This window comes from Lagenorhynchus albirostris, chromosome 17, assembly GCF_949774975.1.
Source record: "Lagenorhynchus albirostris chromosome 17, mLagAlb1.1, whole genome shotgun sequence".
NCBI classification, from domain to species: Eukaryota; Metazoa; Chordata; class Mammalia; order Artiodactyla; family Delphinidae; genus Lagenorhynchus; species Lagenorhynchus albirostris.
In genome coordinates, this window is record NC_083111.1 from 17088911 (window position 1) to 17149858 (window position 60948).

The 60948-nt window shown below is 40.4% G+C and overlaps 1 protein-coding gene across 1 annotated transcript; it reads right to left on the reverse strand.

Moving 5' to 3' along the window:
• Positions 1–35463: 35463 nt before the first annotated feature.
• Positions 35464–51437, reverse strand: C17H8orf89 (chromosome 17 C8orf89 homolog). Its single transcript, XM_060128576.1, has 4 exons — positions 51311–51437; positions 49603–49756; positions 45852–45916; positions 35464–35603 (listed from the first exon to the last, which is right to left on the reverse strand). Exons 1-4 carry the CDS (start codon positions 51435–51437, stop codon positions 35464–35466), a joined length of 486 nt encoding a protein of 161 aa, XP_059984559.1.
• Between the last annotated feature and the right edge of the window lie 9511 nt (positions 51438–60948).

The following is a 60948-nucleotide window of genomic DNA, read 5'->3' on the forward strand; positions in this document are numbered from 1 at the left end:
CTTACATTATCTCTGAAATGTCCCTAAAACTCCTTTCCCCTATCCTACTGTTAAGGAGGAAGAAAACTTTCCTCTACCCTTCTAGGTTCTTCTGGTTGGTATAAGACTTAAATAGACATGAGACAGAGTAACAGGAGAAAATCAGATTTAATTATGCACATACAGAAACCCCACACACATGAGAGGGTCAGAGACAGAAAGGTAAAGTGAGGTCTATATGCCATCCTGAGTGAGAAATGTTATAGGAGCCTGGGGCTTCCAAGGAAAGAAGGTCCCTCACAGGACAATAAGAGGAAGAACAGATGCTTGGTATCTAGATATTTGCCCTGCCATACAGATGGGACAACTTGGATAAAATTTGTCTCCAGTAATAACTCTTGGCTGGGAAAAATCCCCAATTTAAATTCTTGTAGGTAGTTAGGGGAGGGCCAGTAGTTTCTCTTGAACCCACAGGGTCTCGATTGCCTTTAGTTCAAAATAATCCTCCTCCAAGAGTGATACATTTGGGGGAGGCTCGTTCTGACCCCCATATCACTCATGGTCCCTCACCCTAATTGTCTCAGTTCATCTCAACTCCTGCAAAAATCTCCTAACTGGTCTCTGCCTCCAATCTGGCTGGCTGCTGCCCCCCTGACCTGCTGTCTATCCTTCAGACCAGAGTCCTCTTCCTAAAACACACATCTGATGGTGTCATTCCCTTCCTGGAAAGCTCACTGTGGCTTTCCATCGGCTAGAGAATAAAGCTCCACCTCTGATGGCTCATGGAGAACTTTGCGACCGGCCTCTGGGTGTTTTCCAGGCTCATTGCTTACAGTGTCCAAGCTCTGAGCATTGGGAACATGCCGTGTTCTTTCTTCCTGGGGACGCTGTATTTACCTAGAGGACCCCTGCTTACCGTTTATGCCTCTGCCCAAGAATCCTGTCCTCTGCAAAGGCTGTCCTACTGCTCCCACCCCTCAAAGACTTGGGCAGCGCCCCTTCTCCCCCAACTGTCCGAAGCTCTGCTACAGTCACAGCAGGATTGCTGCTCGTGTTGTGTTCACACATCTGCCTCTCGTATCGAGCTGTGAGTGATGTGAAGGTGGCACACTTGCCTGAGTTATCGCTCTAAACTCAGGGCCAGGCACGCTGCATACATTCTGTCAACATCACAGAATAAATGGAGGAATGAATGTAGGAGTAAATTCTCTAGTCATAGCCTAAGTGTCCTTATGAGGATAAATGACTTAGCGTATTAATTTTCCTATCTGAAACTGAAAGTCAGAATGAGAATCAACAAGTCAGGGCTTTTGCTTTTTTTAAGCAATGTTCCGAAGAGAAGAACAAAACATTATGCTATTGCAGCATGATTTCTAGAAGGACGATGGCATTTGTTGTAGGATCAGAACATAACAAATACGCTGAGAATACAGATACGCTGACACATAGCATTGATGTCCCAGGGCAGTAATGTTAAAGGGGACATAATAGGGAGCAAGGTGTTTAGAACCTAAGCTTGTTCCTTTGTCATGAGAAAGCATAAAAGCTTATTTGGCAGGGCTCCCCAGACTTCTCTTTTGTGAGGAGTATCGTCCCTAAGAGCATGAACTTTGGAGCCCAAACTCTCAAGCTTTGAGTCTCAGCTCCAGCACTTATTAGCTCTGTGACTTTAGGTGAGTAACTTAAACTCTCCGTGCCTCGATTTTCCTGTCTGTAAAATTAGTATGTTAATAGCACCTACCTCGGGACTTCCCTGGTGGCGCGGTGGTTAAGAATCCGCCTGCCGATGCAGGGGACACGGGTTCGAGCCCTGGTCTGGGAAGATCCCACATGCTGCGGAGCAACTAAGCCCGTGCACCACAACTACTGAGCCTGCGCTCTAGAGCCCGCGAGCCACAACTACTGAGCCCGCGTGCCACAACTACTGAAGCCCGTGTGCCTAGAGCCTGTGCTCCGCAACAAAGAGAAGCCCTGGCAATGAGAAGCCCGCGCACCGCACAGAGAGTAGCCCCCTGCTTGCTGCAACTAGAGCAGCAACAAAGACCCAACGCAGCCATAAATAAATAAATAAATAAATTTGTAAAAAAGAAAAAAAATAGCACCTACCTCATAAGTTACTATAAGGATTAATGGAATTAATTCAGATAAAGTACTTACTACTTGGGATAACACAAGAGCTAGTTAAGACATATATTTTCCCCAAAATGTTAGGATGCATTTTCAAAGTATCAGAGATGGTTAGAGCCTCTTTCTATGGCATTTCTGCTACATAATCAAGGATTTTAGGTATTTTTATCATTCTTCATCATTCATTATTGTCCACAGTTTTACAAAATCCACACAATTTTCACAACGGCTATATGAAGATTTAGAGAAATAGAGCCAAGATATAGGACTTCGAGGAGTTTATCCCCAGCTCCCTTTCTCAATAACTAGCCTCTAGCTTTTGTTCAAGAGGGATCAAGCCCAGAACTGTGAGGGCAGGACACCCAGAGGCTCACCACGATGTGTGTGCCGGTGTCACTGTGCCATCTAGTGGACTCAGGGTTTAGCCGCTGTTTGGAAGCCCTCCCAGAAGAGCTGGATTCCAGGGAAGGGTTTAGCCATAACTGCTCTGGTCCGTCTGGCCAGCTTCCAGGTGATCTCATAACACCACTCCCTTGATGTACACCATCAGTGCTAATCGTGTGGGACGTCCGGAATCCCTCGTCTAAGGTGACAGCTCTACCAATGCATTCAGCTTGTCCATCCCCCGTCACAACCATCTTTGCAGAAGTGGGCAGAGAAGAAAGGAATGAAAACGGACAGTACAGTATTTATAACTGCGAGAAAGAAGCCAGCCAACATTCACCTATGTTTTAATAAGGATCTACCAAACAAGCCAGAAAGCAAGACATGCCAATGCTTAGTAACTTTTTGACCTTCATTTCTGGCTTCAGTGCATCTTGGCACAAGGCAGCCTGGGGCTGACAAGGGCTGAGCCAACTAAGGCCTGAATCCCAATTTATTGAAGTGTTTTTAGAGGCGGCCAACTGCTCTCTGCAGGTGATTAAAAGCTTATCCCCAGAAGGCTAGTAAACACTCCCCCACCAATAACTCAGCTCTGGCGTGCAGGGCAAGGGGTATTGAACACCATAATGGGAGAGAATATCCACATAAAAACCCAATTAAAGGCAAGGTTTGCCTTTGAGGGGCACTTGGAGGCCCATAATCCACCTCGTCTTTATGTTCTATTCAGAGTTCTTGGCCACCATGACCAGGTGGACCGATATTCAACTTGAAAGGCAAGGGGTTTGATATCAGCAACTAACTGAAATCACTTGCTTGGGCCTCAGGTCAACACATTCTGGCCACAGACATGGCAACGGGTGGGTGTGGCTGTGCCCTGTCCAGAATGCAGGTACTCTGGTCGTTCCATGCATTTCATGGTCCTTCAAAATTTTAATACTATCATGAGAAAGAAGGAAGTCTCTGGGACACTGTTTATCCCAGAAAAATTCCAAATCAAGGAGAGGATTTAAGTAGGAAAAATCTAAAAATATTTCAAAAGAAAAGTTTCAAAGAAAAGGGAGTATGTAGTGAGACATATAGCACAAGGGCAAAGTGTGGACTTGTAGGCAGAGTCCCGTTTTCCCCCTTTTTGGCTAGTCCCCAGGTTTAAACCTTGTTCTTTTTCTAAAAATGTTTATTTATTTATTTATTTTTGGCCGCACTGGGTCTTTGTTGCTGTGCACGGGTTTTCTCTAGTTGCGAAGCTAGGGCTACTCTTTGTTGCGGTTCACGGGCTTCTCGTCGCGGTGGCTTCTTGTTGCAGAGCGCGGGCTCTAGGCGTGCGGGCTTCAGTAGTTGTGGCACGCAGGCTCAGTAGTCGTGGCTCGCGGGCTCTAGAGTGCAGGCTCAGTAGTTGTGGTGCACGGGCTTAGCTGCTCCGCAGCATGTGGGATCTTCCCAGACCAGGGCTCGAACCCGTGTCCCCTGCATTGGCAGGCGGACTCTTAACCACTGTGCCACCAGGGAAATCCTAAAGCTTGTTCTTCTTAAAGGCCAGTTAGAGAAAATAAACTGAGTCAAGGCACCATTTCTTAAAAATGCCAAAGAGAAGCAGCTACTGAACGATGTCGTTCATGCTGCAGAAGTTGAGAGGAGGGAGCAAAGTCTTGTCCCATGCCTGGTGACTAGCTGTCCTGAACAGGGAAGGTCCGTTTAGGCTCTGCTGGGTGGCCCTATGTGGACACTTGTCCTTGAGCGTCTAGAACCCAGAGAGTAGGACCTCAGTCCACACACCCCAACCCCCAAGCCTTCACTCTACCCAACAAACAATGCACGTCCTAGAGAGGTCAAGGTCCCTCAGCTAGTGAGTGGCAGAGTTGGGATTCAAGGTTCCAAAGCACATGTTCTTAACTTCATTTCATTGCTTTTGCAACAGGAACCTGTTTTGGAGGAAATTCATTCATTCATTCATTCAAAAAATTTTTGAGCTCCCATAAAATGGGAGGATATCATGGTGAATAAAATATAGCTCCTGCCCCCCAGTAGGTCTGTCATTCAGCAGAGAAAATAAACAAGTACATCAACAGTTACAAAGAAGTGTGGTGAGTTGCTCCAGGTGGGGTCGTATGCTACGCATATATGACAGAAGGCATCCAAGTCAGCTCTGGACAATAAGGGAAGACCGTGTTAAGAAACTGGAATCCCAAAGGGTGAATAGAAGCTAAACAGGAGAGAGAGGGAAAGATATTCTAGAAAGGCCTCCAGACATGGGAGAATATGATAAATTCAAGGGACTGCAAAATTTGGACATGGTTAGAGCAAAGGGTGTCTATATGCACAGTGTGTGTATGTGTGTCTGTGCGCACGTGTGTGTACTGTGGGGGGTGAGAGGTGTGTGCAGTGGAAGAGTAGATGAGACCAGTGAAACAGGTTGCAACCAGATCATAAGGGTCTTGAACATCATGCCAAGGAGTTAAAATTTCAGCTTGAAGGTAATGGAAAACCAATGCAAGATTTTTTTTTCTTGATGTGGTTTAATACACATTTACAAAGAGAACTTTAGCAGTAGTGTGGAGCTTGAATTGAAAGGGGAAAGCAGTAAAGTTCAAGACGGTTTCAAAAAAGAAATAGCTTGTTTCCCTAAACAATATATTCTCCGTAAATATTGACTATTACTTGACATCTTTTATGGGACAAGGGTAAAAGTAAGGAGTCCTGAGCCACAAACCCTCTTGAGACCCACACCCGCTCCGTGGTTCCTGTGGGTGCCTTCCTGCTGCCTGGGACCCCTCCACCCTGGCCACAGTTTGTTGGACTAGGGTGGGCACCAGACCTGAGGCAACCCATTCAGGACCTAGGGTATGGCTTGGGGCAAAACTGCCCATCAGGCATGACAATGACCTTGTACATTACTCGACTCCTATTATCTGAGGAGTTGGAACAGGAGACGAAAAAGAGGCTTGAACAGTAGTGGAAGGAGCAGAACTTGAAAAAACTATTTGAGAAAACAAAGACAGGACGATCTGGACATGGTAAGGGGTACTCATGCCACTGATGGGGCACCAGAAGAACACAGACCTTTCCGTTCCCAAACCACGTCCATCCTGGGTGAGCCCCAGCTCTTCATGGTGCCCAGGAGGCTGGGCCCTGTGGCAGAGGTTCCTCTGGCCTTATTTCTATGGTGTCCTGACAACAATGCCCTTGAAGTCGAGTGAGGGCGCTTCTGTTCCTGGTCACCCAGGAAGGACGAGGAACACACACAGGCGTCCAGGGAGCCAGACCCCGGTGGAGATGATTTGTCAGCAGCGTACTGACTGTTAGTTAACCTCCTATCTTGCGGTTTCCTAGTCCTGTCTTGGGAAGAGAAGTGTACGTGTCCACAGTCCTCATCGTGCGGTGACAGGGCTATGGAAGGTGTCACAGAAGCACCCTGAGCAGGGTCAAGAAAGCTTGGAACCCATTAGCCGCCTAGGAATCAACCTGTAGGTGCTGGGAAACACTGGGCTCCAACCTCGGGCCTCCCCTGGGGTTGGGATGAATGAGCACAATGGCAGTGACCTGTTTCCTGGCCACAGGGGCCCCACCCCCTCCCACTTCTCCTACAGACGCTGCTCTCACCATTTCTAGCTTCATTGCCCACGCCTCACTGAATGTGTATGGGGTGCCGGGCTGTTCCAACTATCTAGAAGTTCCAAGGCTGTAGATAATGAAGGGGAAGAAAGCAAGAGAATGTTCTAAAGGAGCTTGAGGTCTCTCTGTGGAAATGACGTAGACTCAGGAAATGGTGTGAAAATGTGAAAGTACAAATGAACATCGATTGAGCACCTATACTCTGCCAGGCACTGTCCCAGGCATTCGGGACATTATCTCTAGCCCTGATCACACGCTCTACGAGACTGGTAATATTGTACCATTTTATAATAAAGTACAAGATGCAGAGATGTTAGTTAACTTTTCTAGGACCAAAAACCTGTGGAGAACCATAGTACGTTCCCAGGAGAAGAGTAATCTAATTGCAATGGCACTTGGAAAAGATTAATTAAGAGATGATATTCAGGGTTATCCCAAGGTAGAAGAAACCAGACATTTTATACGAATCTGTGCAGAAGATGAGACAGGACTGCTGTGGGAATAAGAGGAAGAGAAGGTTTGGAAAGAGAGACGTATGATCATCAAGGGGACAGAGAAAAGATGCTGTAAGAGCTGACCCAGTTTAAGTTCAGAAGAATGTTCACTGATGACTAATGGTAGGTACCATACTTCCTATTCAAAGCCCCACATCCTCTTTCAGATTGGGAAAAAATTTAGAAGGAAATATGCAAAGTTAACAAATGCGCCGAATCCGAACTAACTGTGGCGTTGATGATGTTTGGAGTGGCAAAGCCACAGTATGAAGCAACTTTAACTGTCTGCCCCAGCCCAGCCCTAACCCTATCCCCAATCCAGAGCTTCTGCTGGAGACAGAAGTTTAGTTGGGCACGGTTGTCCATGACCCCGTCTCCAGCCTATGCCTGTCAGACAAGGAACGGATGTCTGGTCCACCGGCCAGCAGCGAGTCAACACTCCCTCGAGACTCTGAAGTACAACAGAGAGACAGTACTCAGAGCAGAGAATACACCTGGCTCTGAACAGTGCCCACATCCCTGTTCCCATGAGGCTGGATGAACTTTGGATCTTATATCCAAGAAATTATCTGTTATACTCTTCTAAGCAATGGTCCTTTACACGAGGTATCTTGAGTGGAGCTCTGTTCTTCACAACCAGAATCTCCTCTTGACTAAGAGAGGGAGGCAGGTAGATACAGTCTAGGCTGGGAGTTGCAAAACGGCGGCCTGCAGGGCGAATCACAGATGTGTTTGCTGTGGCCCACACGGTGTTGAGGCTGTTGTTTTCAATTGAATTTGGCAGCCTTCAGGCAGAGCATCCTCCTTTCAGTTTGCTGCAGCCTTTCTACTACCCCTTGTATTACCAGACTATCTATCTGCCTCTCCTCATTCATTTCACATTACCTGCTTCACCTCTGTAATTAAATGAGCTTGTAATCTGTGATCTAGACCTGATATGGGTTGTGAGTGTGTATGTGTGGCTTGTGTGTGTGTAAATGAAGGCACCAATCATAGCAGTGGTAAAATAGGAAGAATACTGGATAGCAGCAGAGTCCCCGTTTGTCTTTTCAGTCGTTTAAAAGCAAACATATTTAGTGGGCAAACACTGTTGGAGACAGAGGGAAAGTACGGTGTTGTAATCAAATAAAAGGTACAGCCAAGTGTCCCTGACACAGTGCTTGGGGGCCATGAATGGATACAATGGCTGCATTCGTTGGGATGCTTTTGGATGCAAGTGGCAGACACCCAACTAAAACTAGATTTTAAAAAGAGGGAGAGGATCTACCTCATAGCATCAAAGGAGGAATTTCTGTAGAAACCAGTCTTCAGGGACAGAGGACCTTCAGGGACAGAGGACCTAGTACCACTAGACTTCTCTTTTTCTGTTTCTCATCACTTCCTGTTTCCTTCTGTCTCTTTAGTCTTGTCTTTATTTTGAAGAAAGATCTCTATCTCTGTCTCTGGGGAAAGGAAAATGATGCTGGCATCTCTAGATTTACATACTCCAAGTATAGCAACCCCTTTGAAAGGAGAGCTTCTCTCTTCCACCACTTTGAGAACATGACTGATTCTTGCAGGAGGATTTTGAATAGCCCCAGTTGGGTCAGGATCCAGAAGCCTTGAATTCTCCAACTGGCTCAGCCCAGGCTATGTACCCACACGTTTATGGCCGGGGCGGGGTGGGGTAGGGGGCAGTGGGGAGGGTGTCTGCTACCAAAAGGAGGGAGATGGAAGAAAGTTTGCTAGAAAACCAAAAACCATAGCTAGACAACCCACTACAATTTATTAAAATTCATTGTAGTTAAATGACTTTACTAAATACTATTTTGCCAGGTGAAAGCAAGCATTTCTGCACTCAAATGGTAGAATCTGGTCAAGCAGTTCTGTAGGTCCCACTAAACAATTCCCTGGATCTATCAAGCAAGGAGATGTTCCCACCCCTCTGGCCCGGGTTGCTAGGGCTTGAGTATTTCCAGAAAACAAAAACTTTCTTCCCGTCCTTTCTCTATAGAATCTGCTCCCAAACCATCAACAGAAGGGAGTTATTCACACCTGTGCACGGGTTAATTTATCAGAAAACTTTTGCTGGGGTATGAAGTTTGGCAGGAGACAGGAAGGAAGGGAATGAAAGGCACTTTGGGGGTTTCTGGAGAAGGGAGGAAGGAGTCACTTGTGGGTGGCAGGTGAGAAGGTGCCAAAGGCAAATTCACTGTTTTGAAATTTTCCCTGAAGAGAAGGTCAAATGTCACTGGTTCAGGGCTTCCCTGCACCTCTGTGTTGGGAAAAGCTGGAGTGGGACCCGCTAACTTCAACCATACTCATGGCGCACAGAGTAGAATCCAGGGCACTGGGAGCCAGAACTCAGAAGGTTGCGGGGAAGGTGAGCCCAGAAAGCAGAAATCCAACCGCTCTGAGAGAGCAGAAGAGGGAAGAATAAATTCCAAATGAGTGCGATCGGCCAGCTGAGCGAGTTAAAGGATGCGCCAGGAGAGTAGCTCAGACAGAGGTGAGCTGGGAAGAGCTGGTCCATGTGGACTGAAAGCACAACTTAATTTTTGAAGAGAGAATGTGACCACAGACATGGCTGGAGAGGCCACCCTCCACTCAGAGTCCTGAAAGGGGAGGAGGAGAGTGAGAGTGGGTCAGCCTGTCTCCAGCCGATGGATGCAGGAGTGGGGGCCATCCTGCTTTGACTGCTGGGGATCAGGTGTGCAAACAGTCACACTCAGGACGATCAACGAAGATCATGTACCGCCATGTTTTCTTCTTGGCTCTGAACCTCCAGCTGCCCAAAGTTTTTCATCATATGTTAGATGCACCATCATTTTACATACCACAAAATAAAAACAATTATGCCAATTACACTATAATACAATGCTTTCCTATCCCTTCGGCATTTAATCACTTAGAGGATTTGTGACTTACTGAGATACAGATTTTATTAATACGTCAAGCCTTGTGCACCCATAAAAGGAAAAATGGAAGGCAAGTAAAATGGCTAAAATGGCTTCCTAAAGCTTTTTCATGTCTGGTGTCTAATTCTCTGAATCACTTTTAGATTCAGAGCCTTTGATATTTCTGTTTTTTCCTACACAGTCATCCTCTACTTTCAACAATGTTGGTGACGCAGCACTTCTTAAAAGAGAATAAAACTGATACACGTATTCTTTCCACTAGAATTTTGAATATGGGTTGCATATCAGATAATATTAAGATATCAATGTTAGATTTCCTGAGCGTGATAATAATCTGTGGTTATCGAAAAGAATGTCCTTGTTCCTAAAAGATACGTGCTGAAGTATTTAGGAGTGAAGTGTCATGATATTTGCACATCATTTTCAAAATGATCCGGCAAACAAATAAGTAAACAAACAAAACCACCCCAAAAAACAGAGAGAGGAGACGCAAATGTCTCTAAATGATATCATTAAGAAAATCTAGGTGAAGGATATCTAGGTATTTGTCAAATAACTTTTTAAGCTTTTCTGTAAGTTTAAAAATCTTCAAAAAAATGTTATGAGAAAGAAAAGTGTTCTACTAAGAAATCCACTCAGGGGACTTCCCTGGTGATGCAGTGGTTAAGAATCCGCCTGCCAATGCAGGGGACATGGGTTCGAACCCTGGTCGGGGAAGATCTCACATGCCACAGAGCAGCTGAGCCCGTGCGCCACAACTACTGAGCCTGCGCTCTAGAGCCCGCGAGCCACAACTCCTGAAGCCTGTGTGCCACAACTACTGAAGCCCGCATGCCTAGAGCCCGTGCTCCACAACAAGAGCCACCGCGATGAGAAGTCCACGCAGCACAACAAAGATTAATCCCCACTCGCCGCAACTGGAGAAAGCCCACGCGCAGCAATGAAAACCCAACACAGACCAAAAATAAATAAAATTAAAAATAATAATAAAATAATTTTTAAAAATTTTAAAAATTATTTTAAAAAAGAAAGAAAGAAAGAAAGAAATCCACTCAGATTTTCTTCCAAGTTTTCTCAAGCTGTCAATACCAGTTTGGAGGGTTTTGGTTCCAGTGCTTGCTTGATTTTACCAGATGGATGTCAGTAGAAGTTTTCAGACAAGAATCATGACTCAAAATAAAATAAAATAAAATATTAAAAATTTCAAAAAAGGAAGGAGGAAAAAACAAAACAACAACAAAAGAATCATACCTCTTATTCTCCCCCTAAGTGGTCCTCACTTGTTTGCTGACTGAAGCATGAATGGCTGTAGTTTTCCAGGCATGTCACAGGAAATAACACCCTAATTCTTCTATATGCAGGCAACAGCAACTGTGTCGGAGCTGCTGTCTGGCTGGCAGTGGTTGTAGAATGAATCCCTGTGTCAGGGATGTTAAAACATGAGGGGAAAGATGCATCTTAAAACTGAACAGCTGACACACACATCCATGACAGTTGGCAGTCATGGATCTCCTCGTGGACTAACAAGTTGGAGAACTGGTTGACATGTCAGTCTTTGCAAGTTTGGTGAGGAGAAGTTACGCCCCTTGGCCTGAATAGTTTCTGGAATTGCATATCTGCATCTCTTGGCCCACGTGACCCCAAGGCATCACCAGTCCTTTAGACCCTGCCTGAGGAACCAGCCTGCCTCTTCTCCCAGTGACACCTCTGCCTGCTGGCTGAGGGAAGTCGCAGTCAGCACTGTCTAAGAGGGATTTTACACCATGTGCATCCCTTGTAATAGGATGGTAACAGGGAATTGGAGGTGTCATCCTACTTCTACTTATACCACTAACTTATCTGGTATCTGAGAGTAACAATGTCTGTGTTGCTTGCTACCATCCTCAATAAATATTAAGTTGCTGCTACACCTTGTGGGATTGTTGTGAACAATCAAAGGGAGACCACCCCCGAAAAAAGTATGAAGGCCTTTGTTAATTACAACAAATTATACAGAAACACTAACCAAAGACATATGCTGCAATAGTAATGGTGGTGATTTCCGTGGAGTGAATTATGGGATTTCCTGCTTCCTTTATTTTTATTTGGAAATGACTATAGATTCAGAGGAAGTTGCAAAAAATGGTACAGACATGGCGCACGTGCCCTTCACCCAGCTCCCCCAAATGGCAAACCCCTGTTTTTTTGCTCACCTTTTTTTTCTTTCCTTCTCTTTCTTCCCCTCTCCCTTCCTTCCTTCCTTCCTTCTCTCCTTCCCTCCTTCTCTCTTTCCTTTGCAATCACTGTGTTTTACTTGGATAACAAGGAAAAGAAATGATTAAGAGCAATTTTAACAATGTAAATTGCACCCACCCGGCCAGTACCCTCCCTAACCAACATCTGCATGGAGAAGGGAGTAGCATGGTCCAGCTGGGCCTCCCTCCACCCTTAGGCTGGGTGGTCTGCTACAGCGTTCTCAGGCTCTACTTGCACTTGGTCAGAGTCTCCTAAGTGTTGAGTGGAAGGCTGTCTTGCACTTCAACATGTCTGGAACGTCTCTGGCTGCCTGTGCTCCTTGGTAGGAAAGAGTATGGTGATGCTGTTGCCACTGCTGCTGAATTGCTCAGTTCAGTATGTCCAGGTCCCCACCCCCATGGTGGCCAGTGTCCTCTCGCCAGGGCAGTGGAAGGCTGCTCTCAGCCCCTCCCACTGGGATCATCCACTTCCAGCCTAGTTACTTTCTGTGCAACGCATTAAACAGACACCTCCTCTCAGTCTCCCAAGAGCTCAGGAGGAGCTTGGTGGCATTGTGGCTGACTCGCTGTGTGCCCCTTACTGCAGGGGTGACAAGAGAAACACCAAGTGACAGTCCTCATTTTCCTCCTCTCCATAGATATCGTGGATATCATCACCAGTCCTGCCCAGTGTGAAATTCCAGATGTTCTTATTGTCGTTCTGTCTTACATTTTTCTTTTCTTCCTGACTTAGATAGTTCTAAGGTTCTGGGATAACTTCTCAGGAAACTGTCCAAGAAGCTTCTTTTCTAAAAGTCACTCAGAGCAAGACAGATAACAGCCACTGAGACATCAGAGCAGGTGGCAGCCTTGGAGGATGATTCCTCAGCCTTTGCCATTAACAGCGCCAGGCTGACGCCAACACTGGCCCCAAGCTACGTGGCTGATGAACGAGGCAGAATTTTGTTCCACAGACTCTGCAGGCTGGAGCCTTAAGAATCTGCCCACCCCCCAGGGGCTCCCTCCCACACACTAAAAATTGATTTGTGAAAAGGCATGGAGGAAAAAGGGAGTTCTTAATTTTATTGTAAAATACTATGAAGCGGTTTAGTAGGTAATCTGATGGAATCCCTAAAGTTTTGCAAAACCAGCAGGTTTGCTAGAGGAGACATCCAGCAGAATATTCAGCACATGGTCAGAGAGAGGCTGGGGAGTATTTTGCCATATTGGCTAAGAGAGGGCCTGGCATGTTGGCTAAGCTTGGACTCAGATCCTTTTGCATGCAAGTCCCAGCTTCAGGATCAAACAGCCGTGTGATCTTGGGAACAGTAGTCAAATCTCCATTTCCTCATCTGTAAAATGAAGCTGATAAAAGTACCTAATAAGAGTGATTTGTAAAAATCCAAATAACAAATGCTGGAGAGGGTGTGGAGAAAAGGGAACCCTCTTAGACTGCTGGTGGGAATGTAAACTGGTACAGCCACTGTGGAGAACAGTATAGAAGTTCCTCAAAAAAACTAAAAATAGAGTTGCCGTACGATCCAGCAATCCCACTCCTGGGCATATATCCAGACAAAACTTTAATTCAAAAAGATACATGCACCCCAATGTTCATAGCAGCACTATTTACAATAGCCAAGACATGGAAACAAACTAAATGTCCACTGGCAGACGACTGGATGAAGAACATATAGTACACACGTACAATGGAATATTACTCATAAAAAAGAATGAAATAATGCCATTTGCAGCAACATGAACGGACGTAGAGATTATCATACTAACTGAAGTAAGCCAAAGACAAATAGTACATGATATCACTTGTATGTGGAAGCTAAAATGTGACACAAATGAACTTATCTATGAAACAGAAATAGACTCACAGACATAGAGAACAGGCCTGTGGTTGCCAAGGGGGAGGGGAGGTGAGGGAGGGAAGGATTGGGAGTTTGGGATTAGCAGATGCAAACTAGTATATACAGGATGGATAAACAACAGGTCCTACTGTATAGCACAGGGAACTATATTCAATATCCTGTACTAAACCATAATGGAAAAGAATATGAAAAAGAATATATAGGGCTTCCCTGGTGGCGCAGTGGTTGGGAGTCCGCCTGCCGATGCAGGGGTGTCCCCGACACGGGTTCGTGCCCTGGTCTGGGAAGATCCCACATCCCGCGGAGTGGCTGGGCCCGTGAGCCATGGCCGCTGAGCCTGCGCATCCGGAGCCTGTGCTCCACAACGGAAGAGGCCACAGCAGTGAGAGGCCCACGTACCGCAAAAAAAAAATAATTATTATTATTATAATATATATATATATACATATACACACTTTGCTGAGTCACTTTGTTGTACAGTAGCAATGAACACAACATTGTAAATAAACCATAATTCAATAAAGTAAAATTTTTTTAAAAGAGCAACTTTTAAAAATTCAGCAAGACAAAGCATATACTGTGCTTAATGTATGGCCCTGGCCCACTGCAGGTATCCAAAAATATTAGCTGTTATCATTTTAATAAGTACATGTGAGTACTAATGATTAAAAATAAAATCATAGGAAAAGGCATCTCTGCCTCTAAGTAGCTAGTGTCCCCAGCCACTCTAGGGTTGGCCAGGAGTGAGGTATTTTTAGCTGTGGGCATGAGATAGAATTGACCCAGTGCAAACGCAAAGTACAAGAGGAGACTCCAGCTTTCTGGACACACACCATGAACTCTTGCTTGATAAAAGGCAAACTTTAGTTGTGCCTGCTTTTTGTGGGGTTTTTAAATACATTTATTTATTTATCTTGGCTGCGTTGGGTCTTCGTTGCTGCGCGCGGGCTTTCTCTAGTTGCGGCCAGCAGGGGCTACTCTTCGTTGCGGTGCACAGGCTTCTCGTTGCGGTGGCTTCTCCTGTTGCAAAGCATGGACTCTAGGCGCGCGGGCTTCGGTAGTTGTGGCTCACAGGCTCTAGAGAGCAGGCTCAGTAGTTGTGGCGCACGGGCTTAGTTGCTCCGCGGCATGTGGGATCTTCCCAGACCAGGGCTCGAACCCGTGTCCCCTGCATCGGCAGGCGGACTCTCAACCCCTGCGCTACCAGGAAAGTCCCAGTTGTGCCTGGTTTTTCGTTATCAGTGTGTCCTGAGAGATTGCAGTGAAACCAAACTTTATACACAATCATGTTTTAAATGCATAAGGGAATTCTCCTTTTTAATAGACTCTTTACAATAAGTCCTTTTATACTATAAGTTATTATAGGTTTTAAAAATGCAAGTGATTGTTCAGTTTCTTTAAAACAGGACACCCTGAAAGATTTTTAAATTGCCATTACATCAACAGCAGTTTTATAGATGTAACAGAGTGGGGGAAATGGTCATCTTAACATCTGGCCCCAGTACTCTAAACACACTGATAAGCCATTTGGGCATGGAAAATGAGACCTTGAAGATTCAACCAAGTAAGAGAAGTGGCCAAACTTCACAGGGTTATAAATTAGCAGGCATTTGGGGTGGGTAGAGAGACTGGGTTATTAAGCAGCTTTTTGCAGTAGAAAAAGAGTTTTGAAAACTAGGGTGGCCGTTAATTTTGTGTGTCAACTTGGCTGAGCCATGAGGTTCCCAAATACGTAGTCAAACATTATTCTGGATGTCTCTGTGATGGTGTTTTGGATAGATTAACATTTAAATCAGTGGACTTTAAGGAAGGCAGATTGCCCACCATAATGTGGGTGGGTCTCATTCAATCAGTTGAAGATCTGACTAGAGCAAAAGACTGACATGTCCTCCCCCGACACACCCCCAACAAGAGGAAATTCTGCCAGCAGGTGGCCTGTGGGCTTGAATTGCTCTTTCTTTGGTCTCCAGTCTGTCAGCCGTCAGACTCAAACTGCAGACTTAGGACTTATCAGTCTCCATAATCACGAGTCAATTCCTTAAAATCAGTCTCTAGATAGACAGATTATAGATTATAGATATATAGATCAATCTCTATCTCTCTCTCCACACACACACATACACCCATGCACACACACATTCTATTGGTTCTGTTTTCCTGGAGAATCCTAATTCAAACAGGATGTCTAATATTAAATGTGAAGTTGTGCCGCCCTGAAGTCTATCTCCACGCCAATCAAACACATTCAGCCTGCAACTCACCCACATGTCTCATTCGAGTGGAAGTCCCTATGATGTATTTTAAAACCCAAAACAACACATTCTCGGAGTTAAGTAGAAAGGTCACCACCAACAAAAACATCTAATCAGCCTCATTATTATGTTCCTTTAGCCACATTTCTCTTACTTAATAGAGCATGTCTCCTCTGAAGAAGCTTTAAATTTCACAATAACACATGCAAAGACCAAGAAAGGAATCTGTGTGATGCAGCCAGGACCCAACAGGCCAGGAGCATCTGCCTCAGAGGGAGAGAAAGGAGGGGGGAAAATTTAAAGAGGACGATCAAGTCTCTGATATGCGCACATACCCGCCAAGCTTAATAAAGTTTCGCTAAGCTACCCATGCATGGAACTACAATAACCCTTGTTACTGAGCGTCCCCATGCCTCCCAGCAGTGGCAGACTCCTGCCTGGGATCAATGAAAGATCTTAGGCCCAAGATTCCAGAAGCAACTGGCAGTCTTATTTACCTAATAATCAAAAGAGTTAATAGAGTTGTACTATCTCCAGTTTCTCTTGAATGAAATACAGTGTTTTTGTGATTTATGGATTCCTACCAAGTCTAGATTAAAATCTTCCTTCAAGGGATTATTAAAGTCTCTCCTCTGTGTCCTTGGCCACTGCTTCTCTGTCTCCTTTATGCTCCCTCCTCCATCCTATGTCAAATGGGTGACCTTTTCTATCATCTCCTTTCCCTGGGTAACCTCGTCCAGTCCCAGGACTTTAAATATCATTTCCACACTGTTAACTCTCACAGGTAAACTGTCAGCCCAGAACTCTCCTCTGAGCTCTGGACTTGAGAATCCAACTTCTGACTTGATACCTCTACTTGATCGAGGACTTCACATCTCCAACACAGAACGCAATTTGCCCCCAGATCTGTTTTCCTATCAGTAAGTGGTCCCAACATTCATTCCTTTGCTCAAACTAAGCCTAAGAGTCATCCTTGAGTCTTCCCCCCTCCCATTCAGTCCATCATCAAATCCTTTTAGTTTACTTCTAAAATATGTCCCAAACCCCTCTTTCCCCTCTGTCACCATCCTCGTCCAGGCCACCGTTCTCTCGTGATTAAACTGCTCTGTTAGCTCCTCAATGGTCTCCCCACTTCCACTCCAACCCACCCTAAAATGCATTCTCCACAAAGCAGCCAGAGAGAGCTTTTAAAAATATAAATCCGGGCTTCCCTGGTGGCGCAGTGGTTGAGAGTCTGCCTGCCGATGCAGGGGACACGGGTTCGTGCCCCAGTCCAGGAAGACCCCACTTTCCGCGGAGCGGCTAGGCCTGTGAGCCATGGTCGCTGAGCCTGTGCGTCTGGAGCCTGTGCTCCGCAACGGGAGAGGCCGCAACAGTGAGAGGCCCGTGTACCACAAAAAAAGAAAAAAAAAAAAAGTAAATCAGATAATATCACTTGGCTGCTTAAAACCCTCCAGGAAGCTTCTGCTTCCGCTTAGGGTGCAAGAGAACATAGCTTCCCCAGCAATGAGAAAATGGCAGATAATCTACAAAATCATAATTTTCTTGAACACATCAAGGAGTTGAGGTCACAAGGCGACTGTAAGGATACAAATATTGTTTTGGGCAAGGAAGGAAGAGGTGGTTGCCATACAAGTGGGTAGAAAGAAATTATCTAACATTTTGACATATTCTTAAAAGCCAGTGTGGGCTAGCTGGTCAGTTTGGAATAGGTAGGATCACCAGACACAAGAGAACTCTGCACTTGCAAGCTCTTTACCACTGGCCTGTAGCCAGTGCCTATGAGAAAGATTGGAGAAAGAGCAAGAGACCAGAGAGAGACCCTCTTAGTGATACAGGTGTAGCTAAAGCCCAAGTAAAAGGCTATGATTCTCAGACTGGATTAAAAAACAAGACCCAGTGGACTTCCCTGGTGGCACAGTGGTTAACAATCCACCTGCCAAGGCAGGGGACATGGGTTCGAGCCCTGGTCCAGGAAGATCCCACATGCCGTAGAGCAACGAAGCCTGTGGGGCCACAACTACTGAGCCTGCGCTCTAGAGCCCATGAGCCACAACTACTGAGCCTGCGAGCCACAACTACTGAAGCTCGCGCGCCTAGAGCCCGTGCTCCACAAGAGAAGCCACCGCGATGAGAAGCCCGTGCACCACAACGAAGAGTAGCCCCCGCTCGCCGCAACTAGAGAAAGCCCATGGGCAGCAATGAAGACCCAACGCAGCCAAAAATAAATTAATTTTTTAAAAAAAACGAGACCCAAGTATAATGTTGTCCATCAGAACCCCACTTTAAAAAGAGGGAAACACAAAACTGGTTCAAAGTGAAAAGATAGAGAAAAGATATGCCATGAAATTACTACTCAAAATAAAGCATAAGTGGGTACATTAATATCAGACAACATGGATTTCAGAAAAAGAGGAATATTACCAATGGTAAAGGGAGACATTGCATAATGATGAAGCTGTCAATTCATCAGAAAGATGTAAAGATCCTTCATGTGCATGCACCTAACAGAGCTTCAAAATATGTGAAAGCATAAACTGACTGAACAAAATATACATAAATATACAATTATAATTGGAAATTTTGGTACTTCTCTCTCAATAATTGATAAAGTAGACAGGAAATCAATAAGCTATAGTAACCAACGCTATTAAACAAATTGAACTAATTGACATTTAGGGAACACTTGAACCAACAGCTGCTGAATACACATTCACTTGACATGCTTATGAAACATTCGCCAGGATAGACCACATTCTGAGTCATAAAAAAAGCCTCCATGGGCTTCCCTGGTGGCGCAGTGGTTGAGAGTCCGCCTGCTGATGCAGGGGACACGGGTTCGTGCCCCGGTCCGGGAAGATCCCACATGCCGTGGGGCGGCTGGGCCGGTGAGCCATGGCCACTAAGCCTGCGCGTCCGGAGCCTGTGCTCCGCAATGGGAGAGGCCACAACAGTGAGAGGCCCGCGTATGGCAAAAAAAAAAAAAAAGATGGAAAAAAAAGCCTCCATGATGTTTTAAAAATTAAAATCACACAAAAAGTCTGTTCTCTGACCACAATAGGTTAAAACTAGAAATCAATAACACAAGCACAGCTAGAAAATTCACTCAATACTTCCTATTAAACAACATCCTTCTAAATAATCCTTGGTTAAAAGAAGAATTCACAAGAGATATTAGAAAAGATTTTTAATAAGGTGAAAAAGAAACCATAACATACCAAAATTAGAGGGACGCAACTAAAGCAGTTCTTAGAGGGAAATTTATAACACGAAATGCTTATATTAGAAAATAAAAAGATCTCAAGTCAATAATATAAGTTTCAACTACGTAAGAAACTAGAGAAAGAAAAGTAAATCAAACTCAAGCAAGCAGAAGGAAGCAAAGTGCTTCATGACTTTATTATTATTCTCTTATTGCTGAAGCCAAATATTGATGTGACAGTGCTCAGGCCAATGTTTTTACGTGAGTCATAATGTTCATAAACATCATTTAAAAACTTCAATTCCAGGGACTTCCCTGGTGGCACAGTGGTTAAGAATCTGCCTGCCAATGCAGGGGACATGGGCTCGAGCCCTGGTCCGGGAAGATTCCACATGCCAAAGAGCAACTAAGCCCGTACACCACAACTGCTGAGCCTGCGCTCTAGAACCCATGAGCCACAACTACTGAAGCCTGTGCGCCTAGAGCCCGTGCTCTGCAACAAAGAGAAGCCACCGCAATGAGAAGCCCATGCACCGCAACGAAGAGTAGCCTCTGATTGCTGCAACTAGAGAACGCCAGCACGCAGCAGCGAAGACCCAGTGCAGCCAAAAATAAATAAATTTATATTTAAAAAAAAAAACTTCAATTCCAGACTCATTGCGTGTACATTTGCCTGACTTGCTACCCTTGGGTCCCTAAAGAAAAGTACCTCCAACATCCATCTCAGAGAAAGGTATAGGTAGATGGTCGAGAAATATGTGAAGAATTGAAGTGAATGTCTCACATTTTTATATATGGAATGTATCTAAAGACTAAAGAACAGATTCAGATCAATTAAAAAGAATTTATTAGGATCTGTAATCTGAAACCTTTTAAGGAAAGGTTTAGGTTCTTTCACTCTAACAAAACTAAAGTGTGCGTTTTAAAAAATGAATAAGATGTTAGCACTTCTACTTTCCACATTAATTATCACTTTAATTAAAGTCTTCTGCCTTCTACAAAAGTATGAACAATAACTGCTAAGTCTTTTAGTCAATATTTTCATATTCCAACAAAAGCAAGCAGGATCTGGGGGTTTGTTTCACACTTGATTATCAAAATCTGATTCATAAATTTGCTACCAAGTCTTTCCTATGATAGATATTACCTTTTGCTTTGACTTTAACCTTGGCTCTTCATTCATCTAAAGTGTCCACAAGGGCAGGGCAAGTGTTTGCTAAAGGACTGAATAGAGGCCAGGCCTTGTGGGGCATAGATACCGTCAGTAAAAATTCTACCCATTCAGACACATGGGGGACAAGTTTAACCATGCCCTGAATGTGGTACATCATAGTGATTAAAAGTCCTGGGTTTGGACTCAGGAAGACTCATGTTTGAATCCCAGCTCTGCCACTCACTTGCTGTGTGAGCTGAGGCAAGTTACTTAACTTCTCTGAATTTCATCTGCAATATCATATTTATACTTACATCACAGGGCTGGTGAAAAATTTTAAAAGATGATGGATATAAAGCATTTAGCACCCTAATAAAATATGGGCTTAATAAATGATAGCTATTATTAAGTACTTATTGAAGGGAAAATTTGTGGAATTTTTATTATATATTTATTACTTTAATATACATTTATTAAATAAACTACACATGATGACTATCATAATGTTAGACAGAATTATCAACAGACATTTCTGAAAACCTGTTTAATTTAGGGGACTCTGTGCCATAGGCTAAAGAAGGGGTGAATAACTAGTTGAAGAAACAGGGTTTGTTTTTTCTTTTTAATTTTACTTTCACGTATTCTTTCTCTGATGCTCTTCCTTTCTTTATGTAGATCCAAGTATCTGATCTATATTGTTTTCCTTCTCTCTCAAGAACTTCTTTTAATATTTCTCACAAGGCAAATCTACTGGCAACAATTTCCCTCATTTTTTGTTTGTCTAAGAAGGTCTTTATCTCCCCTCCACTTTTGAAGAATAATTTCATGGGGTATAGAATTCTAGGTTCGTGTTTTTTCCTCTTGACACTTTATTTACTCTTTTTATCGCGGGGGCAGGCACTGCACTGCGCACAGACTCTTAGTTCCCCAACCAGGGATCAAACCTGTGCCCCTTGCAGTGGAAGCGCAGAGTCTTAACCACCAGACCGCCCGGGAAGTCCCGAAACAACTCTTAATATAACCTAGTAAACATCTTGAAAGGATCTCCTTAAATGACCATGTAAAAATGACTTGAATTAGCATTTCAGTTGTTTGTCTTTCTTCTAGAGCTTGTAAGTACTTGGAAAAAAATTTTTCCTGAGTATTTTACTTATAATCTCTGTTATACTACTAAGGGTCTGTGAAAACTCATTTTATTGCAGAGAGTACAAAATTAAATTCTAACTAGTATCTGTGTGAATGGCACAACATTTCAAATGAGCACGGTCTGAGTGATGTGTGTTTTCTCTTCATGTGCATTTGTATGTATGCAGAGTGTTTATACATAGCACACGTGGAGACATGACAGAGTCCTTATAGGAGATCGACGCACCTTGGGGTCAGTCACTTTTAATCCAATTAATGTCAACTTAGCACAACAAAACCTTCTCCACTAGGTAAAGGTTATGTGCTAAAGGCTGGTGGGCCCACCGGCTACTCAGATTAGAGACACCCTTCATGCATTTTACAGTTGAACCATCTTAGTTCCCCGACCAGGGATTGAACGGTGAAAGCGCAGAGTCCTAACCACTGGACCATCAGGGAATTCCCTGCTAATTAATGTTTTGGACATATAGAGCTCTGGCAAAGAGGCTGATTCTCACGGAGCGTTCCCTGGTTGACAGCTTGGGGCAAGACACGGGCTCAGAAAATGGACCTTTTTCAAAATTCTGGGTTATGGTTGACTATTGACTGCCCCAGGATGAATAATATGGAGCTGGGCCCACTGCAGTTTATTTTGTCAATCCCCTGGCATGATCCCCTCCTGCGGGTAGAGTCAGTAATTAGGAATACAAGTCAGGGCAGAATTAGGTATTCATGAGGATTGGAGGAGGCAGCGGCTCAGAGGACCTTCAAACACAGTCTCATGACTGAAACACCAGGAGGGAGCCTGGCTGACTAACAGAGAACAGCCTTGACCTTTCAACCCTACAAATTCAAATGCAATTTGTCATCCAATGTAAAATGAATTTGGCCATGTGTAGTCCTGTGGGAGGGAGAGATCTTGTCCCAGAAAAACTCAAGAAACATGAAAGAGGGGCATTGAAAACTAAAATCCACAAAATGGTTGAGAACACACATCATTATGCTCATAATAAATTCCTTTTCCAAGATAATGGCCAGCCCTGTGATTCCTTGGGCAGTACAGACTCTGTTAACACAGAACGGGCCCAAGTGGGGAATTGATGCTAGTTTTCATCTCTCCTTGGAATTGGAATTATGTTTTTGTATTTATGTTTCATTATCTCCTCTTGTCATTTAAAGTAAGCCATTCTGTTATGAGTATGTGTTCTACCTCTCGTTGTGATCGCCAAAGAGGAAAGGTTGAATTGCCAACAGTCTTTCTTTTATTCCAGAAACTTGTTCTTTCTTTGAGGACCTTTCTGAGTGGGTCAGGAGCCAGAACTGGACAGAACTCATCCTCTGGGAGAGGCTCAGAGAACCAAACTTGAAATTGACGCACCAAATCCCTCAGGAGATGTCCTAGGGGTCCCAGAACCTCCAGCGTTTTTTCATCCACTCTAGCGTTATCCCAAAGCGCACTCTCAAATTAAGTTTCCTTTTTTTTGCCGTAGTTTCTAATTTGCTTAAGTGTCATCATTAATTGAGTAGCAGATATAAAGACTGGAATGGACTGGAAGCCCTATGACTTATGACATGCATTGAGTTTTTCATTTGGCATTTGGAGTTCATTATTAATGTCCATTTGAAAGCTTACAATTATGAAATAGAGCAACCTTGTAAATAGCTAGAAATAATTTTCCAGTGGATTCTTTGCACGCACATACTACTAATTCATGGAAGTTATTTGAATGATAAGAGTAAGGAAACAAAAACTTCTGTGGATTTACTCTTTGTCCTATCTATTTTATCTTGAAGTGTTGTTTTTAAATTTCTTTCCTCCCAAGATCAAGAAAATATTCAAGAGTCCCACCTCCATTTGCCAGAGAGCCTTCCTATAAATGATCACCAGTCTTGCCTCTATGTAATTGTAAAAAGAAGACCCCTCTGCTTTCTAGAGTTCTGCTTGAATGGGGAGCTCAGTGTCCAGAAATTGACCATGACCCAAAGGAATTATTATGCTCTTGAATATTTGGAAAGATAAACCTTTTTCTAAAAAGAGTGGTCATGAACATTATACTGCTTCCTTTTTTCCTACTTTTACTGATATGAAGTTGTGTTTAAACTACAACATGAAGAGATTTGCTGCATATCTTTGTCATAAACCCTTTTTAAGGGGGGGTCCCCAACTTCCTCACCTCCCCATACACATCCCATGCCTTGGTCACAAATTACTCACTATCCCGCAGTAATGACCCACACAGTCAGACCTCCAAGCCATTGAATATACTGTTCCCTTGACACGACCTCTTCTTCTCTTCTCTATGCACAAAGCCTCCTCCAAAAGTTGAGACTCTCCTCGAAGTCTTCCAAGAAAATTAGCCCTTCTAACTTCCGTGCTCACACAGAACCTTACGCACACTCCCACTTCTGCACTTGGACTTCAGGATTAGAATTGTTTGCTTGTGGGTCTGGCTTTCCCTCCACGAAGGGCCGAAGGGACAAATCATCGCTGTGTTCCTAACTCCTGTCACAGTGCCTATCCTGTTACCACCCATAACACAGCTAGTGCTGAATTGTGGAAGTGAATCTGCAATAATCAGGGGAACCCACCCTTCCGTCACGCTATGGGCCTGCAACTTGGCCACCCCTGGAGAAAACAGTGCTCTTCATTCGATAAAAATATTGGGATTTGTCTGCAACAGCTCACAAATCACATCTTTTTTTTTTTCCTGTGGCTGCACCACGTGGCTTGCGGGATCTTATTTCCCCAACCAGGGATAGAACACAGGCCCTCTGCAGTAAAAGTGCATGGCCAGTCCACCCCTGTCCCCAGGCTGTTTCCTCATCTGGTAGGACCGTGCTGGGTCTGCCATTTGTGCTTACGGGGTAAATGTTCACGTCTTCACGCGACTGCCTTTGGGGAAAGTGCGCCTCAGTCACATTGGGACCTGAGTCTACCAGTGCGACTCTTCCCTCCTGTGACAAAATCAGATGCTACATATGTTCTGCTTGGTAAACAAATAGTGATGGTGTGTTAAGACACAATGACGTGCATTCCAGATCATTCTAGACTATAAGCTGCTTGAGTAGAGTGTAACCCCACAAAGGGTCCTGCATCCTGGAGTGGTTAAGAGCATGGGCTTTGGTGTAAGACAGACATGGGTTCAAATACTAGTTCTAGCATTAACCAGCTATGAGACCTCAAGAAAGTTACCTAATCTCTCTGAGCCTCATTGAAAAATGGGGATAATAATAATAACAATCATACCTGGCTCACTGGGCCACTGTGAGGAATAAATGAAACAATGTTGGTTAAATACTTAGCATCTGACATCGACAGGGCAGACGACAGCAGTAGTTACTGATCTGCGCATCTTCTAAAAGTCACCTGCTTTGGACCCATCCTCAGCTCACAGGTCTCCAAGGAGATGTCACACTTCTTCTTAGCAATCTAACAACTCTTATGGTTTGCTGTTCTCAGACTTCTAGTAATACTTCCTTGGCAACTAGGGGAGTGGGGGTGAGGGAGGAGACAGCAAAAGTTGTTGTTTTCAAGACAGAGGCAGAATATAGTAAGTCACTCAGTGACTGGCAATTTCAAGTGCACTGGTCATATGTGTCTTTCTTGTATCAGGGTTAAGCACTGGGCAATAGGGCTGTGAATAAAGGGAAAAAACAAACAAACGAAAACACTGTAAGGAGGAGAAAGCCACTAGAGGGCTGCCAGAAGGGGTGTGTGGGAAGGAATCCTAGATTCTCTGCTGTTTTCTTGAACCAAAATAGTAACAAGAGTTGGATGTTGCTGTTCTTTACTTGGCAAGTGAAGGCGAGAAGAAGGGGCCAATGTAAAAGTTCATTTAAGAGAATACGTATCAACATTTAAACTCTGATATGAGCATTTACTTATTATCTTTCAAACACGGAGCTAGGGACATACTCACTTCCCCCTGAGTTCACAATTGTGAACAGGTCATTTAAGAAATCAGAGCCACAGGCCTGGCGGGAGAGCTCAGGAATGCTCAGAAAAGTCTCCCCCAACACACCTGTACCACCACCCCCATCTTACCATCAGCAGTTATCAAAAGAGGACTCGAGTTGGGTTCCTCTCCCCTGCCTGTGCCCCAGAGGGCAAGCCACGTCTCAGTGGGGAGCACCAGAGTCTCCCTTCCCTGTGGATTCCTTAATCCGCTTCCTTACGATGATCCAGAGAAGGTGTGAATACACGGCGGTAGCCTGTGATTTTCTTTGTTGTCAGGAACCTGCAAGCCTCCTTTCATCTTATTAAAATTATACCCTTTCTGGGCTTCCCTGGTGGCGCAGTGGTTGAGGGTCCACCTGCCGATGCAGGGGACACGGGTTCGTGCCCCGGTCCGGGAGGATCCCACGTGCCGCGGAGAGGCTGGGCCCGTGAGCCATGGCCGCTGAGCCTGCGCGTCCGGAGCCTGTGCTCCGCAACGGGAGAGGCCACAACAGTGAGAGGCCCGCGTACCGCAAAAAAAAAAATTATACCCTTTCTGCCAAGATTGAAAAGAAAATCAGGAATTGGTAATTGTATCCCACTCAACCCCTTCCAAAATGGGGAGAGCGTCTGATCAGCCCTTCTCGGGTTACAGCGCCATTCACGCAGGGCGTCTGTTTCCACACCACCCCTGACACTCCAAGGTGGGAACCATCCCCAAGGATTAAAATAACATAATTAAACACCAAGTGGCAGACATGGGGTTCGGAGATTTATATACATTATTTAACTCTCCCAATAGCCCCAAGAAGTAGGTATTGTTATTATTCTGGATTTTTTTTTTTAACTTCTCCCTTTTCCAGGTGACACTTGGGGAGGCAAAGATACCTGACCACAGTTAAACAGCTAGCAAGTTTCAGAGTGGGGATTTGACCCCAGGCAGCCTGACATCAGACGCCACATGGTCAACCCGTATTCTAACGTGACTCTCAGAACTCCATCCAGCTGGGCAAAGATACTCACTCACCATGTTGCTGGGAGGTCTAAGGTCCAGGATACTGCACATTCCCCAACTGTTCTGACAGCAACACATGTGGCACCCAGGAACCACTCGGCCATGTGTGGCTTCAGTCTGGCCCCCGAGGCCCTCTCCCTGACCCTGGGCTGGATCTCAGGAGGGACTAGAAGTTATTTCAGGCCATAGCCACACCCTACGGTTTGGCTTGCCAAGAAGTAGAAAGGGGTAGATGAGTTCACCTGCAGGGTTGACAAATGTTCTCAGCAAATGAAGCTTTAACTGTTCCATCTTAAAGAGGCAGCTATCAGTTTCAGCCGTAGCAGAGCCATCACTTAGACAGCAGGTGGCGATACATCTGGACTCGTGGCAGATGATCTTCCTTCCTCTGCCCTTTCTTGCACTGCCCTTTTCCCCCTTCCGCTCCCTTCCCCTCTGTCCCCTGTCTACCCAAGCACTGCAGGATTAGGCCCATTAATCCTTCAACAACTTCAGTGATCAGGATGCTCCAGGGCCCAAATGATCCTGAGAAGTTCCACCCAAGAAAGGGATGCAGAGACCCAGGGGGACCAGATGCTTCTCCTTACACTGCGTTGTCAGTGGCTGTCAGCTTCCCCTTCCTGTGTGTCAGACTCTCAAGGACAGGGACTGTGCTCATTTTTCTTTGGATTTCCAGTCACTAACTTAGGGCCTGATACATGCGAAATCAATTCATATTGAAGTAAATTGATTAATTAGTCATTTTTCTTGAAGATTTCCTCATAACTGTATTTCACTTATTGGTTTCATATACCCTCCATACCAGAAGTGAAGTCTCAAAGAAAGTCAGTGCTGTGTATTTACCTAAGTTTACAACATTTATGCCATCCCATCACACAGCTATCCACGCTCACCCATCTGCATTAGCGTGTAAAATCCTTGAAGGCAAGAGCTGTATCCTACTTCCCTTTAAATGTCCTCTGCTGTGCTTTGCACGTGGTCAGCTTGGCGTTGTCGAGTTGATTTAATAATCTCTAATAAGCGGAAACCCTATGCTTAGATGGAAATGCTCACCCAAGGCCATCTACAACTTATGCTAAAGTTGTATAGGAGTAGACTTCTAATTTTACCAAATTATAAAAAAAGATTCCTTGAACAGGTTTCACAGGAATTCAGGGGATCGAACTACATTGTAACAGGAGTGTCCTGTCTTCCTCTCTTGGAAGGCTCCATTCCCAAAGCGGAGGCTACATCTTGCCACTGTGTGTCGAGTTCCCACCACAGTGCATGACCAGGACTCTGCTTTCAGCCCTATTCAGTCTATGTACACATATCAGAGTGCCTGCATTTTCCTGAGAGCCTGCAACTCTTTCTCCAAGACCAATTTCCATCATTGTTGAAGTCAGGTTTTGATTAGATATCCTGCCAGGGGTGCTATGTGGACCATTCTATTTTTGCTTTTGTACAAAGTGTCAGAATTTTTTGCCTATGGGTTAGGATGGCCAGAGTCAAGCCAAGAAGACAAAAGTGAAGTAGGAGAGAAGAAAGGAAGTCAGTCCTAAACAAAAAACCAAGAGAATGCAAGACTGTCGATGGCAGGGTATTAATGCCACTGAATTGAACACTTAAAATATGTATATGTATAACTGATACACTTTGCTGTACAGCAGAAACTAATGCAGCATTGTAAATCAACTATACTCTAATAAAAAAAAGATATTGAAAAAGAAAAAAAAACTTCCGAAAATACTGAATCATCAATATGTTGGTGTTTCCTCTTTCTGCCATCCACTAGAAAGGGAATTTTAGTTGTAGAAATGCATACATTGAATCTGCATGGTTTTAATGAATGGGATTGAAAATTTAATGTATATTAAACTTAATAAAATTGAGACAGGATGTGTGCTAAAAAAAATGGCTAAGATAGTAAACTTTATGTTATGTGTATTTTACCACACACACAGAAAGACCGTCCAAACAAGACCTGTAGTGGGGGGATGGACAGCCGTCCATAATTGTTTCAAGTGTATGTGCCAAATCTTCTAAAGTATAAATCAATTTGTGAACGTATTTAATCTGCTAAAATACATTTGCATTAAATGAAATTGACCTGACATGTGCCAGAGATGTCTTTTCTTCCATCTTTTTGTTGTTGCCAAAACACCGCTCCATAAGCATGGACTTTAAGTCTGTCATATCCCTCAGAGTTATCAATTTTAGGATAAGGTCCCTGGCGGCCTTATTTGACCAGATTCAGTTTTTTTGGAAGATAGGATTTTGGTTTCTCTTCATGAGCACATTATCTCAGCTTATACTCAGGTTTGTGGAGCTGTAGAAAAATTACAGACTGATATCTCTTTAGTTTCAGATTAAAAATTTAACACAAGAAAAACACGCCATGAATCAAAAGCATTCTTCTCCTCACATGTCCATTTTATGTAGGTATCAACCTGTATTCCGAGGAAGGTAAATTATGCCTGTAACTGTGAACTTGTACATTTTCTGTGTTTAGCTGAATAGTTTGATGGAATCACCAGGCACTGGTGGCAATTTCTATACTTCTTTAAACACAGGCATCAGTCAGGACACAGACCATAAGCGTTCTGAAAAAGCCATACATTAAGAGGGAAGAACTGCTTGAGGAATCACAAATATTTATTCTAAAGCAGGTCTTAGTTCACCTTTCTTCTGACTCGGGGTGTCTGCTGACATCAGTCATTTATTCAACACCCCAAACCCATTCCAACAGGAGCCAGTTCATAATTTCACTTGGCAGTCCACCCTGATTTTCAAAGGAGAAAAATCCAGATGGAAAAAACAAATAAATGTCAAGCACTTGAAATTATATGGCTGATTATATGAGTCTACAATGGACCTAAAGGAGATTTAGAAAGTGTTTCTGATGGCAAGACACAGTGGAGCTGCCTGTCAGTAACCGTGTGGCACCAAGGGAACCCTCTGCTATCCTCATCCAAGAAATCATCCACACGTAACATCCCTGTGTGACGTCATCTTCCAAGGTGCTAATGAAATTGTGTGTGTAAGGGCTTTGTAATCCATAAATCACTATATAGATGCCAGTGATTATTTAAATTTTAAACTATTCCTTAGGGTTCTATAATATTTCTATTTGTTTTCTGAGGTGGGAAAGCTAGACTGTCACTCTGAAGCTTCATGCCCTACATGGAGTGAGGAAGGAGGAATTAGCGACAAGCGACAATGTCCCCACAGCCCTCATCTAGCACCCAGCACAAATGGCCCATCCATTAATTGTTGTCGATGGGTGAGTCTGAGTAGGGCAGGCAGGGACCTGCCCACAAGCACTTTTTGAATTGGAAGGACATTCAAGATAACATCTTCAAAGAGGGTTGTACTGTGATGGAGAAAGCAGGGACCTGGGATTCAGGTAAACCCAGGTTCAAACCTGGGCTCTGGAACCTGTGAGCTGTGGAAACTTGGGTAAGTTATTAAATCACAATTTCTTTGTCTATAAAATGGGAAAATAATACCTTCACCTTGCCGGGCACAGTGGAGAATAGCTGACCTAGAAGAAACACTAAAATCATCAACAGCCAACACAGCTAGGGGAGAAAAAAAAATTCCACAGATTAATCAGAAAGAAAATAGAAAAATATTGACAAATCTTATTTTCCAACTCACCAGATACTGAAAACAGATAAAGATGATCTCAGGCATGTTTGGTGTTCCTGAAGTAGAGAATTCAAAAATATGGGACAGAAGGAGTAAGTATTCAAAGATACAATGAAAGAAAAAAATTCCCAAAAATGTAGAAAAAATGGAATATGCAGCTTTGAAAGAACATACTATGTTCCAGGAAATTTTGATCTAGGACAACACACAGTGAGTCATACTCTGATTCAGTTTCAAGAATCAAGAAAATCTTTTGACATCCAGGCAGAAATGGCAAATAATCTACAAGGGCTTAAAAAATGGTGAAGAATCAGATTTCTCCACAGCAACAACTAATGCCGGGAGACAATGTAATAGTGGCCATAAAGCTCTGAATAGAAGGAAAAAGGTTATTTCAATTTCTTGATATTTTTCATAATCTCTTAACATTTCAACGGTAATCCTCAGACCTAGTTGCACATTAGGATCCTTGGGGAGATTTTAAAACTTACCCATGTTCAGTGGCCACCCCAAACCAGCTAGATCAGATTCTCTGGGAGTAGAGCCTGGACTATGGTGTGTCTCAAAAATGCACCAGGTAACTCTAAGTGCAGGTGATTCTCAGGCAGGCTACTCAAAGTGTGATCCGTGGATCAGAGCATCAGCATCACCCGGGAGCTTGTTAGAAATGCAAATTATCAGACCCACCCCAGACCTATAAGAATCTGTATTTTAACAAGATCTCCAGATCTGGATGCACGCTTAACTTTGAAAAACCTTACAGAAGAATCGCTCTCTCTGTCTCTCTCAACATTTTGTTCACTTTATTAATGTTATAAAGATTTGCTGGTTCTGCAAAGGGGTTAATTGTCTTTGGGTGCGGTGACTTATTGTCCCATAGAAGACCCTTTATAAGTGTGAGTGACTAAGTGAAACAGAGACCAATCCTAGTGGAGAATGCGGTTCAAGTCCCAAGGTCTCTGTGTAGTACTTATGCTTAAGTTTCCCTTGCAACAAAGGCAGTATCTGGACACTTTTTAAACTCATCTTTAGAAGACTAGGTAGGTTTTTCTAAGTTGACAAATGTTTTCGACCAGAACCAGAAGTTTCTTGAAGAGGAATATTTTAGGAAAAAAAAAAATCTCTTTTAGGAAAGAAGATCTAGACCTATATTATAAAATATTTTAAAATTAATAACATTTGGATTTTAGCAATGACTTCAGTTTCACTTATTTCTTTTACAAGAGTAAAATTAACTTTATTTAAACATAGGAGGCACAGAATGATCCATTTTAATACAGGTATTTCTGTATCTATCTGCATATATGCAGAGAAAGATGTTTACCTGATGTTATTTATGAGTGGGTGAGATTTGAAGTGTTTTGTAAACTTTTTATTTGTACTTTTCTACATTGCTGACATTCCTAAAAATGTATACTATTTTTCCAAAAATACTAAAGTTATTTTTCTAGTAAAAAAAAAAAAACCCTCATTTCATTAATTTGCCCAGGATGATCAGGATCTGCGTACCAATTCACATCAACCAAACTCACAGAGACTGTGAATCAGAATCACAAGATATTAATTAACATACCCATTCCTTAATCTAAGACATGGCCTCTGCTTCATGGTGACCATATGTACTCAGGAGTCTAAATTACATATTAAAATGTTGCTTGATGAACAATGTCTTCTCAGGAAATGTCTTCGGAACTATCATTGACTAATGGTTTGTCCTTCACTGAAGTCATCATTCTTTGTAAAGAACTCTTTTCTCATCCTAAAATCAGGACTCCATTCTTCCATCCTAAATATTTATCGTAAGGTCTAGTTTCCCCAAATTTGTGACTGATATTGCTTACACTGGAGGAATTTCCAAATCACAAATGCAAAAGGGTCATGCTGGCAACATTGTCTTCATCCCAAGCATAAAATTAACATCCACGGTAGCTACAATATCAGAAGTTGGCATCTTATCTTTATGTCTAAATCTTGGGTGTGCTCAACTGGGGACGATTTGAGCCTTCTGAGTACCAAATACATGTTGGTTTTTCTAAAAAGTTCATGAGGAACAAAAAGAGTAAATGCAATGTAAGGAAGTAGAGCCTGTGTTGTTGGATTTTTTTTTAAGATTTAATGAAAAACATGTTAAATTCAATCCCAAGATGATTAATTATCGTTAGCATATCTCACTTATTAAAAAGAAATAAACATTCCACTCCTTTCTTGAGTTGGCTTCAATTGAACTCTTTCATAGGGGAGATGGGGGAGGGGTCTTTCTACTCTACTGGTATAAATGCTCCAAGATGTGTTAGTGTCATAAGTCAGGAACTCAACTCAATACTAGGAGATATTATTTTCTGTGCAAGTATTTACTATCTTGCTCTAAATTTTAAGTAATTAAACCATGCTGTATCAACTAAGTTTAAAAACAATTATTATTCTACTGATTTTATGTATATGGGCTTTAAATCCTAGTAGGTTAGAATTCTAGTTCTCCTATTTTTAGCTGGAGACCACGTATAAAACAATCCTCGATCTACTTATTTTATAAAATAGGAATAATATCACCTACTACTTTTTAGGGTTTTCGTAAGTTTTACAAAAATATTAAATGTTTAGAGTACATGTAGGAGCTCAATAAATGAAATCCATCTGATAATCAAAGGTGTTTAGAAGCGCCTATCCACAAAATATTCTCTGACATAAATTGTACCGTGTTCTTAGAATGTATATATATGCATAACTAAATCACTTTGCTGTACAGTAGAAATTAACACAACACTGTAAATCAACTATACTTTAATAAAATAAATTTTTTTAAAAGTTCATCAAATTTTTGTTTGAGAAAACCTTTTCTCCCGCTTCTCATTTCTTAAATCATTGGCCACACTTGGAGGAGGTGGTCAGAACATAGAAAAGGTACAGGTAATATCTAAATCATTCTCAGTCAAAATTCAGATGTAAGCAAAAACACATCCACTTAAGTTTACTTGGTTATTTCCCTAGAAACTAATGCATCATGTAATGCATATAAACACACATTAATAGTGTATTTTATACATTAATATAGAGCATGCAAGGACACAGAAAATGTTCATCCTCCTACATCTGTGACAGTTTATTTTTCTTCTTCTCCTTCTTCTTCTTCTTCTCTTCCTTCTCCTTCTCCTTCTTCATTTATCTTCTACCTATTTCCTCTCATCTCTTATAAATTTGGGTTCTTTTCTCTCTCTCCTCTTTTATTGGGGAAAACACAGCCTTGGCTATGCAAATGTTTCTCAAAGTTTTAACTCCAGTCAGTATCTTTTTCTGGAACTACACATCTGCTTTCAACTACCTGCTTGGCATCTCTCTGTGGACGTCCTGATGGCACATTAAACTGAATATACCCAAAGTTGCACTCATCCTCATTTTCCCCCAAACTAGCATCTCCTGAGAATCTTATGTCGAAGACCAGAAATAAGCTGGTTTTGATCCTTCCTCTACTGATAGCCTATATCAAAGGATCTTAAGTCCTTTGCCTTGATGTCCTAATTATCTTAATCTGTCCTTCCCATTCCTATTTCTACCTTTCTACTGAGAGATTCCTACCTCAATTTTTATAAAAACCTCCTGACTGGTTTCCCTATCTCCAGTCTCCTGCCACTACAATCTAGCCTACAAATGAAACCTGGATGAATCTTCCTAAATCAGAAGAGCAATAATTTACTTTCACTGTCAAAATCTTCCATTGTGAAACAGAGGAAATATAGACTCATGCTTGGCATCTGAAGGTTCTCTACCAGATGTGATCAAGTTATGCTTTGAGCCCTATCGCCCTCTAGTCCTTTGATCCCGAGGATGCATAAATAAATGACCCCACAGGGACTTCCCTGGTGGCACAGTGGTTAAGAATCTGCCTGTCAATGCAGGGGACACGGGTCCAAGCCCTGGTCCGGGAAGATTTCACATGCCGCGGAGCAACTAAGCCCATGTGCCACAACTACTGAGCCCATGTGCCGCAACTACTGAAGCCCGCGCGCCTAGAGCCCATGCTCTGCAACAAGAGAAGCCACCACAATGAAAAGTCCGTGCACTGCAACGAAGAGTAGGCCCCGCTTGCTGCAACTAGAGAAAACCCATGTGCAGTGAAGACCCAGCACAGCCCAAAATAAATAAATAAACAAACAAACAAATTTAAATAAATAGCCCCACAAAGCCAGATCTGGCTTGCCCATGTAACTTTCTTTGGCTTGCACAATGGCTTTATAAATTTTTAATTATAAGTTGCTTATTTTGAATTAGTTGCTAATATTTACACATTGGAAGATTTCACAAAAATCCAGATTCTGGCTTCTCATGAAAGGTTAGAATATCTGGCAACTTTGGGTCCACATTCCCACACGACAAGAGGGCTGAAACTAGGCAGTGAGTGCCTGTTTATGAATGGAGAAACATGACCCAGGTCACCACAGCCTTCATCTGATTGGTATCATTCAATGTGCTACTGACTTGGTGTCTGTAGGCACGTGAATTGATGAAGTTTGCCCTATACCACCTAGTGCTCCAGCCAAGTATATCGTTCCCAAATGCATAGTATGTCCTTGCTATGTTATTCCATCTTTCTAGAAATGCCTTCTCCCTCCATCTTTCATGTCTTTAAGGCCCATTTCTAACACTGCATCCCTCATGAAGCTTTCTCTACCTCCTTGTTGGACATTACTGCCTCATTTTCGTTCCTCTGTTAACACTGTGTTGTTCTCTTATGGCCCATTTCTCATTCTCTGCTGGATCGGCCATTGGTATCCTTGATTTCTCCCTGTTTTTCAGGGACTTGCATTGACAAACACCTCAGGCTTTCTTGAGGAGGGGTTTTTCCTCTTGACCTAGACCTTCTTCCTCCTCCCCTAGAGACTGAGCGAGTCCCTCTTCCCACCCACTTTCCCTTCAGGGATCCGCCTGTCTACGCAGCAGAGATGCCTTGTTCTGCTTGGTAGCAAAGGCCCAATTCAGCAGGTGAGCCTGAGGTGAGCCATACCTGAGTGTGTACATTTGCCCAATTCTGAAGTTCAGTGTTAGGAAACCCACTGTTGCCACACATCTAAACCAGGATTTCCCTTCCAGGTTTTATCAGCAAACAAAACTAATATTTTCATTTTCATCTGCTTGAATACTTATCTCACAACTGCTTTCAAGCTCGAGCAGGGAAAAGAAGGGGTTCTCATGGGGAGCCTCTAACCCTAACAGTGAGAACTCATTCTTGAATCTTCTGCAGCTCCTAGCAAACATCATTGTGCAGATACTCAAAAAACATTTATCAAACTGAATCAAAAGATATAACCAATGTGCATAAAATTCATAGAATATAATTCTTCTTAGGCTTATGTCCCCATATATAAACTGTATAAATAATAACTTAAACATCTGTAAGATTAACAAAATACAATATATGCCGTATACAACAGAAAATATTTGTTTCCTATTTACATTTCCATTGTATGTAAATCACCGCACATCATAGCATATATCGAAAAAAGGAAAAGAAAGGAAAAAGACAAACCTTAAAAGTCAGTGAAGAAAGCATCCCACGAAAGGATAAGTAGCAGTCTCAAGGCTCTTGTTTCTTGCTCTTTTTAAATTTTCTGGTTGTTTCTTGACGAATGGTATCATACTCCAAAATGGCCATTTTAGAAAGTCTCTGTAAGTACTGAGATGGTGCTCCAGTGAGAGGATCGCTGAAGCCAGAACCTGTAAAGAAAAAACCCCAAAACTGTTATTACAATTAAATTAAGCACACATGAATGATATTCTCTAAAAGAGTATACACCAAATATCTGTTCCTCAAATCACCATTAAACACCACTAGCTCAGGCGGGAGGGAGGGAGACACAAGAGGGAAGACATATGGGAACATATGTATATGTATAACTGATTCACTTTGTTATAAAGCAGAAACTAACACACCATTGCAAAGCAATCATACCCCAATAAAGATGTTAAAAAAAAATTAAGCACAGCCAAACAAAAAAACACCACTAGCTCTTCATATAACACATTCTTTGAAGTAGAAATGAAAGCTACTTAACTTTCTAAAGTGACTGGGATGGCAAGTCATCTCAAAAAATATTTAACTAAAAAATGCTTAATGTTTATATTTAATGATATAAAACTGAGTCTGTCGTATGCTTTTTAAAACATGGGATGGCTGTGGAATTTGTTCCAAAATAAAAGGCATGATCTCCATAAATAACTCATTTCATACCTTACATGCTTATCAAGTTACTGTCTCCAAACAAAACAATTTCTCATAAACGTTGAGGTGAAAGAGTAAAATTATAAAGTAAAATAAGTCACTCACTAACTGAAACAGCATTGATCAAGCTTCTATTTTGAAGGATAGTAATAACAATAATAACAGATAACAGTTATTGAATGATCTCTCTATTTCAAGTATTTTTCATCTATATCATCCACACAACAATACTATGAAGTAGGTAACTAGTACTATCTTGGATTACAGATTTAAAAAAGAGTTTAGACATTGTTAGAGGCAGGATTTAAACCCAGATGCATCAATTTGGAGTTCCCATGTAATCACAAATATTGCCCTAAATATGTAATATGTATAAATACTTTTATTTAGAAGCATACAAGGCTTTGAAAATAATACACTGATCCATATTGCTTTAAAATACTATTGTTTAACTTCAGTTTCACATGCCAAAAATAAAAATTGACCTCAATTCTCCAATGTGGTTGGTATTTTTGTTTGTTTTGTTTTATTTGGGTGTGTAATGAGAGTGGGAATTTCAGACAGAGAGTAGAAGGGAAGAATCGATCAGGATTCCAGTTCTTAGCAGTAAGATGGACTTGACACTTAGACTCTCTGGCTACAAAATAACTAGATTCTAAGCATTAAGCAAACCTCAAAAAACTTTAAAGAATTGGTATCATACAGACCAATACAATTAAGTTGGAAGTTGTTAATAATAAGTCTTAAAATTCTCAAATATTTAGAAATGTATACACACATTCTAAATTATTCATCCATCAAAAAAAGAAATTGTAATAAACATTAAAAATACTTGTAACTAAATGATAAAGAAAATATTACAAAACTTGTGTGATGCAACAAAAGTTGAACGTAGAGGGGTTTATACCCTAAAATTCCTGTGTTAGAAAAGAAGACTGAAAATTAGTAAGCTAGATATAAGATATATGTTAGGAAAAGAATAACCCAAAGAACATGGAAGACAATACAGGAAAGAGGAGAAATCAATGAAGTAGAAAACAAACTTACAATTAGAAAGATTTTTAAAAAGACAAGAGTTCTTCACTGAAAAGACTAATAATAAAGGAAAACTTCCAGGTAGATTAATTTAAAAAAAGACAGAAGGCCCAAATAAATAATATGAGGAGAAGTATAGGTAGAGCAAAGACTAAACTTTATGCCAATAAATTTGAAAACTTAGACAAAATGCAAAACATTCTAGAAGATATAACTTACCAAAATTGATGGAAGGAGAATTAGAATGCCTTAAGAGTCCTAAAATTAAAATAACTGAATTAATATTAAAAGATTCCTCCAAAGAAAACAAGTGATCCAAATGATTTTACAAATGAACTCTATCAGACTTTCAAGGGAGAGATCATTCCAATTTTAGGTCATATCCTTCAGAGAATAGAAAAAGCAGAATACTCCCCAGTTCATTCCATGAGGCCATTACAGTCTTGACACTGAATCCAGACAAGGAGAGGACAGAAAGGAAAATTAGTGGTAAGCTCACTCATCAACATAGATTTTAAAACCCAATAAAATATTAGCATATTAAATATGGCAGTACACAAAAAAAGATAATACATCATGCCTTCAATGGGGGTATCCAAGGAATGTAAGAGTGGCTTAACATTACAAAATCTACAAATGTTATTGTCCACATTAGAAAATTAAACAGGGGACTTTCCTGGTGGTCCAGTGGCTAAGACTCTGCGCTTCCAATGCAGGGGGACTGGATTCGATCCCTGGTCAGGGAACTAGAGCCCACATGCTGCAGCTAAGAGTTCCCATGCCACAACTAAAAAGATCCCGCATGCTGCAACTAAGACCCTGCACAGCCAAATAAATATCTTTAAAAATATGAGAAATTTATTTTCAAAAATTAAACAGAAAATCACATTCAGAAAAATGTTTGATAAAATTAAACTTTCATTTATATTTAAAAAAACAAAACAAAACAAACAAACAAAAAACAAAACTCTCAGCAAATTAAAGTTAAAGGGAACTTCTTTACCTTGATAAAGGATATCTACCCAAAACATACATCAAACATCATTCTTTATGAGAAGATATTAAAAGCATTTCCTTTAAAATCAGAAACAAGTCAAAGATGCCGACTTTTCATTTCTCTTCACTATTGTATTGGTGGTTCTAGCCAGCTTAGAAAAATCAGAAAAATAAAAGCATAGGATTTGGAAAGAAAGAATAACACTGACATTATTCACATATGATTATGATAATCTATGTAGAGAACTCAAAAATTTATATATATCATATATAATATGTATGTATACACAGTATAAAATGTATAATATATATCAAGAAATAATAAGGGACTTTAGCAATGTGGATCAAATTGCAAAAATTAACTATATTTCCAAATATCTGTAATAGAATGTTAGAAATTTTAATTATAAAAGAATTATGGGGCTTCCCTGGTGGCGCAGTGGTTGAGAGTCCGCCTGCCGATGCAGGGGACACGGGTTCGTGCTCCGGTCCGGGAGGATCCCACATGCCGCGGAGCGGCTGGGCCCGTGAGCCATGGCCGCTGAGCCTGCGTGTCCGGAGCCTGTGCTCCGCAATGGGAGAGGCCACAACAGTGAGAGGCCCGCGTACCGCAAAAAAAAAAAGAATTATGGCAGACTACTAATGATCTTTTCAAAACTTTTTACTCCTTCCAAAACAGGATTTTACTGAGCGCAAGGTCATCCAGGTAGAGATTACATTTCTCAGCTTGCTTCAGAGCTAAGTAGAGCTTTGTTAATAAGTATGAACCAATAAGATATGAGCAAATGCGCAACTTTCTGGTCATCTTTAAATTATAATCCTCTTACCCTAGATTTCTGGGCTTTTTTTTGTTGGGATGTTTTTGATAACTGCTTCAATCTCCTCATTAGTTATAGGTCTGTTCAGTTTTTTATTTGTTCATGATTTAATCTTGGTAGGTTGTATATTTCTATACATTTATCCATTTTTTTCTAGGTTACCCAACTTGTTGACATATAATTGTTCACAGTAGCCTCTTATAATCCTTTTTATTTCTGTGATCAGTTATAATGTCTCTTCTTTCATTCTCAATTTTAGCTATTTGAGTCTTCTCTGCTTTTTTTCTTAGTCTAACCAAGGATTTGTCAACTTTGCTGATCTTTTCTAAAAACTAAATCTTCATTCTGTTGATTTGTTTTCTGTTCTCTATTTCATTTATCTCTTCTCTAATCTTATTATTTCCTTCCTTCTTGTAAGTTTGGGCTTAGTTTATTCTTCTTTTTCTAGTTTCTTGAGGTATAAGTTTATGTTGTTCATTCAAAATCTTTTTCCTTTTTTTATGTGTTTACCATAAATTTCCCTCTTAGCACTGCTTTTGCTGCAATCTATAGGTAGGTTATATTTCTGTTTTCATTTGTCCCCAGATATTTTTTAAATTCCCTTGTGATTTCTTCTTTGACCCATTAATTGTTTAAGAGTATACTGTTTACTGTAGGAGTTTAAAAAAAGATGATCTGTATCAAATTAGGAAAGATCCCTTCTCATAGTTTGCTAAAAATATTTTTAATCATGAATATAGAATTTCATTAAAATATCTTTTGCAATTATTAAAGTGAACATATGAGATTTCTCCTTTATTCTATTAATAAGATGAATGACACCGATTGCTTTTCTAACGTTAAATCAATCTCGCATGCCTTAGGTAAATCTGATATGATTGTGTTGCATTATCCTTCTTATATATCGCTGAATTTGAATTGGTAGTGTCTTGTTTAGAATTTTTACTTCTATTTTATAGGAAAAATTGGTCTATAATTTTACTTTCTTATAACGTCAAAGCTAGGTTTTAGAATCAAGGTTAGAGACCTCATAAAATGGGTCTTTAAGTGTTCCCTCTTTTCCTATTTTCTGGAATAATTCACGTAACATAGTTTTTGGTTTTTTTTTTAAATGTTGGAAGAATTCACCAGTGTCAATTCTGTGTCAATTCTAAGTTGTGTTTTCTCTTTTCTTATATAATATTGGTAATTTCTCTCTCTCTCTGTCTCTTTCTCTCTGTCTCTCTCTCATCAGACTTGCTACACATTTATCAATTTTATTCATTTTCAAAAAACTAACTTTTGGCTCTGTTGATTTTCTCTACTGAATATTTGTTTTCTACTTCATTGATTTCTGCTCTTTATTATTTCTTCCTTTTATTTTCTACATTTTAATTTGCATTTCCCTGATGACAAGTGATGTTATGCATCTTTTCCTGTATCTACTACCATTTGTATGTCTTCTTTGGAAAAATGTCTACTTAGGTCCTTTGCCCACTTTTAAATTGGGTTATTTGGTTTTTTGCTATTGAGTTGTAGGAGTTCCTTATATATTTTGGATATTAACCCCTTATAAAATATATGGTTTCCAAATATTTTCTCCCATTCCATATGCTGCCTTTTCATTTTGTTAATTGTTTCCTTTTGCTGTGCAAAAGCCTGTAGGTTTGATATATCCTACTTGTTCATTTTGCTTTTGTTGCCTATGCCCTATCATCTGTTAAATCTAATCTATTATTGTATTTTTCAGCTCAATAATTTCTATTTATTTTTTATAGATTCTAATTCTCTGATATAATTTTTCATCATTTTCTCTATTATCTTGAATATATTAAATATAGTTTTTTAAATCCCTGTCAAATAATGCCTATTTGGATCTTTTGTAGGTCTGCTGATATTGTCTGTTTCTTCTCTTGGTTTTTGTCATTCTTTGCCTGATAAGTTGTGCTTTTTAAAATTTATTTATTTATTTACTTATTTACGGCTGCATTGGGTCTTCATTGCTGCATGTGGGCTTTCTCTAGTTGTGGCGAGTGGTGGCTGCTCTTCATTGCGGTGTGTAGCCTTCTCATTTCAGTGGCTTCTCTTGTTGTGGAGCACAGGCTCTAGGTGCACAGGCTTCAGTAATTGTGGCATGCAGGCTCAATATTTGTGGTACATGGGCTTAGTGGCTTTGCGGCATGTGGGATCTTCCCAGACCAGGGCTCGAACCCGTGTCTCCCGCATTGGCAGATGGATTCTTAACAACTGCGCCACCAGGGAAGTCCAAGGTATATTTCTTTTAATGTCTGATAAGTTTTGATTGAATGCTTGAGACTGTGTACACAAACCTGTAAGGCTCTGGTTTATCTTATAGTTTTCCAAAGAAAATTTAATTTTCTTCTGGTAGGCATATCACTTTAATCCAGTCAAAACTGGGTTTTAACACAATAAATAGAAAGTGTAAAAGGATGAGCTAAAGATGAAATAAATAGCATGCCAAATGTCAAAAAAAATGGGGTTTTAGCCTTTTTTAAAAGCTAGTCTATTGTATGCCGTTATTACAGTGTGTAGCTCTTCAACAGTTTCAACTGAAAGCTTGTCTTTGCCAAGGGCTTTCCATCTTGGCAAGCCTTAAACTCCCTTCAACTCCCACCTCTGTCTCCCTGGCAAATGCTAAGTTACTGAAATCTCTGCTCAGTCCTTTAGCCTCCAAGAAGCTATTTTCTGTTTCATGTCCTAAAATATTACCCAGCATACATGTCACTTAGAAACAGGCAAACACCTGTTGGGGAATTTGCTCACAGACATTTGGGCTCAGTTCTCTGCAGTTATTCCTTCAGAATCTCAGCCTTTTGAGTTGGAAGTGATTGCTCTTGACAACTTAAAACACTGTTTTTTAAATACTTTTATTATTTTATATTTTTTAAAAAATGTTTTTACTGTATATTAATATATATGTAATATATTACTTTTATACTTATTTTATATATCATAAAATATATTTAAATTATTATTTTTATTTATTTATTTATTTATTTTTTGCAGTACGCGGGTCTCTCACTGTTGTGGCCTCTCCCGCTGCGGAGCACAGGCTCCGGACGCACAGGCTCAGCGGCCATGGCTCACGGGCCCAGCCACTCCGCGGCATGTGGGATCCTCCCGGACCAGGGCACGAACCCGCGTCCCCTGCATCGGCAGGCGGACTCTCAACCACTGCACCACCAGGGAAGCCCTAAATTATTTTTTATGATTAGCTCTTATGCGAATTCTTGGTAGTAAAGTTGGTCTGATATAAGTTATTCCATCATAATCAGAGATGGAAGTTCTCTGGGCCATTTTTTTGAAAGGTGTGACCACATGATCCTTTCAAACTTTAAATCAGATCACATTAAAATCATTCTTCTGTTAAAATCATGTAATCGCTCCTCATTTCAATCAAAGTTAAATATAAAGTCCCTTTCAGGGCCCCACAAGGTCAGATACTCCCTTACCTCTCTTACCTCATCTTCCACCCTCTGAGATTAGCCATACTTGACTCCTGATGTTTTTTTCCAACAGGTCAGGTACCATCCCACTTTGGGACCTTTGCTGGCCCCAAGAGAATAACATTTTCCCAGAGTTTAACTCCCTCACCTCTTTCAAATCTTTGCCCAAATATTATTGCCAACCACCCTATTTAAAATTGTAAATCATCCTTCTCTCCCCAGATCTCCTGATCTACCTTACCCTTTTCTATTTTTTGTTGTTGTTTCTACTGCACTTCCACCTTTTAAAATACTATGTATTGGGCCTTCCCTGGTAGAACAGTGTTTAAGGATCCGCCTGCCAATGCAGGGGACATGGATTCGGTCCCTGGTCCAGGAAGATCCCACATGCCGTGGAGCAACTAAGCCCATGTGCCACAATTACTGAGCTTGCACTCTAGAGCCCGCGAGCCACAACTACTGAGCCTGCATTCTGCAACTACTGAAGCCCATGCACCTAGAGCCCGTGCTCTGCAACAAGAGAAGCCACTGCAATGAGAAGCCCGTGCACTGCAACGAAGAGTAGCCCCTCACTCATCGCAAGTGGAGAAAGCCTGCGCACAGCAATGAAGACCCAACACAACCAGAAATAATAAAAATAAAATAAAATAAAAATTTTAAAAGTAAGTTAAAAAAATAGTATGTATTTTAATATACTGTGTGATGGATTTGTTTATTATATTTAATGTTTGTTGGCTGTATTCTCTCACTAGAATGTAAGCTCCACGAGGGCAGGGATCTTTGTTTTGTTGAGAGATGTACTCTAGGCCTAAGAACTAGAACAATGAATGGCACAGAGTAGATGCTAAATTCATGTTTGGTGAATGAATGAATGAACGAATGAACTGCCTTCTTATATGACTCTGAAGGAAAAGCAACAAGTATTGATATTTACTGAAGGCTCCATATGTTGTAGGATTGGTACAGGCACTACAGAGATAAAAAGGTGAATAAGACATAGTACCCAGCCCAGAAGAACCATAAAGTTGGCCTACTGGAAAATAGGCAGGCAAATATTCATTTGGGCCAAGATGCAAAACAAATGTCTTTTGTTCTAATTAACATTTATATTTTTATTTCATGTTACCTGTTGATTACAGAAGTTGTTTATAGCTGATGGAAATTCAGATAAAGGAAATATCCAAGAAGTTTATGAACTTCCACAGGCTAAACTTACAAAGCTGCTAACAAATCAATCTGACTGCCACTGACAATCTCAATATCTTACTTAGTAATTTTCATTTTTGTTGTTTGTTTGGAGGTGCTCTATCAACTCCATTACTCCATAAGTGCAAAATCATGGAAGTGATGAATGCACTGTAAGAAGACAACTATGATTATGACAAAAATTAAAAATAAGTAAGGTTTAAAACATGTTATGCTGGTAAGGAAATAACTGTTGTGCACAGGTAAAGGATGAAACACTTGATAGTCTGAAGGACAAGTAACAGGTAACATATAATGTTAGAGATGTAATGCTTCAAACAGCGTTTCTCAGTTGAGGGTGATTTTTGCCACCCCAAAGACATTGGGCAACATCTGGAGACATTTTTGGTTACCACACCTTGGGAGGTGCTAGTGGCATCTAGTGAGTAAAGGTCATGGATGCTGTTAAACATCCTACAATGCACAGGACAGACCCCCACAGCAGAATTATCCAGTCCAAAATGTTAATATTGTCACTGTTGAAAAATCCTATTTAGATAATAATCAACAGAAGGCAAGAAAATATAATGACAAAATGAAAAATGTTTGACTGTACAGCTCAAGAATCTTCACCACTGACTTTGGGTAAAATCACTTCAGGAAATGGCTAAGAATTTATTGGAGAACATAAATGCTAGACATATGCACTGTGTCATATGCCATAAATGGTTCCTTTAGTATGTTGCCCCATGAATCTGTAACACGCAAAGCAAGGAATGAGGCAGTAAGTGTAGATACCAGAGCTGCCAGGAAATTCTCCAAAATCTTGTAGGCATCATTAAAAGTGTAACTAACTGACTCAACAGTGTCTGTTTTTGAAAAACAAAATTCTGATTAAATGTATCAGAAAGGTGGAAGTGAGAATGTCTGGTTTTAAAGCTTCAAAGGACAAACTCATACTCCGAATAGGTGGAAATGCTCCTTGGTGCTGTAAAGTCTCTTAGTCACCATGGAGTAGTTTTATGGAACCCAAACTGTTGGCATATAGATAGGTTTTTGTAGTTGGATGTTATAGGTACACAGGTTCATGAAAAAATTAATTAGAAGATAAGGCTAGAAAGGAAAGTTAGGGGAAGACGGTAAAGAGTTCAAGGCTAAGCTAAGGAGTTCATACTTTAGTCTGTAGGTAACAAGTTGTTTTGTTTTTGTTTTTGTTTTTTGCGGTATGCGGGCCTCTCACTGTTGTGGCCTCTCCCATCGCAGAGCACAGGCTCCAGACGCACAGGCTCAGCGGCCATGGCTCACGGGCCCAGCCGCTCTGTGGCATGTGGGATCTTCCCGGACCGGGGCACGAAGCCGTATCCCCTGCATCGGCAGGCGGACCCTCAACCACTACGCCACCAGGGAAGCCCAACAAGTTGTTTTTGAAGAAGGGAGTGATGTGATTAGAGGCCAAGTTTTAGGCTTTTGTTGTAGTGTTAAAGGACTTCCAAGGTCAGAAACTCTTAAAGCAAGACCATTTTGCAGGTTATGCAACGGTCCACATGAGAGATGATGAGGGCCTATCCCACGGTCCTGAGAGGTATGCCTGTTAGCATAACTGATGCCATCTTGGGTCCACACAGTTTCTCCTGTCCTCCCACTGACCTTACCCGGGACTGTACTGTGCAGTCAATCACTTCTCTGTTGTTAAGGGCTTTGTAGTTAATAGATATTGCTTAATAATCATTAGGACCAGGTGACCTCTATGCCCTGTTAGCCTCCAAACAATGATGAAGACCTCCCTGACATATTCCTGGCGTCCATGAGAATAGTTACCCATTCATAAATCTTGACTTAGGAATACACTTCCTGTTTTCAAGCACACACTCCCCATGCCCTAGGTTAACTATAAAGTTGTCTCAATGACCCCTCGGCAGTGTGGAGTGTGACTACACGTTTCCAGATGGCTGTCCGCTCAATCCCATCCTGTGAGTAAGTTACCATATAATAAGCTGATCCATTGATTATGTGGAGCTGCCTGCCTCAGCTTTTGGTCTCAAGATGCCTTCTCAGTTCGGTAGGCACTTTTTGTTCCCTCCATCCTCCAACGTGAGATAATAATGGTATGTATATATTGAACACAACATCCACTAAGTTTATAAACAAAGCTTAAAAGAAACATGAACAAAACAAAGACAATTAAGTCAATGGAAAGAAAGGAAGTTTAGAAAAGATAAGTATGGAATAGTTAATAAGACATGGGGTAGGAGAAAAAGATGACCCAGCCTATCTTTTGATTTCTCCTGAAGTAGTGCCACAGTACATGCTGGCTTAGTCTTCTTTAACCTAAAATTATATATTATCATAAATTCACTCTTACATAAATCCAGGGTACATTAATTTTTTTAAATACAGTAAGAGATAAGAAGCTTGCTTTCAGTGAAATTCACTTGTTGAAGGACATCATATGAAAATTAAATAAACGTTAAAGAAAGGAAACTCCTTCTATCAAGGAAACTCCTTCTATCACAAATAATCCAATCAGAAGCAGATATGAACCAACTCAGTATCTCGATTTTTGTTAATAAATTATACCAGTGGCTGAGTGTTAGGTCTGACTTTTCCCACCTTTATCTTATCACTAATCATGATTCAGGAAATGCTAGAGGAAGGGACTCAAGATTAGATGAACAGGGTATCTAGATATGCCAGATACCAATTATCAGTTATTTGTGCTCTTTTTACCTATTAATTACCACAATCTGAGTTTTGTCATAATTAACTTTTGTTCCTATTGGAATAGATATAGATAATGAGTAGGTTATTAGAGGAAATATGTCACGATTGAATCTGCTGTGGGCGATATAACCCATGAGAATTCCAAATTTCTTGTAACTTCATTAAACTTTAGAAGTCAGCTATAACTTTTTTTTTTGTTCTCTATTCAATCAAAACATATATTAGTTCTCAATCCATGTGATACAGTTTAATGAAGTCAGCTTACACGGCTGCTTGGAGGTATCCTAGCAACTTATTACCATGGCAACATCACACTTCCTAGTTGTCAAATATGGGTACAGTCAAGATGAGCCGACCTAGTATTCACACTGAGGTTTGGAACTCAAGACCAGCCTTAATGATTGTTATGTGATAAGGTTTTAGTGGTCCCTACGGACACTCCTCAGATTCTTTTCCACCTACTGACTGATAACTGAAATTCTATGATTCATCTCCTTAGCGTGAAGGGCTTTATGTCCTTCAAAAAACATAGAACATCCATTTTTTAAAAACAGTGTCCAATATCAGAACAAATATCTTTGTGTATTGGCTGCATGGAACTTTTAAAGATAACACTGGTGAGTTGAGAGGTCATATTGCTTCAGTTTCATAATATTAATTTAAGGGAATTAAACTCACAAATCATCGTTTCAGGTCTGCTAGCCTGCCAGCTAGAGGCAGTTTGTCATACCGCAGGATAGCTGTAATTTTTAAATGCACTTCACCTCGAAGACTATTTTCAGTTATATTACCAAAGTATGCCTTGAGATTCACTGAAAAATTTTATCATTTAAGAAATTTAAAAACACATTAAACTTTTATCAGAGTTTTTAAATCAAATATCCACATATGGAGATTTTTTTTAAAAAAAGGATACAGGGTTATATACAAGACAGACAAAAATTAGTACTTCCCTGCTTTGCCAAGACTGTTCTTTCACAAGGCGTTGTTCAATATGCAGAGAATAAAATACTTGTAGGCAACCCGACATGTTCTCAGTAGAATGGCTAAAATAAAGACAGAGGGAAAAGAACCAACATTTACGTTCGCCAAGCAGTTCATAAACAGTGTGACACTCAGCCACCACTCTTCCACTTTGTGTCTGAAGAACACTTGTCATAACACGAATATAATATAGTCAAATTATTATTCATTAAATTAAGTAAATTCACACTCAAGTCAACATAAAATATTAAGGGATCATTTCACAAACAGCCAAATTGCAAATGAAAAAAATAATGAACTGAAATCGGATGAAAAAGGAAGCAAATTGAAGACTTAAAATCTAGAGGCCCAATGGGTTAATTGTTGGTGCTTTCTGGGTTTCCAGTTTCTTTAAGATGATCATATGCATTGAAAGACTGGTCTGTACTGAGACAAGTCCACGGCCATAGGCAGCCCTACATACGTTTGCCCAGAGGTCAAGAGTGAGCTAAGTGTCAGGGATACAAGTGTCTCGGTAACAGTGGAAACTCACTGCCCTTAAGTAGGTTTCATATTCATGTTTCCAATGGTGTCTCCTCTTTCTACATCCCTGCCATCCCTCCTCTTTAACTGCTACCATCTACTCCACTAGCAACTCACAATCTCTCTTCTGCCATCTCTGATTCTGCCTTATTTCACCATAACCTCACTTCAGAAAGAGTAATTTTGCTTTTTATATTTTTATAGCTTGACAATCTGTCCTCGAATGATATTAAAAATGATGGGGGGGGGGCTTCCCTGGTGGCGCAGTGGTTGAGAGTCCGCCTGCCGATTTAGGGGACACGGGTTCGTGCCCCGGTCCGGGAAGATCCCACATGCCGCGGAGCGGCTGGGCCCGTGAGCCATGGCCGCTGGGTCTGCGCGTCCAGAGCCTGTGCTCCACAACGGGAGAGACCACAACAGTGAGAGGCCCGCGTACCGCCAAAAAAAAAAAAAAAAAAAATGATGGGAAAAGCTTTATGTATGTTATTGTTCATTATGGTGTTATTTGCAAAATCAAAAAAATGTCAAAGCAACTTGAAAGTCCAACAATAGGGAAATTAAATAAACTATGGCTCTAACAATGAAATATAATGTGGCCAGTAAAGACTGTTTGAAGATTATGTCATAACATGAAAAAAATGCATACGTGTAATATTAAGTAAAAAAGGGCAGAATAAAAAATTGTAAGTACACTAAAATCACAACTCCAATAAAAATCCAAAATGAAGGAGGGTAGAAGAGAACCTCCAACAATAAAAATGGATATGTTAGGATGGATAAATTATCAAATAATTATTTTTATTTTTTCCCCAAATTTTCTACAAAGTTCTTATTTTCATAATTTAGATATAAACTATCCACAACTTTTCATTTTCAGTATATTCTAATTCTTTATTTATATTACCAAAATTTGTTTCCAGAGTAATTAACGAGACCAGTAATACTACTGGATAACTCAAGAAATATATTCTGAAATTCCAATATTTGTGTGCTATGCATAACTAGATGACTTCAAAGCACACTATGGCAGGCGATAATATGAAAATATACATTCTCCCCTAAAGAGAGCTACAACTCAGACTGCTATAAATGCTTCATCTTTTTTTAGGCTGGAAAAATGAATTAGTACTAGGCATTCAATAAATACTTGATGAATAAATAAATAAATCAAAGCAGAAACCAAATAGGATATGAGACTGTCTTACTAACTTACAGGTCCCTTTGGAGAAAGAAGTTTTCTTTTAATGCTATGTCAGGCAACCTGATTTAAAGTAGGAAAGGTGTTTATCATAATGTGTTTAAATGCCAGTATTCAAAGTCAGTGGGACTTTTCTGGCTGACAAACTCATTTCATCTGATAGCAATGCAAGGTCTTCATTAGGCTGACATCTCATTCAGGATCTCCCCTCACACCACTTCAGTCAAACTAGAAATGAAACACAAGGTTCTCTATTCAGGGTACAGAAACCTGTTAATATTGCAAAGAGTTCATTTATTTATATTGCTAAAAATTCCAATATTCTCATGAGCAATCTATGCTAAAGAAATAAAGATTTTTTTAAGTAAGTCCTTAAATTCCTTCTGGTAATGTCACTTGAAAACAGAAAAAAGTACCTACTGGTCAAACTGAATAAAATTGCTAATTGAGATTTTTTAAAATGAAATCCTTTATGCAAAAAATAGTAGGCAAGAAAGAATTAGATTCACTAGCCAGAAAAACCTCTACATTCAGCAGTGTTACTATAAATAAATATTCAACAAAAGAGAATCGAAAAGAAATGACCTACCTGACAGGAGGCATCTCGGTATCAGCATGCAGGAGTCTTTTATGAACCTCCAGTGGAGTGGAACTTACACTTTTTTGGCAATTTTGCAATCCTGGTAAATATGGCATTTTGACACATTCTTTGAATTCTTCTAGACCAAATGCTGTGGTGTATTCTAATTAAAAATAGTATAATAACCATCTGTATTACTTCTTAATTAAATGTATATAATTTTTTTTACTATATACTAAAATGTATAATAAATATACCAAATCAGTCATTAAGAAAATAAAATTAAGCTACTGTAATTGAGCTAGCATCTTTCCCAAGAGAATACCTTTCAATTCCAAGGATAGGGACTGTAGGCAAGGCTGACTAAGGCGCTAAGAACTATTAGAAAAAGGAAGAAGGGCAGCTTCACAGATCTCCCATAGTCATCACTGTCCTTCATTATTTTATTTAATCAGAATTCCCAGAACATTAGATACATTCACATTGAAAGACAGATTAAAGGCACTTTCAAGAATCTTGTAATATCTGCTACTTTAAATCCTTTCACCTTCCTGCTTTTGTGTAGAAATCAAGAGGTACAAATACATGATTATCGGAGCTAGCAGTGAGAGAGAAAAGAATTCCATTTCAGGCATTGATTTTAACTTTCACTCTGCAAAGTCCCCCATCAAATCTATAAACAGCAACATCTGAAGCATCAGGAGGGCATCTTCTACTGACCTCAGGTATCACTGGTATAAGACGTTGTTCAAATTTTTCTTTCTTTAAAAAAAAATTCAAAATGAAGACAGTAAATGGAAAAAGAAGATTAAGAGATTAAAGGTTTGGATGATTTTTAAACATAGAGAATTGTTTTCTAAGCTTTCTCTACTAAGTAAATCTAGCATAGCAATAGAAATAGCATTTAATGGGACTAGAGTAATATTAAATGCTCAAAATGCTATTTTTCAACCTTTGATTATTCTTTTTTGGAAAAAATAGTTTCTCTTGATCAAAATCATGTAGAGTTTCTTTTCAGTAATTAGATTTGGAGGTAGGAGAACAGATAAACTGGTGTATCTTTAATAGGAATCTAGTAAAAACGACGAAAAAATACAGTAACACACAGTCAAAACCAGGAGTGATGAAATGGCTGGGGAGTTTGAATTTTGCTGTTTTCAAGAATTCTATCTCCATTAATAAAGCCAAAGGCAAAATTCAGTATAAACAAAAAATACAATTATAATTTGAAATTAAGGGGGAAAGTTATTACACTCATATACAAGTCAAAAGTTCTGAAATTAGTCTTTATTGAGCAACTATAAGATATAAGATACTTTCCACATAGCTCACTCAAAAAATAAAGTTTGGGTTAGAATTATTAATACAAAAAGGTGCTGTTAAAGATTTGAGTTTCTTAAAATATAAATACCAACTTGAGGTATTTTAAAACAAACATGACTTACAAAAAGAAGTATGATCCAACAGAGGTAGCACTACACTGAGATCAAGAGTAGTTCTTTAGAATTTGTTTTTTATCATGAGTTATAGAATGACCTTAAGTAAATTATTCCTTATCTGCTTCCATTTTTCTTTTCCATAAGCCTATGGTATTATCCTTCTTACCTAAATGTTACAAAAATTATTTAATGTCTCTTGACTGATTAAAAAAGTACATGTAAATTCAAGGTACTACTTCTATATTTTTGTAAGTAAAATAAGAATAAAATGAAGTTACCTTTCCTCATCTTTTGTGTTTCTAAAACTGCTTTCCTCCAACTTCTCTCAAAAAGAAAACAACTGTCAAGGGAATTTCTGGTGACATTAGAAGGTTCAAATTTGATTTCAGGAGGCAGCATTGGCATTTTTTCTTCTTTTTTCAACAGTGCTGATGAAAGTAAGATGCTGCACCGGATTCAGGACACAAAATACAAAAAAAGAAATTGTTTTCCATCATACAAATTAAATACTAACATAGATTTAAATGAAAAGTTTACTTATAACACGTAAATACATATTCTTGGGATTTTAAAGCAAGAGGCCTTTAAGAACATGGCTAAAATAAGTTGTAAGACTTTTTTCTTTTAAATATTTTATATTTTAATGAATTCTTTCAAATTTGAGGTTACAGATATTTGGCAATATAAAAAAATCTAAGGTTCAACAGCAAATTATCATGTACATGACAATGTAATGCTTAGGATTCTCTCAAAATTATTACCATTATGCACCATGACCAAGTGAGATTTATCTCTGGGATGCAAGGATGGTTCAACATACAAAAATTAGTTAATATGATACACCACATTACAGAATGAAAGATTAAAAATCACATGCTCATCTCAATAGATACAGAAAAAGCTTTTGATAAAATTCAACACACTTTCATACTAAAAACTTTCAACAAACTAGGAACTGAGAGAAATTACCTCAACATAAAAAAGGCTGTATATGAAAAGCCCATAGCTAACATAATCAAAGGTAAAAATTGAAAGCATTCCTCTAAGATCAGGAGCAAGGCAAGGATGCCCACTCTTACAACTTCCATTCAACATAGTATTGGCAGTCCTAGCCAGAGCAATTAGAAAGAAAAGGCATCTAGATTGGAAAGAAAAAAGTAAAACTGTCCCTGTTTTCAAATGGCATAATCTTATATATATCAAAAACTCTAGACTCCACAAAAAAATGTTAGAACTAATAAAGGAATTCAGGAAAGCTGAGGGATACAAAATTAACAAACAAAAGTCACTTGCATTTCTATACACTAACAACAAACTATCTGAAAAGGATATTAGGAAAACAATCCAATTTATAATAGCATCGAAAAGAGTAAACTACTTAGGAATAAGCTTAACTAAGGGAGTAAAAGATTTGTATGCTGAAAAACTATAAAACATTGATAAAAGAAATTAAAGAAGATGCATACAAATGGAAAGACATCCCATGCTCATGGATTGGAAAACTTAATATTGTCAAAATATCCACATTACCCAAAATGATCTACAGAGATTCAATGCAATCCTTATCAAAATGCCAATGTAAAAGAATTTAAAATTTTACTAAAAACAATTTAAAAATTCATATGGATTATAAATCAATGAATTTAGAACACTCCATCACACCATACACAAAAATAAACTCAAAATGGCTTAAAGACTTAAATATAAGACATGACACCATAAAACTCCTAGAAGAGGACATTGGCAGAACATTCTCTGACATAAATTGTAGGAGTATTTTCTTAGATCAGTCTCCCAAGGCAATAGAAATAAAAGCAAAAGTAAACAAATGGGACCTAATCAAACTTATAAACTTTTGCACAGCAAGGGAAACCATAAACAAAACAAAAAGACAACCTACAGATTGGGAGAAAATATTTGCAAATGATGAAACCGACAAGGCTTAATTTCCAAAATACACAAACAGCTCATACAGCTCAACATCAAAAAAACAAACAATCTGATTAAAAACTGGGCAGAAGACCTAAATTAAAAACTGGGCAGAAGACATTTCTCCAAAGAAGACATACAGATGGCCAATAGGCACATGAAAAGATGCTCAATATCCCTAATTATTAGAGAAATGCAAATCACACCAGTCAGAATGGCCATTGTAAAACAAGTCTACAAATAATAAATGCTGGAGAGGGTATGGAGAAAAGGGAACCCTCCTACACACTGTTGGTGGGAATGTAAATTGGTGCAGCCACTATGGAAAACAGTATGGAGGCTCCTTAAAAAACTAAAAATAGAGGTACCATGTGATCCAGCAATCCCACTCCTGGGCATATATCCAGAGAAAACTCTAATTAGAGAAGATACAGGCACTGCAATGTTCATAGCAGCACTATATACAATAGCCAAGACATGGAAGCAACCTAAATGTCCATTGACAGATGAATGGATAAAGAAAATGTGGTAAATATATATACAGGGGAATATTACTCAACCATAAAAAAGAATGAAATAATGCCATTTGCAGCAACATGTATGGACCTAGAGATTATCATACTAAGTGAAGTAAGTCAGACAAAGACAAATATTATACCATATCACATATGTGGAATCTAAAAAAAAGTACAGATGAACTTATTTACAAAACAGAAACAGGCTCACAGACATAAAAAACAAACATATGGTTACCAAAGGGGAAGAGGGGGGAGGGATAAGTTGGGAGTATGGGATTAACAGATGCCCACTACCATATATAAAATAGATAAACAACAAGGATTTACTGTATAGCACAGGGAACTATGTTCAATATCTTGTAATAAACTATAATGGAAATGAATTGAAAAAAAAATACAGATATATACATTTACATGTATAACTGAGTCACTCTGCTGTACACCTGAAACTAATGCAGTATTGTAAATCAACTATACCTCAATTTAAATAAATAAATAAATAAAAATTAATATGGATCCCAAAGGACCCCAGATAACCAAAATAATCTTGAAAAAGATGAAAGTTGGAGGCATCAAACTTTTTGATTTCAAAATATGTCACAAAGCTAAAATAATTAAAACAATATAATACTGGCATAAAGACAGAAACATAGGTCAATGGAACAGAATAGACTCCAGAAATAAATCCATACATATACAGTAAACAGATTTTTGCCGAGAGTGCCAAGAATACACAATAGGGGAAGGATAGTCCCTTTAACAAATGGTGTTGGAAAAACTGGATATCCACATGCAAAAGAATGAAGTTAACCCTTATCTTACACCATACACAAAAATCAACTCAAAATGAATTAAAGACATAAACCTAGGACCTGAAAGTGTAAAACTCCTAAAAGAAAACACAGGGATTAAAGAAGGTGTGGCCAAGATGGTGAAGTAAGAAGATCCTGAGCTCAACCCCTCCCACTGACACACCAAAATCACAACTATTTACAGAGCAACTATAGATGAGAAAGACCAGAAGATTAGCAGAAAAAGATCTACAACTAAAGATATAAAGAAGGAACCACAAGGCAGGTAGGAGGGGCAGAGATGTGGTACAGTTGAGACCACATAACACCAGGTAGGCAACCCACAAATAGGAGGATAATTACAGTTTGCAGAGGTTCTCCCCAGGGAATGAGGAATCTGAGCCCCACATTGGGATCCCCAGTGTGGAGGACCTACACCAGGAAGATGAGCTCCCAGAATGTTTGGCTTTGAAGGCCAGTAGGGCTTAAGTTCAGGAGAACCAGAGGGCTGTGGGAAATAGAGACACCACTCTTAAAAATCCACACAAAATCTCACACATCCAGGACCCAGGGCAGAAGCAGTAATCTGAAAGGAGCCTGGGTCAGACACACCTGCTTCTAGAGAGGCAGGAGTCCCCTGGAGCTCACCCTGGGGACATAATTGATGGGAGCCATTCAGGGACTCTCGTTCTACCACAAGGACAGTGGTGCTGGCAAGTGCCCTTTTGGAGTCCTTCCTCTAGTTCATTAGCACTGGGAACCAGCCCTGCCCATCAGCCTTTTGACATCACTACTGGGACGCCTCAGGCCAAGCAACTGGCCAGGCAGGGAGGCAACCTCACCCATCAGCAGGCTGGCTGCCTTAAGAACCCCTGAGCCCACAGCTGCCCCAGGACCTGGCTGCACACACCAGTGTACCAGCATTAGCCCTGGGACCAGCCTCACCCACCAGTGGGCAGGCAACAGCCCCAGGACCCCAGGGCCCTGGTCCAACCCACCAGCAGGCCAACACACCAACCCTGGGACATGCAAGGCCCTACAGCCAGAGACCCCAGGACCCAGCTCTGCCCACCAGTGGGCCAGAACTAGGCCTAGGACCCAGACTCACCCACCAGTGGGTGGGCACCAGCCCCAGGATCCTGTGGGCCCCAGCCTGGCCCACCAATAATTCTAAAATGTATATGGAAGCACAAAAGGTCCAAAATAGCCAAAACAATCTTGAGAAAGAAGAACAAAGCTGGAGGTATCATGCTCTCTGACTTCAGATTATACTACAAAGCTACAGTAATCAAAGCAGTATGGTACTGGCACAAAAACAGACATATAGCTCAATGGACCAGAACATAGAGGCCAGAAATGAGCCCACACTTATATGGGCAATATGCTATAAACATGTAGGTGAAAAGCCCAGAAGGCTGCTTTTTTTTTTTTTTTTTTTGGCAGTACGTGGGCCTCTCATTGCTGTGCCCTCTCCCATTGCGGAGCACAGGCTCCGGACACACAGGCTCTGCGGCCATAGCTCACAGGGCCAGCCGCTCCACGGCACGTGGGATCTTCCTGGACTGGGGCACGAACCCATGTCCCCTGCATCGGCAGGCGGACTCTCAACCACTGCGTCACCAGGGAAGCCCCAGAAGGCTGCTTTTTAAAAAGACAATTCTTACCTCTTCACATATCTCTATTCGCCTGGAGAACAGAAGGGGGAGCAGAAGAGCTAAAACCTTTCAGCCAGCTCTTGCCTCAGTTAGTATCACTATAGAGTGGACAAGCAGCCTTCTGGGCTTTTCGGCTACATGTTAATAGCATCCTGTCATTCTCTTCACAGCACTTATCATAGTTTATAATAATGTATTTATATGTCATTATTTATTGTCTGTCTCTGACACAGGTATGTGAATAAAACTCCAAACTCTATTTTGCCAGCTCTTTCGTTTTGCAAACAGAATCCCCTAGGATCTGTTCCCGACCTACCTTTGCAATCTTGTCACTAGACAGTTCCCCCTCTCCCATACTCTAATTCAGGGGTCAGCAAACTGTCCCCAGGTCAAATCCAGCCTGCTACCTGTTTTAGTAAGTACCTTCGCATTGGAACACAGAAACAAATGTCCATTTGTACATATTTCCTATAGCTTCCTTTGGCCTTCAAGAGCAGAGTTAAGTAGTTGCAAATGAGACTCAATGGCCCACAAAGTCTAAAATACTTACTGTACATATTTTACTAAAGTTTGCCAGCCTGGCTCTAATTCATTCAACAAGCATCTACTGAGTACTTACTAGGTGTTATGCTAGATGAAATTTCTGAATTTAAAATATATATGTTACAGGAATTCTACTTTCTTTTTCAATGGATCATACCCTGAGGTGCATGCACCCTAGTTTAGAGGCTACAGCTATAAACAGTGGGAGCTGGTGAAGGACTAGACCTAAGATTTTAAAATATTGCTTTAACTCTGGCAATATTAGAAGACAGATGGGAATGAGAAGGCCAGTTAGGAAACTATTACAATTGTTTAGGTGAATGGTAGTGAGGGCCCAAACCAAGGAAAAAGCAGACTGAGACACAAGCTGGGTAGAGTTTAATGTGGTAGCATCTAGAGGACCTGGGAACTGTATATGACTGGCACCATTCACGATGTTAAGAGTTAGGGATGAGGAACCAGCTTGAATGAGAAGCGAAATTCAGCTGTGGATAAAATGAGCTCAAGGTACATGTGGTCCAGAGGTGGGAGTGGGTTTAGCCAAGAGATACAGATTTAGTAGTCATCAGCATAGTTAAAGTTCTGAGAACAGATAAGGCTGTCCAGGGCTAGTGGAGGGTATCAGTGAAAAGTTAAGAATAAGAGCAAGTCCAAGGGCACCAATATTTGAGGGACAGGCAAAGAATAGGTTGACCACAAAGGAGACGGAAAAGGAAAGGTTAAAGAGACAGAAGAACCAAGATGGGGTGCCGATAAAAATCAAAGGCAAAGAGAGTTTTAAGAAAAAGGAAGCAGTGAACAATTTCATTAGAGAACGATAATGTCTAAAGAGCTATATTTAAACACGAGAGACTCTTGAGCATGGGTATAGTATTTTGAGGATGAAGACAATTAAAAGAGAGACACTGAAAACACAGAAGTTGAAAATAGTTGATTAAGCATTTTCCTGGGGGAGATGAAAGAGTAAGGATCAAGAACATCTGCTTTTTAAAATCCAAGATAAAAAATAAAATGTCGGGCTTCCCTGGTGGCACAGTGGTTGAGAGTCCGCCTGCCGATGCAGGGGACACGGGTTCTTGCCCCGGTCCGGGAGGATCCCACATGCCGCGGAGCTGCTGGGTCCAGGAGCCATGGCCGCTGGGCCTGCACGTCTGGAGCCTGTGCTCCGCAGCGGGAGAGATCACGGTGGTGAGAGGCCTACATACCGCAAAAAAAAAAAAAAAAAAGGAGGGAGGGGATATGGAGACATATGTATGCATATGGCTGATTCGCTTTGTTGTGCAACAGAAACTAACACAGTATGGTGAAGTAATTATACTCCAATAAAGATCTATAAAAAAAAAATAAAATGTCATCATTAAACAATAGCAGACAGAATAAGGAAACAGAACCAAGAAAACAATAAATATATATTACTTTGTTAGGCTACAATAACAAAGTACCACAGGGTGGCTTAAAAAACCAGAAATTTATTGTCTTATGTTTCTGGAGGCTAGAAGTTCAAAATCAAGGCATCGACAGGGTTGGTTCCTTCTAAGGGCTGTGAGTGAAGGATCTGTTCCAGGCCTCTCTCCTTCGTTTGCAGATGACTCCCTTCCCCCTGTGTCTTCACACTGTCTTCCCTCTGTACATATTTCTGTGTCCAAATTTCCCCTATTTATAAGGACACTGGTCATACTATATTAGGGCCCACTCTAATGACTTCATATTAATTTGATTACCTCTGTAAAGACTCTATCTCCAAATAAGGTTACATTCCAAGGTTGGGGTTAGGGCTTCAACATATGAATTTGGGGGGCGGGGGCAGAGGGGTACAATTTAACACATAACACATCACAGCCAATATAAAATATGTGTTGGAGACAATTAAGAAAAAAAAACACTACTTAAACAAGCAGACATAGGGAATTCCCTGGCGGTCCAGTGGTTAGGATGCAGCACTTTCACTGCTAGGGCCCGAGTTCAATCCCTGGTTGGGGAACTAAGATCCTGCAAGCCATGTGGCACAGCCAAAAAAAAAAAAAAAAAAAACACAAGAAACAAGCAGACATAAGAATGTATTCACTCCTACCAAACCAATTTCTAAAGAAAAAAAAAGAAAGGATAATATAGCTATAATTGGAACCTTCACAATTCTACAGTACAGTAATGACTACTGATATTCATAGCAATGTGAAGGAAAGATTCTTAGAGGTCTTTATCAATGAGAAGGCTAAGTTCAGTAATATTTTAGTGTTACATGCATTTACTATACATGAATCCTTTAAAAATTGGAAATCCATGGTAGCTCCTGTATTATTATATTTTTTCTTAACAGCTTCATTGAGATATAAATCACATACCATACAATTCATCCATTTAAAGTGTACAATTCAATGGTTTTTAGTATATTCACAGATGTGTACAACCATCACAATTTTATTTTATTTTTTTGTTTTTTTTAACATCTTTATTGGAGTATAATTGCTTTACAATGGTGTGTTAGTTTCTGCTGTATAACAAAGTGAGTCAGCTATACATATACATATATCCCCATATCCCCTCCCTCTTGCGTCTCCCTCCCACCCTCCCTATCCCACCCCTCTATAGCTCCTGTATTATTTAGCTTCAAATGACAGAAAATCCAAAACAAGTGGCTTAAACAAGAAGATTTTCCCTTAAATAAAAGCCTAGACAGACCCCCCTTTCCCACAACAGGGATGGTGCCAAGGTATCAGGGACCCAGGCTCCTTTTATCTTATGGCTCCACCACCCTGAACATACAGTATCTACCTTCAGAGTTCAAGATTGCTGTTTGAATAAATGAACATTCATATCAGTGCTGATGGGAACAAGTATTATCGTGTGGAAGAAAAAGATACAGATCTAACATCAATATGATAAGTTAAAAACCCCAAAGTCCTAAATATGAATCGGAAGTATCAGTATAAGACTTCTATCTTAAAAGAAAAAAAAAAAAGTGTTTCTTAGCTCTGTCCACTGAAACTAGTAACTAGATTGTGGGCCCATTCCTGACTTAAAGAAAAAATCCAAAACTAAAAACAGCTAGGGCCCCTTGAAGAAATACTTAATTCCAGGTCTGTGACAGGAAATGTACAAGATGAACCTAGTACATCTTTTCACTCCAGAAATCTAGGAATCTAAGATGACTACGATCATGGTAGTCACCAACTTGAAGAGAATCCAACTAACCAAAGCTAAGAGTATAAATATTAATAAGATATTAACTGTAATGAATTGAAATATATTAAACATGTATATGTTATATGAAATATACTTGGAAGGTATACAAATATATTAAATGTTTATAATGATACTTTAAGAAAACAACACCTCACTCATCATCTTCGGAGGGCACTAAAGAATCAACTTGATTTAAAACCCGGGTCATGTAATAGAGAAATCAAGCATTTATCCACATGAATGATGATAGGGAAGTTTCTCTTCACAGAGTATCCCAGCTACTAAATGAAGAAATGATAGTATTACAGTGTTATAGTCTTGCAAACCTTAATTAATTAACGGATCTTGGCAATTGTGATGGTTAATTTTATGTGCCAACTTGGTTAGGCTCTAGAACCCAGCTATTGAATTAAACACTAATCTAGGTGTTGCTGTGAAGGTATTTTGTAGATGTGGGGAAGACCTACAGCCAGTTGATTTTAAGTAAAGGAGATTACCCTCAAAAACCTAGGTGGACCTTGTCTCACCAGTTGAAAGGCTTTAAAACAAAACTGAGTTTTCCCTGAGGAAGGAAATTCTACCTCAAAACTGCAATATTAATTCCTGCCTGAGAGTTTCCAGCCAGTCTGACCCCATAATCCCATAAGCCAGTTCCTTGAAATCCCTCTCTCTCTCTGTATATATATATACATATATACACACACACACACACACACACACACACACACACACACGTATATGTGTGTGTGTGTGTGTGTGTATGTGTGTGTATATATTTCCGGACAGATACAGCAATGTTTATCAAAGGCAGTTCTTGCCAAAACAAACAAACGTGACGCTGACCAAGATTTTAGATCTATCAATTTAGAAAAAAATATAGAGCACAAAGGAACATATTAAATGGCATCACAGGGATGCAATCAGCAATAACAGATTGTGGAGTTTCGACTTGTGACAAATAATCTTGTTCTTTCAACCAATAAATTGTTATAAATAAATAGAGAGATGGGAGGGATAATATATAGATTAACAGAGACGAGACATAGCAAACAGTTGCAATGTATGGACTTCATTTGGATAAACTGTTAAAAAAAAAAAAAAGAAGATCCTTTATGAGACCATCATGGAAATCTGAGCACTGACTGGATCTTTGGTAACGTTAAGGGATCACAATTAATGTTTTAAGGTGTAACAGTGGGTTTTGTTTTGAAAATAGTGGTTTGTGTTTTTAAAAGAATTCTTATCTTTAAAGAGACGTACTGAAATATTTATGGATAAAATGATAAAATGTTTGCGA

Bases quoted from the DNA above. Each gene is read 5' to 3' on its own strand.
- C17H8orf89 (XM_060128576.1), bottom strand. From the start codon at position 51,437: ATGCCAATGCTGCCTCCTGAAATCAAATTTGAACCTTCTAATGTCACC. The intron at 49,757-51,310 runs GTAACTTCATTT...ATTTTTAATTAG, and splicing joins AACACAAAAGATGAGGAAAG to AATACACCACAGCATTTGGT. The intron at 35,604-45,851 runs GTCATCTTTTTC...TTTTCTTTACAG, and splicing joins GAAATCAAAAGATAGGCTGG to GTTCTGGCTTCAGCGATCCT.